Below are 72,089 nucleotides of genomic sequence, written 5' to 3'. Positions count from 1 at the left end.
CACAACTGGATGTTTTCCCAACTCATCATCGAAAATATCAGCATACTCTGAACAAATAGCTTCAGAAAAAAATGGAACTAGGGTATGTGCTTATATGATGAACTTCTTCGATAAAAGAAAGCAGATTAATTATTAAACTGTCTGTAAGACCCAATAATGACTGCACTGGTCTTCGGACTATATAGGGTAACAAGCTGTAACAGTTGCTAGCCAAATAACATGAAAACACTGCTAAGCCTTCGGCTTGCTTTTCTTCACTTCCATAAGCAACACATTTCACACTACTAGCCACATTGAGTTGTTCACCAGCACTTACTTTAGCAAATGTGTCTGCTGACATAACATTACACTTTGAGCCAGTGTCTACTTTGAGCTTGGTGGATTTACCATTGATCTGGACAGTACAAATACTTTGTTCTTTGCCAACAAATTCACTGCATCAACCTTTTCACCAATTACTGATACACTATTTACATAGAAAGTAGAATTGCAGCTCTCTGTATGATCAACTTGCTTTTCTGAGTGACCCTTCTTTATAACTGTGTGAGGGTTACTTAATTTGCACAACTTTTGAAAATGGTTCCATTTCTTACACTTGTGGCATTGCTGACCAAATACCAAACATTTCTCTCTTTTAGACTCATGATTGGCACCACAATTGCGACAGTTAACTATAAAGCTAGATTTTGGTTTTGCTGATTCACACTGATACTGTACCGAGCATGCTCCTTTAACTGTACTAGTCTTAGAACTTGCTGGAAAACAAAGTAATTTCTTGGGGGAACCCACAGGGGCTGTGGCTGCCACATGCTTAGGCTTGCTTCTGTTTGTCAAATGTTTGCTCTGGAGCTTGCTGAAACCATGCTCTTATCACTTGCAAGCATACTTGTGTGCCTTTCTGTAACTTCATGGATTTGACAAATCTCAGTAGCTTTGCTTAGCATTAAATCACTGTCAAGAAGCAAAATCTTTCTAACAGAAGCACTATTAATACCACACACAAGCCTGTCCTTTATCAACTCATCTTTTAAGTCACCAAACTGACACATTTTAGCATTGTTCCTCAGGTCAGTAATATAATCTGCAAAAGTCTCCCTTATTTTTTGATCTCTTCTGTAAAACAAATGCCTCTGGAATGTAATATTTGCCTGGGGGTTACACATTTCTCTGAATTTGTCCTTCAAACATGCAGGGTCTTCCCTTGATTTAGCCTGTACAACAATATGACTGTTTTCACCTTCTCCCTCATATACTGCTGGTGCATACACAAATGAAGGCTCTCTTTCAATGGCCTCTGACCCAGTTAAGTTTAGCAAAATGAATGCCATGGTGCATGCATCTTTGTCAGAATAAGCTGCTTGTATAAAAATATCGTACTCTTGCTTAAATATTCAACACTTCTCTGCAATATTCTTATCAAATACAAGTGGTGAGGGGTTTTGAAATCTGTCTGCCATAGTAACACATACCAGTGAAGGATTTTGCAAATATGCACAAATACACACACACACACACACACACACACACATATATATATATATATATATATATATATATATATATATATATATGTGCCAGAAATTTATACCAATATTCGTAACTATGCCCAATAGCACAACAAGTCTCTGAATAACTGAACTTTGCAAAATAAGTCTATCAGGCACTGTAATACTCTTGAAATTGCTGTACTGCAAAAGTAATTTAATATCATTTTAAGAAACATTTCAAATAACTGCAATGTGTGAATGGACTGGGCAGAAGAATCTCAGAATAAGAAACATTTCGAAGTAACTGCACTTTGCAAATAAACAGTACACGGCACACTGAAACTTCTCCATAATGGCGGTACTTTGCTGGGTAATTCTTTGCAGTGCAAGAAACACTCAGTAATGATGGCAATTTGTGAACAGACGCACCCAGCACAAGAAACTTTTCGAAATGGCTGTACTTTGACTGTACTTCACAACATAGTTGCTCTTTGCACACAAATTAACTCTCAAGAATGCATGCACAGTAATAAGCATACACTGCAAGCACTTTTACACACTTTGAGTTACATCAAATAACTCTAGTTATGCCCTGAATACAGTACGGAGTAGTAGTTATGCCAAAACACAGCACTTTGTCAAAGCATGCAGTCTCCTTGCTTTATTTATTCTTACTGTACCCATTTTTTGCCCTTATTATATTCATTTTGCTTGTCTAATCTCTTTCCATGCCCATTATACTTTTTTTGTGCTCATTTTACTCTAAACATGTCTGTTTTGCAATTTCGAGGTAATTCCAAACCCCTTACATACTTTTCTGATGCTCGTTTTATCATATCTCTTAATTTTAAACATGTTGTTTAATTACCACACCTTTTGTGCATCTTGATTGTTTAATAATGCAGTTTGTGCCCTTGTTATGTTCTGTTTTATCTTTTTTATAAATTCTATTTTATAAAATAAAATGTTTGTGCAAGTTTTTATTACCTTTGGTTGTTTTCTGGCTTTTTTTCATGCTCGTTTCTCTTAGTTTATCTTCGCTGTCACCCTGCACCTTGTAGCTCTGGAAAGCAGTCTTTGGAACCCCCATTCTGACACCATGTCACTCATCTAGTCAGGATACAATAGATGAGACTTCATGGGTTCTGTTCAAGCAGCTTTATTATGTACAAACACATCAGAATTGAGGCTTATTAACTTCAACTTAGGTAAACCTATATAAAAACTAGCTATTACACCCATACATACTCACTCTCTGTCTGCACTCTCAAAATAGCACTAAGACTGGCACATGCATGGTATTTATATGCATGTTCAGTCCTTGAAACACTTATTAAAGATACAGCACACACACTTTGCTCTACAATATCCATATATGTACACACACACACACACACACACACACACACACACACACACACACATATATATATATATATATATATATATATATATATATATATATATATATATCCTTCCAATGTGCAAGTCCCTCACTGGTGCTAGTGGTGAGGATTGAGGCTCCTTGATTACTGGGCCAGTTCAGGAGTGTCACATATTACTTGGTGGCAGTGGTGGGATAGCCACATCAAATATTAATTGGCTTGTAGTTGTGTGGATACTGAATTCCTGCAGCTTGTGTACAGTGATCATTGAAGGTGTTTGTACTCTCGATCAGCCATGCAGTGAATATTCAGAGTTCATATCATAATTGTTTTATTTCTTTTGTTAGCTTAGTCAGGGAGAGCAGGCAAGCATGTCAGCAGAGGAGTATGGCAAGCTGACAAGGAGCCAGTTGGCTGAGATGTGCCAGGCTAAAGGACTGGTACATACCAACCTGACTAAGGCAGACATGATTGCAGCTTTAGTCACAGCTGCATCAGAGAATAGCAACTAGGAAAACAATCAGACTGGCCATGGAGATGTGCAAGTCTAAGATAACGGACAGCTCAACCTTATCACAGAGGACTTGTTATCCATCTGAAGTTAAAGAGACTTGCGCTAGAGGCCAGGTATTTGGAAAAAAGGCAGCAGAGTGACTAAGGCCTCTAGAGACTGAGGAAAATGAGAAAGTGCTATGCCTGGAAGCTGAGGAGAAGGAGAGGCAGAGGCAACATGAAAAGGGGGTGCTGACTCTTTGCCAGAGTCATGGAGGTAATGGGGAAGGGAGTAACTGAACCCCAGCAGCAACAAAGGTCAGTAAATTTCTTCCACAATTTACAGAGGAGGATCATTTTGATAGTTTCATTCATATTTTTGAGAGGGTATGTAAACAGTATGATGTTGACCAAGGGCTCTGGGTATGGTTCCTGACCCCCTTACTCCATGGTAAAGTTGTAACTTCTTTCCAAGCTGTCTGATAATGACTGGTTAAATTATAATGTTGTAAATAAGTGTTTGTGTGGTTTGCATTGCTCTGAGTATCACTCATCTCTGCATTTAATTTTGATTTGAAGCTCATTATTTAAGGTTTGATCACTTCTATTTTGTATCTTATTCTAGTATTACATTTGTTTTGTTTTAAGTTTTCTGTTCTGTTGGAGTTTTAAGAGTTCTTGGCTGAGGTCAGTTAAAAAAAGTTACCAAGAATTCCCTTGCAAACTGTGAATAACTTCAGTTAATTAGTGGGAGAAGCTGAAAGACAGCATTGCTATTTTATTTAGAAACATCTGTAGTTATCTGAAGTGTTTGTGTGGTCTGCATTGCTCTGAGTATCACTCATCTCTGCATTTAATTTTAATTTGAAGCTTGTATTTAAGGTTTGATCACTTCTATTTTGTGTCTTATTCTAGTATTATATTTATTTTGGTTTATGTTTTCTGTTCTGTTGGAGTTTTAAGAGTTATTGGCTAGGGACAGTTAAAAAAGTTGCCAAGAATTCCTCTGCAAAGAATTTCTTTGCAAACTGTGAATAACATCAGTTAATTAGTGGGAGAAGCTGAGAGACAGCATTGCTGTTTTATTTAGAAATATATTTAGTTATCTGAAGTGTTTCTGTGGTCTGCATTGATCTGAGTGTCACTTATCTCTGCATTTAATTTTAATTTGAAGCTCTTTATTTAAGGTTTGATCACTTCTATTTTGTATCTTATTCTAGTATTACATTTGTTTTGTTTTAAGTTTTCTGTTCTGTTGGAGTTTTAAGAGTTCTTGGCCAGGGTCAATTAAAAAAAAAGTTACGAAGAAATCCTTTGCAAAGAATTCCTTTGCAAACTGTGAATAACTTCAGTTAATTAGTGGGAGAAGCTGAGAGACAGCATTGTTTTTTATTTAGAAATACTGTAGTTATCTGAAGTGTTTTTGTGGTCTGCATTGCTCTGAGTGTCACTCATCTCTGCATTTAATTTTGATTTGAAGCTCTTTATTTAAGGTTTGATCACTTCTATTTTGTATCTTATTCTAGTATTACATTTGTTTTAGTTTAAGTTTTCTGGTGTGTTGGAGTTTTAAGAGTTCTTGGCTAGGGTCAGTTAAAAAAAGTTACCAAGAATTCCTTTGCAAAGAATTCCTTTGCAAACTGTGAATAATATTGGTTAATTAGTGGGTGGAGCTGAGAGACAGCATTGCTATTTTATTTACAAATATCTGTATTTATCTGAAGTGTTTGTGTGGTCTGCATTGCTCTATCATTCATCTCTGCATTTAATTTTGATTTGAAGCTCTTTATTTAATTTTGATTTGAAGCTCTTTATTTAAGGTTTGATCACTTCTATTTTGTATCTCATTCTAGTATTAATTTGTTTTAAGTTTTTTGTTCTGTTGGAGTTTTAAGAGTTATGCACCTACCCACCCAGTCCTTGTTGTGTTCTTAAATTTGGTGGCTTTTGAGTTGCCCACCCCTACTATAAATCTCATTTTCGACACTCCTCTCAGTCCCATCTCATCAGCTTATTCTACTGAATTGGGGAGAGATCATTTGGGAAGGCCCATCCCCTTAGTTCATCAAACTTAAATTATTGTGTTTCATCCCTTCGCACTTAACCAAAAAATGCATTTTATTCATCTGCTTTTACTGTATTTGTATTACTTCCTACTTTATTACTTTATTATGCTTTTACTGCTGTTCTTAAAAGTACTCAGTTGCATTTATTCTACTGCATTTATTACTGCTTTTTAATAACCTGATTAAATTGTAACTGTTATTCTAAGCCTTTTTGTTTAAGCACTTGGGCTTCAGGTCAGTTATTTTACATTAAGAAGGTTTATGGTCTGCACTGTTGTGGGAGGAGAGGGTAGATTCTGTCCTTCTAAGCTGGGAATTTCTGGTTAAAGGCTTATTGTGCCTGATTATTTGAACTGTTTCTTTCTGAAATTGAAAGACCTGCTGAATCTAGCTTTGTTTGTATAACTTGAGCACTAATCCAGCCCATCTGTTTTGGAGAAGGTTCCCTTGTACCCTAGTGGCAGGAGTGTGCAATTAGAACTTGTCTGATTGAAGACTGCTGGAACAGGGCTCAGTTTTGAGATTTTTTATTGGTTAATTGGTTAATTTGTTTAAATCAGTTTTATTGTTTGCTACTGTTATATTTTAAAAAAATGTTCTAGCTTGTTTTACCACCTTTCCTGTTACTAGAGTAGTCCAGATACAGAATTGCTGTATTCAGGACTGTATTGCAGTTTATGAGCTCACCAGACCTTTCTGTGTTAGAGGGAAGCCTCTCAGCTGATCAGTGGGAGTGGTAAGCACTAGGTAGCCTGTCTACCACAAGAGGAGTGGTTACTAGCTGCCTTTCAACTTTCTGCTTTAAAAGCCTGTGTTTGCATGGGTTTGGGCACTGTGCAGCACCACTAAGCTAGGGTAAACTATTACCAGTCCCAGAAAGTCTGCTCTTCAATTTTTTCCCTTAGATCTTGCTAGTTCTCTTCTGTCTTGCATTTAACTAGCTTATTCACCGAACACTTCATCTTGTTTCTTGTAGCAATTATTGTAGCACACATAAGTGCTAACAGCACTAAATGTTTTATAAGGAAACAGCTCCAGTACATATTAATAATGACCATCCCTCCTAGTATGTCTAAAGGTCAGGCCCATGTGCTTTCTCCTATTAACCTGGTGAACTTGGACATTCTGAGGCAGTGTAGCAAGTGCCTCATGTACACAGACAACCCTCTCCTCTTACCTCCCAACACTTAGACCTGTGAGAGATGCACTTATATATCCAAACTGGAAGACATGTACTCTCCAGCCTAGACCAGAATAGCTGGTCAAGAGGATAAGGTCAACACCTGCACTACACCACATGGAACACATAGCCGTCCAGAACACCCACCATCACAGCTCTTACATAAAAACACAAACCACACACCCACCTTCATGGAGGGTCTCAATAGAAATCTACCCAAACAGCAAAGACCTCCAAATCAGAAATGCACTTGACCACCACAACACAGCAGAAATCACAAGACACATAGCTCACCTACACAGGGTGCCCCTCAACCTAAGCCCCTAAGGCAAAAGAGCTTGCCCAATACACTAATCATAGGTGACTCAATACTGAGGCACACTGATGTCCCACTCATTAGGTTGAATAAGGAGAAGGTAATAGTCAGCTGTCTGTTGGGTGTCAGGATACGACACATAACACACGCACTCAGGTCACTCCACAAGTACAAGTAGGACTCTGTCATTGTCCATGTGGGTGTAAATGACCTGAGACATACCTCCCTGGACTAGATAAAAAGAGACAAGGAGGAGCTCTCAAATTATGTGGCCCAGGCAGGTATGACCCTAGCCCTGAGCAGCATCCTACCATCACCCAGAATGATATTGCAGTACAAGCAGAAAATGATTGACTTCAAAAATTGACTAAGTTTTTGGTGTCATTCTAAGGGGATCCAGTATCTGCTTGGGATGACATGATTGATAGACCTCGATGCTTTGACAGAGATGGTCTGTATCTGTCACCCCTAAGTTTCTGGATACTGACTAAGGCTCTTGCCACCCCATAGTGCTTTTTTTAGGCAGTGTTTCAGCTGTGTGAGGGTTACTTAATTTGCACAACTTTTGAAAATAGTTCCATTTCTTACACTTGTAGCATTGCTGACCAAATACCAAGCATTTCTCTCTTTTAGACTCATGACTGGCACCACAATTGCGTCAGTTAACTATAAAGCTAGATTTTGGTTTTGCTGATTCACATTGATACTTCACTGAGCATGCTCCTTTAACTGATCTAGTCTTAGAACTTGCTGGAAAATGAAGTAATTTCTTGGGGGAACCTGCAGGGGCTGTGGCTGCCAAATGCTTAGGCTTGCTTCTGTTTGCCAAATGTTTGCTCTGGAGCCTGCTGAAACCATGCTCTTATCACTTGCAAGCATACTTGTGTGCCTTTCTGTAACTTCATGGATTTGACAAATCTCAGTAGCTTTGCTTAGCATTAAATCACTGTCATGAAGCAAAATCTTTCTAACAGAAGCACTATTAATACTACACACAAGCCTGTCCTTTATCAACTCATCTTTTAACTCACCAAACCGACACATTTTAGCATTGTTCCTCAGGTCAGTAATATAAGCTGCAAAAGTCTCCCTTAGTTTTTGATCCCTTGTGTAAAACAAATGCCTCTGGAATGTAATATTTGCTTGGGGGTTACACATTTCTCTGAATTTGTCCTTCAAACTTGCGGGGTCTTCCCTTGATTCAGCCTGCACAACAATATGACTGTTTTCACCTTCTCCCTCATATACTGCTGGTGCATACACAAATTAAGGCTCTCTTTCAATGGCCGCTGACCCAGCCAAGTTAACAAAATGAATGCCATGGTGCATGCATCTTTGTCAGAATAAGCTGCTTGTATAAAAATATCATACTCTTGCTTAAATATTCAACAATGCTCGGCAATATTCTTATCAAATACACGTGGTGAGGGGTTTTGAAATCTTTCTGCCATATTAACACATACCAGTGAAGGATTTTGCAAATATGCACAAACACACACACACACACACACACACACACACACACACACACACACACACACACACACACACACACATATATATATATATATATATATGCCAGAAATTTATGCCAATATTCGTAACTATGCCTAATAGCACAACAAGTCTCTGAATAACTGAACTTTGCAAAGTAAGTCTATCAAGCACTGTAATACTCTTGAAATTGCTGTACTGCAAAAGTCATTTATCATCATTTTAAGAAACATTTCAAATAACTGCACTGTGTGAATGGACTGGGTAGAAGAAGCTCAGAGTAAGAAACATTTCGAAGTAACTGTACTTTGCAAATAAACAGTACACGGCACACTGAAATGTCTTCAAAATGGCGGTACTTTGCTAGATAATTCTTTACAGTGCAAGAAACACTCAGTAATGATGGCACTTTGTGAATAGACGCATACAGAACAAGAAACTTTTCGAAATGGGTTACTTTGACTGTACTTCACAAAATAGTTGCACTTTGCACACAAATAAACTCTCCAGAATACATGCACAGTAATAAGCACACACTGCAAGCACTTTTACACACTTTGAGATACATCAAATAATTCTAGTTGTGCCCTGAATACAGTACGAAGTAGTAGTTATGCCAAAACACAACACTTTTCCAAAGCATGCAGTCTCCTTGCTTTATTTATGCTTACTGTACCCATTTTTGTGCTTATTATATTCATTTTGCTTGTCTAATGTCTTTCCATGCCCATTATACTTTTCTTGTGCTCATTTTACTCTAAATATGTCTATTTTGCAATTCCGAGGTAATTCCAAACCCCTTACATACTTTTCTGATGCTCGTTTTATCATATCTCTTAATTTTAAACATTTTGTTTAATCACCAAACCTTTTGTGCATCTTGCTTGTTTAATAATGCAGTTTGTGCCCTTGTTATGTTCTGTTTTATCTTTTTTATAATTTCTATTTTATAAAATAAAATGTTCGTGCAAGTTTTTATTACCTTTGGTTGTTTTCTGGCTCTTTTTCATGCTCGTTTCTCTTAGTGTATCTTCACAGTCAACTCTGCACCTCATAGCTCTGGAAAGCAGTCTTTGGAACCCCCATTCTGACACCATGTCACTCGTCTAGTCAGGATACAATAGATGAGACTTCATGGGTTCTGTTCAAGTAGCTTTATTATGTACAAATACATCAGGATTGAGGCTTATTAACTTCAACCTAGGTAAACTTATCTACAAACTAGTTATTACACCCATACATGCTCACTCTCTAGCTGCACTCTCAAAATGGCACTAAGATTGGCACATGCTTGGTATATGCATGTTCAGTCCTTGAAACATTTATTAAAGATACAGCACACACACTTTGCTCTACAATATCCATATATATATACACACACAATATGTATATATATATATATATATATATATATATATATATATATATATCATTCCAAAGTGCAAGTCCCTCACTGGTGCTAGTGGTAAGGATTGAGGCTCCTTGATTACTGGGCCAGTGCAGGGGTGTCACATATTACTTGGTGGCAGTGGTGGGATAGCCACATCAAATATGAATTGGCTTGTAATTGTGTGGATACTGAATTCATGCAGCTTGTGTACAGTGATCATTGAAGGTGTTTGTACTCTCGGTCAGCCATGCAGTGAATATTCAGAGTTCATATCATAATAGTTTTATTTCTTTTGTTAGCTTTGTTAGTCAAGGGAGAGCAGGCAAGCATGTCAGCAGAGGAGTATGGCAAGCTGACAAGGAGCCAGTTGGCTGAAATGTGCCAGGCTAAAGGACTGGTACATGCCAACCTGACTAAGGCAGACATGATTGCAGCTTTAGTCACAGCTGCATCAGAGAATAGCAACCAGGAAAACAATCAGACTGGCTGTGGAGATGTGCAAGTCTAAGATAATGGACAGCTCAACCTTATCACAGAGGACTTGTTATCCATCTGAAGTTGAAGAAACTTGAGCTAGAGGCCATGTGTTTGGAAAAAAGGCAGCAGAGAGACTGAGGCATCTAGAGACTGAGAAAAATGAGAAAGTGCTATGCCTGGAAGCTGAGGAGAAGGGGTGGCATAGACAATATGAAAAGGCGGTGCTGACTCTTTGCCAGAGTCAGGGAGGTAATGGGGAAGGGAGTAACTGAACCCCAGCAGCAACAAAGGTCAGTAAATTTCTTCCAAAATTTACAGAGGGGGATAATTTTGATAGCTTTATTTATATGTTTGAGAAGGTATGTAAACAGTATGATGTTGACCAAGGGCTGTTGTTATGGTTCCTGACCCCCTTACTCCATGGTAAAGCTGCAACGTCTTTCCAAACTGTCTGATAATGACTGTTTAAATTATAATGTTGTAAAGAAGTGTGTGTGTGGTTTGCATTGCTTTGAGTATCACTCATTTCTGCATTTAATTTTGATTTGAAGCTCTTTATTTAAGATTTGATCTGTTCTATTTTGTATCTTATTCTAGTATTACATTTGTTTTGTTTTAAGTTTTCTGGTCCGTTGGAGTTTTAAGAGTTATTGGCCAGGGTCAGTTAAAAAAAAAAGTTACCAAGAAATCCTTTGCAAAGAATTTGTTTGCAAACTGTGAATAACATCAGTTAGTTTGTGGGAGAAGCTGAGAGACAGCATTGCTGTTTAATTTAGAAATATCTGCAGTTATCTGAAGTATTTGTGTTGTCTGCATTGCTTTGAGTGTCACTCATCTCTGCATTTAATTTTGATTTGAAGCTCTTTATTGAAGGTTTGATCACTTCTATTTTGTATCTTATTTTAGTATTACATTTGTTTTACTTTACGTTTTCTGCTGTGTTGGAGTTTTAAGAGTTCTTGGCTAGGGCCAGTTAAAAAAAGTCACCAATAATTCATTTGCAGAGAATTCCTTTGCAAACTGTGAATAACATTGGTTAATTAGTGGGTGGAGCTGAGAGACAGCATTGCTATTTTATTTACAAATATCTGTAGTTATCTGAAGTGTTTGTGTGGTCTACCTTGCTCTGAGTATCACTCATCTCTGCATTTAATTTTGATTTGAAGCTCTTTAAGGTTTGATCACTTCTATTTTGTATCTCATTCTAGTATTACATTTGTTTTGTTTTAAGTTTTTTGTTCTGTTGGAATTTTAAGAGTTCTGCACCTACCCGCCCAGTCCTTGTTGCATTCTTAAATTTGGTGGCTTTTGAGTTGCCCACCCCTACCAAAAATCTCATTTTGGACACTCCTCCGAGTCCCATATCATCAGCTTATTCTACTGAATTAGAGAGAGATCATTTGGGAAGACCTACCCCCTTAGTTTATCAACCTTAAATTATCGTGTTTCATCCCTTCACACTTAACCAAAAAAATGCACTTTATTCATCTGCATTTACTATATTTGTGTTTCTTCCTACTTTATTTTGCTTTTGCTGCCTGTTCTTAAAAGTACCCAGTTGCATTTATTCTCCTGCATTTATTACTGCTTTTTAGTAGCCTGATTAAATTGTAACTGTTATTCTAAGCCTTTTTGTTTAAGCACTTGGGCTTCAGGCCAGTTATTTTACATTAAGAAGGTTTGTGGCCTGCACTCTTGTGGGAGGAGAGGGTAGATTCTGCCCTTCTGAGCTGGGAATTTCTGGTTAAAAGCTTATTGTGCCTGCTTATTTTAAGTGTTTCTTTCTGAAATTGGTGCCCCTTGTTTGCTGTAGCATAGACTAGATTCAGACCTGCTGAATCTAGCTTTGTTTGTATAACTTGAGCACTAATCCAGGCCATCCTTTTTTGGAGAAGGTTCCCCTGCACCCTAGTGGCAGGAGTGTGCAATTAGAACTTGTCTGATTGAAGACTGCTGAAACAGGGCTCAGTTTTGAGCTTTTTTATTTTTTAATTGGTTAATTTGTTTAAATCAGTTTGCTCGTTTCCTACTGTTATAATAAAAAAATGCAGTTTATTCATCTACTTTTATTGTATTTGTGTTTTTTTCTACTTTATTACTTTATTTTGCTTTTGCTGCCTATTCATAAAAGTAGTCAATTGCATTTATTCTCCTGCATTTATCACTGCTTGTTAGTAGCCTGATTAAATTGTTACTGTTATTCTAAGCCTTTTGTTTTAAGTACTTGGGCTTCAGGCCAGTTGATTTACATTAAGAAGTTTTGTGGTCTGCACTCTTGTGGCAGGTCAGGTAGCTTACTTCCTTCTAAGTTGGAAGTTGCTTATTGAAGGATTAATGTCTGTTAGTCAAAAAGTGTCTTAGTTCTGGTTTAAGCACTTGGGCTTCAGGCCAGTTCTTTTGCATTAGGAAGGTTTGTGGTCTACACTGTTGTGGGAGGAGAGGGTAGATTCTGCCCTTCTGAACTGGGAATTTCTGGTTAAAGGCTTATTGTGCCTGCTTATTTGAACTGTTTCTTTCTAAAATTGGTGCACCTTGTTTGCTGTTGCATAGATTAGATTCAGACCTGCTGAATCTAGCTTTGTTTGTATAACTTGAGCAGTAATCCAGGCCATCTTTTTTGGAGAATGTTCCCCTGCACATTCGTGGCAGGAGTGTGCAATTAGAACTTGTCTGATTGAAGACTGTTGGAACAGGGCTCAGTTTTGATCTTTTTTTATTTTTTAATTGGTTAATTTGTTTAAATGAGTTTGCTCATTTGCTACTGTTATATTAAAAATTGCACTTTATTCATCTACTTTTACTGTATTTGTGTTTCTTTATACTTTATTACTTTAGTTTGCTTTTGCTGCCTATTCTGAAAAGTACTCAATTGCATTTATTACTACTTGTTAGTAGCCTGATTAAATTGTAACTGTTATTCTAAGCCTTTTGTTTTACATACTTGGGCTTCAAGCCAGTTGTTTTACATTAAGAAGTTTTCTGGTCTGCACTCTTGTGGCAGGACAGGTAGCTTACTTCCTTCTAAGTTGGAAGTCGCTTATTGAAAGCTTAGTGTCTGTTATTCTAAAAGTGTCTAAGTTCTGGTTTAAGCACTTGGGCTTCAGGCCAGTTATTTTACATTAAGAAGGTTTGTGGTCTGCACTGCTGTGGGAGGAGAGGGTAGACTCTGCCCTTCTGTGCTGGGAATTTCTGGTTAAAAGCTTATTGTGCCTGCTTATTTGAAATTGGTGCACCTTGTTTGCTGTAGCATAGACTAGATTCAGACCTGCTGAATCTAGCTTTGTTTGTATAACTTGAACACTAATCCAGGCCATCTTTTTTGGAGTAGGTTCCCCTGCACCTTAGTGGCAGGAGTGTGGAATTAGAACTTGTCTTATTGAAGACTGCTGGAACAGGGCTCAGTTTTGAGATTTTTTATTGGTTAATTGGTTAATTTGTTTAAATCAGTTTGCTCGTTTGCTACTGTTATATTAAAAAAAAAGTTCTAGCTTGTTTTACCACCTTTCCTGTTACTAGAGTAGTCCAGATACAGAATTGCTGTATTCAGGACTGTATTGCAGTTTCTGACTTCCCCAGACCTTTCTGTGTTAGAGGGAAGCCTCTCAGCTTATCAGTGGGCTTGGTAAGCACTAGGTAGCCTATCTACCACAAGGGGAGTGGTTACTAGCTCCCTTTCAACTTTCTGATTTAAAAGCCTGTGTTTGCATGGGTTTGCATGCCGTGCAGTGCCACTAAACTAGGGTAAACTATTACCGGTCCCAGAAAGTCTGCTCTTCAATTTTTCCCTTAGATCTTGCTAGTTCTCTTCTCTCTTGCATTTAACTAGCTTATTCACCTAGCACTTCATCTTGTTTCTTGTAGCAATTATTGTAGCACACATAATTGCTAACAGCACTAAACGTCTTATAAGGAAACAGCTCCAGTACTTATTAATAATGACCATCCCTCCTAGCATGTCTAAAGGTCAGGTCCCTGTGTTTTCTCCTATTAACCTGGTGAACTTTGACATTCTAAGGCAGTGTAGCAACTGCCTCATGTACACAAACAACCCACTCCTCTTACATCCCAACACTCAGACCTGTGAGAGATGCACTTATATATCCAAACTGGAAGACATGCACTCTCCAGCCAAGACCAGAATAGCTGGTCAAGAGGAGAAGGTTAACACCTGCACCACACCACATGGAACACATAGCCATCCAGAACACCCACCATCACAGCTCTCACATAAAAACACAAACCACACACCCACCTTCATGGAGGGTCTCAATAGAAATCTACCCAAACAGCAGAGACCTCCAAATCAGAAATGCACTCAACCACGACAACACAGCAGGAATCACAAGACACATAGCTCACCTACACAGTGTACCCCTCAACCTAAGCCCCTAAGGCAAAACAGCTTGCCCAATACACTAATCATAGGTGACTCAATACTGAGGCACACTGATCTCCCACTCATTAGGTTGAATAAGAAGAAGGTAACAGTCAGCTGTCTGTTGGGTGCCAGGATCCGATACATAACACACGCACTCAGGTCACTCCACAACAAGTACAAGTAGGACTCTGTCATTATCCATGTGGGTGTGAATAACCTGAGACATACCTCCTTGGACTACATAAAAAGAGACAAGGAGGAGCTCTCAAATTATGTGGCCCAGGCAAGTATGACCCTATCCCTGAGCAGCATCTTACTATCACCCAGAATGATACCGCAGTACAAGCAGAAAATGATTGACTTCAACAATTGGCTAAGTTTCTGGTGTCATTCTAAGGGGATCCAGTATCTGCTTGGGATGACATGATTGACAGACCTTGATGCTTTGACAGAGATGGCCTGCATCTGTCACCTCTAAGTTTCTGGATATTGGCTAAAACTCTTGCCACCCCTATAGTGCCATTTTTAGTCAGTGTTCCAAAGACCAAATTACCACTATAACAATTATAAATAAATGGAATCTGAGGGTCATGCTGCTCAATGCTAGAAGTCTAAATCTCAAGATGCACTCACGTGAAGCACTCCTCAAAATGGAGAACATTGACATTTGTGATGTAACAGTGACCTGATTTAAAGCAGCAGAAAGTACCCCTGCACTACCAGGCTATAACTCATTCCACATCTTTTGGCCTCAGAAAATGGACCAAAGCTCCAAAGGCGGTGGTGTCTCCATATTCATAAAGGATATGCACACCTCCAGACCTGCTTTTTTTCTTCTTTCTTTTTGAATCTTTGTGAGCCGGTAGCCTTTGGTTGAGTATCTACAGTTCTTTTTGGTTTGACACCTCCAGACTAGTAGCCCAGTATAACGCATTGGAGATACTTCAGGTACAACTAACAGTGGGTAAGATGGCGATTCAGGTCATAGCCTGTTCTAGGTCCCCAACCATGTCCCAAGATTCTCATTCCGCTTTTCTAAGCACCCTGGAAACTATTAGGGTCCAACCCAACACTCTCATTCTAGGTGAGATCAACTACCCCTCCATCAGCTAGGAAAACTACTCATGCACCAATACACTTGCCAATGCTTCCTGGAATTCATTAATTCCAATGTGCTGGACCAGCTCATTCTTACCCCCACTAGAGGAGGCAACATCATTCACCTGGTTATTACTAACATGGGCAACTGTTGCTCAACACCAATAGTCAATTCCTCCCTGGTTAGATCTGACCAAAAACTAATTACCACGGAAATCCACATCTCACCCACACCACCAGCAAAGGTAACCACCATGAAAAACTTCTCCAAAGATGACTTTGGGCTCCTAAAAACAGAGGTGGCTAACTTCACAGCACCCATGAAAATGGATAATAGGTTCATGACCGCTGAATCATACACCAATGCACTGTACAAACACATACATAAATGCATGGAACTAGCCATACCCAACAAAACCAAGACACTCTCCTCCAAAAAAGAAAGCCAATCTGGCTTTACAAACTCCATTAACAAACTCTACAACAGAAAGAAGAAACATTTGCAGAAAAAGGTGAAGTCCAAAGACTGTAAAAACTCCCGTATTAGCCTCAACAAAAAATTGAGATCCCTCATCAAAACCTCTAGAGCTAGCTATGAAGGCAGAACAGCCACAAAACCTTCTGCAGTTATATCAAGAATCTCCACACAATACCCAGATTTGCTCTGAGTTACTGCACAGTGATACCTCCTCTACTGAGCCAGCAGATATTGCCAACATACTGGCCGACAGATTCAGTGCCAACTTTACCCCTCCCTCCAAAGGACCAATCACAATACCGGAAGAATGCCAGGCACCCAACATTACTGCAGCACAGGTTAAAGCTGCATTGTCCAAAACCAAGAATACAGCTTCCATGGGACCCGACAATATCCTTGGCTGTGTTCTACATGAACTACAAAGTGAACTGGTACCACAACTGTGAGCCCTGTTCAATCACAGCCTCACCTCAGGATTTGTCCCTACCAAATGGTGCACTGCTACAATCATCCCTCTCCATAAGGGAGGAGCAACTACAGACTCTGGGAATTATCACCCCATTAGCCTGATGATTCTGATATGTAAGGCTATGGAGCGCATCATCATGGACCTAATTAACAAGGATATAGGTAATCTCCAAACTCTGGATCCCACGCAATTTGGTTTTGTGAAGGGTCAATCATGCCTGCTCAATCTGGTTGACTTCTTTGAGTCAGTCACCAGAGCTGCGGATGAGGGCAAGGCAGTTCATACATCCTACCTTGATCTGGCCAAGGCATTTGATACCATTCCCCACTCAGGAATTATTGATAGACTCACAAAACTAGGCATCAACCTCGATATCACTAGGTGGGTTGCAAATTAGCTCACAGATAGAACCCACAGTGTGAAAGTAGCAGACTCCAAATCAGACTGCCAACCAGTCATGAGTGGAATCCCACAGGGATCAATCCTGGGTCCTCTCCTGTTCGGCATCTACTTCTCAGAAGTCCAGGACAACATGGAGGGTCTCTGGCTGACCAAGTTTGTTGACGATTGCAAGCTGGGAGCCATTATTAACTCCCCAAGTGATGTAGCCATCCTACAAAAAGGCCTCACTGAGACCAACGACTGGTGTCAAAACCATGGCCTTAAGCTTAATGCCAAACAAAATGTGTTGTTATTCCCTTTGGGAAAACTCAGTTCCTACAAATTTCTACACTGAAGACATTATAAGAAATCTGGGGACACAGCTTGACAGCAACCTCTTCTTTAACCACCACATTGCCACTGTGGTCAGAAAGTCCTTTTATGTGGCACATCTCATTACCAAGGGTTTTGCATTCAGGAAGAAAGAGGTCATCATCTCTCTCTACTTTTCTCTCATTAGACCAATCATTGAGTATAATGCCCCATTTGGCATGTACCTCACTATACACCTGCAACAGCTGGAAAGGCCACAAAAGTACCTCATGAAGAGGATCCTAGGCCTTAAACAAATACCCTGCATGGATAGACTCAAAAAACTCCAGCTTTGCTCTGTCTCATATCATCTATTAAGAGGTGATCTCTGCTTGACTTACAAAGCCATGTCTGACCCACCCTGTTAGAAATGTTACTCCTAAATAAATCCCAATCTCTCCGTACCACATGCTCCAGGGACCTCAACCTCATTACCACAATCAACAGAACATGCTGGAGAGACAGGTTCATAACACAGAGACTGCCATGCTCTGGAATAGACTTCCCATACATGTCAAGAAGAGCACCTCACTGGCCCTTTTCAAGAGAAATCTTGATGAGTGGATGGGAAATAGAAAGTTCACCCTGGGGATCACTCCGGTGGATCTACTTGATAGAGGCACCAGGGACTAACAGCGGCATGATGCCAGGGCACTTTTATGGGTTAGGCTTGTAAAGGCTCCAGGGCTGTTGGCCTAGTACACACCTACGGACCTATGAAAAAAGTTTTCTGAGCATAGACACAAGGCAGATGAAAGTGTGTATGAATATGTTAATGAACTACGCACTTATTTTCATAGGTGGGTGAGTGGATGTCAGGTCACCACTTTTGAAGGGCTGGCAGCCTTTTGGTGAGGGAACAAGCCCTTAACACTTTGCCTGAGGACATGAGGATTTGGTTAGCTGATAGACAATGCCTTACTGTAGATAAGTTGGGGAAGAAGCGAACCTATACCTAGTAAGCAGGGTATCACTGCACAGGAAAGGGACACTCAGTGCTGCTCATGGGTCTAAGGGAACCCATGGTGGGCAGCCCAGACTGCCCCAACAGAATCTGCCAGTAGCAGGGGAAGCCACTAGTCCAGGTACATGTCTAGGACCTAGGGTTAAATGTTTTAAATGCAACCAGTGGGACCATGTAGCATATAGATGTCCACAGAGGGAAGGTGGGGAACAAAAGGTGGTATATCTAGTAAGTGGGAGTGACAAAATACCAACAGTAGGTTGTCTTGAGACAACAAGGGCACCAAACAGTCACCCTGCAGATGTCCTGATAGGGAATGATTTTGATAATGGAGTACCATGTGTTCATGCAGTTACATGCAGTCAGGCTTGGATACATGACTGTGGGTCTGGTAGCCTGGGGGAGACCCTGAAAGACCGCACACTTGCAGCCAGGACTGGTGATGTGGTTACATCATGGAGGGAGCTACCCTGTAGCAGTGAGACTGAAGGTGAACCACAGCTGCTTGTTGGTACTGATGTTCTTTTGGACAGAGTGACTGCAAGGGCAGAGGTGAGTAGTAGTACCCCGGCTGACAGTAAGGCACCACTGTCAGAGGATACCAGACTTTCTGTGGAAGAGGTGTTGGGAAGGGTTACAAAGAGAGAGTTGAGACAGGCTCAGCTCTCAGAACCTGCATTACAAGCCTGAGAGAGGCAGCTAGAGAGACACCTGATTCTCAAGGGAACAGGGAATCTGTATACTGGGACAAAAGGTTGCTATACAGAGAGTGGCCCCTGAGGGAGGGCTAGAGGGTGAGAAAATACAGCGGTTGGTAGTGCCTAGAGTCTACTATCTGGCACTTCTAGCCATAGCCCATGATATTCCCTTTGAAGGTTATATAGGCATAAAACATACAAAGAGATGTATTATGCAGAATTTCTACTGGTCTGGGATGTCCAGAGATGTAACAGGGTACTGCAGGACCTGTGAGGAGTGCCAAAAGGTAGGCAAGGCAGGAGACAAGATGAAAGCTCCTTTGATCCTTTGCCTGTGATTGAGGAGCCATTTCAGCGGGTAACTATGGATATAGTGGGGCCTCTGAGTACCCTAAGTTTCTCAGGGAAAACATATATCCCAGTGGTAGTAGATTATGCTACCAGATAACCTGAGGTAGTGGCTCTGTCCTCCAGTGAGGCAGAAAAGGTAGCAAATGATTTGTTAGAGATTTTCAGAAGGGTAGGTTTCCCAAATGAAATTCTGACTGACAGAGGTGCCAATTTCATGTCAGACCTGCTGGCTTGTCTGTGGAATTACTGTGGGGTAAAGCACCTAAAGACCATCCCCTACCATTCCCAGACTAATGGTCTTGTTGAGAGGTTAAACTCTACACTCAAGACAAATGCTACAGGGATTTGCAAACCAGTTTAAGGGGGACTGGGACAAATATTTGCCCGACTGTTGTTTGCTTACAGAGAGGTTCCACAGGTACCCACAGATTTTTCATTCTTTGAATTGTTGTATTGGCATAGGGTGAGGAGACCTCTAGATTTAATTCAAGATACTTGGGAGGGTGAGTGTGAATCCCACAAGGAGTCTGTTGTGGCATATGTCCTAAACCTCAGGACAAGGCTCGGGGCACTCCTGAGCTTGGTCCAGGAGAACCTGTCAGAAGCCCAACAGCAGAAAAAGGTGTGGTATGACAGGAATGCTCGAGCTAGAGAGTATGCTGTAGGGCAGCAAGTAATGGTTCTCATTCCTGTTAGACACAACAAGCTGCAGGCAGCTTGGGTGAGACCCTACAAGGTGGTAAGGAATGTCAGTGATGTTAACTACATGGTAGGACTGCTAGGCAGGAGGCAGGGGAAGAAATTGTACCATGTTAACATGATGAAGCCTTAACCATGATGGGGAAGCCATTGTGCTATTTGCAGTGGATTGCAGGAAGTGTCTGAGGGGGATCTGATGACTGCTCTCCTCAGTGAGGCTCAGACTGACACCTCAGTAGAAGGGGTAGCAATGTTCCAGCAATTAACCCCTACCCAGGTTCTAGAAATCCAAACAGTGTTACAGGTGTTTGGGGACATGTTCACTGGGAAACCAGACTGCACCACCATGTGGATACAGTTGCCCAAAGGCCTATTAAGCAGGCCCCTTATAGGGTGCCTGAGAGAGTCAAACAGACTCTGAGGGATGAGATACAGGAAATGTTGGAACTAGGGATAATTCAGGAGTCCAGCAGTCCCTGGGCCTCCCCAGTGGTGCTGGTACCAAAGAAGGATGGCAGTACCAGGTTCTGTGTGGACTACAGGAAAATAAATAGTCACACAGAGTCAGATGCTTATCCCATGCCTAGGACAGATGAAGCCCTAGAGCAGCTGGGTGGTGCTAAGTATCTTACTGCCACTGATCTTACCAAGGGTTACTGGCAGGGGCCTTTGACTCCCAGTGCTAGAGAGAGGTCAGCTTTTGTGACTCCTTTTGGCTTGTATGAGTTCACAAAGATGCCTTTTGGGATGAAAAATATCACAGTGATTTTCCAGAGGTTGGTCGATCATATCCTAGTAGGAGCAGAAGATTTTGTCTTTGCTTACCTAGATGATATTGCCATCTACAGCCATTCCTGGAAAGAGCACCTTCAGCATGTCAGGGGGGTGCTGGGCAGACTACAGAGGGCAGGGTTGACCATTAAGCCCAGGAAATGTCAGGTGAGTATGACAGAGGTCTCCTACCTGGGACATAGCCTAGGGAGTGGTAAGATCAGGCCAGAACCAGCCAAAGTGAAGCAATTCAGTCATGGCCTGCACCTGTTACCAAAAAGCTGGTGAGGGCATTTTTAGGGACAGCAGGGTACTACAGAAAGTTTGTCCCTAGTTATAGTACCATAGCTGCTCCCCTCACAGACCTGACAAGAAAAAACAGGACAGATAAGGTAGTGTGGACCCCAGCATGTGAGCAGGCATTTCAGAAGCTTAAATGAGCTTTGGGAGGACCCCCTGCGTTAGCCAGTCTAGATTATAGCAAAGAATTTGTTGTGCAGGTGGATGCTTTGAGTCATGAAGTGGGAGCTGTACTTAGATTTCTTCAGTGGGAGAAGAGCACCCAGTGGTTTATCTCAGTCGTAGTCCAACCCAGGGAGGAATGATATACAGCTGTAGAAAAAGAATGTCTAGCCATAGTGTGGGCACTGCAGAAACTTCAGCCTTATCTGAATGGAATAAAATTCACTATAGTTACAGACCACAATCCCCTAACATGACTACATCGAGCCAGCCAGAAAAATGCCAAGTTACTAAGGTAGAGCCTAGGGTTGCAAGCTTATGATATGACAGTGCAACACCGCAGTGGGGTTAGCAAGAAAGGAATCATAGAGGACTCCCGGGGAAGGAATCTGACAGCTTTCTGCAAAGAGAAGAAGTTAGATCTCCGAATGGTCCGAAAATGGTGTGCAGCTTACTATAACCTCAGTCAACAGGCAGATGAGGGAAATGCTAAGAAGTGCAAGTGTGTATCAGGTCGGCAACCATTATTTCCTGAGCTGGAAGACATCATCTGTGAATGGATTGCTAACAGGAGAGCAAAGGCTTTGGTTGTGCACAGGGCTGATATTCAACCATTTGCCCTTGCAGTGGCACGACAGTTAGAAATATCCCCAAAAGAATTCTAAGCATCACAACACTGGCTGGATGGCTTCCTTCAGTGGTATGAACTGTCTCTAAGAAGATCAACAACACTGTTCAAGCTGGAAGATACTGAAGTTATTAAACGTGCACTTGCATTCAAGTCCTTTGTTGATGGCATCGACTTTTCTAAATACCAAATCTTCAACATGATTGCTATGGATGAAACTGCAGTGTTTATGGGCCAAGGATCTCAAACAACAATTGATCAGAGGCGTGCCTCGTCAATCTACATTCCCTCCACTGGTTACGAGAGTGCATGTGTTACCTGTATTTTGGTAATTTGTCTAGATGGAAAAATACCCCACCTCTAATCATTAGTAAGGACAAGAAAGATAAGACTGAACATGTTTCAGACATTTACATTCTTGAAACTGAAAAAGTCTGGTGTACACAAGCAGTTATAAGGAAGTGGGTCGATGTAATGCTGCCACTTGTTTTGCGAGGTGGTGAAAGAGGTCTGCTAGTCTGGGATTCAGCTAGCAGTCACCGTGCTAAAGAAATGAAGAAATTCCTTGCACAGAGAAGAATAGATCAAATAATGATTCCCACAGGAATGACTGCCTATTGCCAGACTCTTGAAATTGCAATAAACAAGCCATTCAAGGACCATTTGCGCATGGAACTCAATGACTACATTGAAAATAGAATGGAGAGAAATCAGCATGGAAATTTTGTGAAGCCTAGCCTGCAAGAGGTCGTGACCTGGGTGAAAAATTCATGGGATAAAATCACTGACAGCTGTGTGGCCAATGCACCACGAGCAGGCTACTTGGACAAGCAGTGCTCATTTAAGGAGAGCTCTATTGCTAAGCATGACAGATTGGGGCCAATGGTTCTACAGGAAATGGAGTCGCAAGAAATTCAGGCCAGAATTCGGGGGTTGGAGACTTATGACAATGTTCCAGAAGAAGACTGTATTTGAATAACTTTTCCATTATCGGGGCAACAGAATGGATTGCTTCTGCTTTCAATTTTATTCCTCTGCTCCAATGCACATGTATTGAGATTTTTCTGCGCTTTCTGTTAAGCATGAAATATTGTACTGTGAAAGCCAAGGTGTAGATATTCTGAAGTTGAAATGTTTGTTGCACTGTTTATGTAGATTTCTCACACAACTGTTAACACCTTATGTAGAACTATTGTCCAATAACAGAAAAGTACCAATTAAATGTCAATTTGTGTACATGAATAAATGTTGATTTCGGTACATGAATAAATGTCGATTTGTGTTCATGAATAAATGTCGATTTTTGTACATGAATAAATGAATAAATGTAGATTGTTGTACGGTGGGGTAAATAAGGCATCCCCTGATAATAAGCCCTAATGCGTATTTCGGCAGGGGAAAGAGTATAAGACCCGGTCTTATTTTCGGGGAAATACGGTAGTAACTTAAGAACTATCTCAGAGAGTGAGTCTGGGCATTTTGTATTTTTCTCTGGACCTAGAAACATCCATTCAGCACTTGTATTTGCATTGCTAATAGTAAGTACTAGATTACAGTGATTTCTCTTAGAGATAGATAGGAATATAGCAAGATTAGTTTAGATGTTTTCTGTATCTATGTGAGACTGTCCTGAAATGTTGTTTTAAGGTATTTCCTGTGATTCTGAACTCTGTTGTCACTGTGTTGAGTTATTGAGTATTGTCTTGTGCTTTTATTATTTATTATTAAATATATTTAAACCTTTTAATTGTGTCAGGTTTGTTTAGAGATATTTAAGTTGTAAGAGTACTTGCACATGTATTTGGTGACTCTGTATAGCCCACTCTTAAATAGCATTAAAAGTTTGGTCACACTTACCGTTTGGATAATAGTAACATTACACAGTAGAATTGGTCACTCTTTGGGTAGGGCCTTACAGTAGCAGCTGATAAAGGGTAGTTGGTGGCAGTGATTACTACCTTAAAGTCTGGACAGAAGGGGGCATCACTAGAGAACCTGTGCCAGCCTTCCCCAGGAGTGTCTATGTATTTCTATATAAATCAAATCTCAAAGTGTGTGTGTGTGTGTGTGTGTGTGTGAGTGTGTGTGTGTGTGTGTGTGTGTGTGAGCTACTTGGGCAGGGATATGAAGCACTGGTTGGACAAAGAGGCTGCTGGAGGTTTTGGCTTGACCACTTGTCCGAGATCTTAACCCTATATCTGTGCCAGTGGGAAGTCTTATTGTGGATCTGGAGATAGAGGGAAAAAACACTCCCAGACTGACTGTGATCTCTGTGTGCTCTTAAGGGAAATTGTACTTTACTGTGTGTGTACTTGTTATCCTCCCAATGTGCAAGTGCCTCTCTGGAGCTAGTGGTGAGGATTGAGACTCCTTGATTACTGGGACAGTGCAGGGGTGTCACATACTAATTGGTGGCAGTGGTGAGTAGCCACATCACATATTAATTGGCTTGTAGTGGTGTTGTGGATATTGAATTCCTGTAGCTTGTGTACAGTGATCACTGAAGGTGTTTGTACTCATGATCAGCCATGCAGTGAGCATTCAGAGTTCATATCACAATTGTTTTATTTCTTTTGTTAGCTTAGTTAGCCAGCGAGATCAGACAAGCACATCAGCAGAGGGGTATGGCAAGCTGACAAGGAGCCAGTTGGCGGAGATGTGCCAGGCTAAAGGACTGGTGCATGCCAGCTTGACTAATTGCAGCTTTAGTCACAGCTGCATCAGAGGATAGTAACCAGGAAGATGATTAGACTGGCTGTGGAGATGTACAACTCTTAGAGAATGGACAGCTCAACCTTTCCACAGTGGACTTAAAAATCCATCTGGAGTTAAAGAGACTTGAGCTAGAGGCCAATTGTTTGGAAATAGAGGCAGCAGAGAGCCTGAAGCATCTAGAGACTGAGGAAAATGAGAAACTGATATGCCTGGAAGCTGAGGAGAAGGAGCAGCAGAAGCAATATGAAAAGGAGATGCTGACTCTTTACCAGAGTCATGGAGGTAATGGGAAAGGGAGTAACCAAACCCCAGAAGCAGCAAAGGTCAGTAAAGTTCTTCCATAATTTACAGAGGAGGATAATTTTGATAGTTTCATTCATATGTTTGAGGGGGTATGTAAACAGTATGATGTTGACCAACGGCTCTGGGTACGGTTCCTGACCCCCTTACTCCATGGTAAAGCTGTAACTCTTCTTTCCAAATTGTCTGATAATGACTGTTTAAATGATAATGTTATAAAGAACTGTTTGCTAGAATTTTTTAAGTTAACACCAGAAGCTTATAGAAAAAAGTTTTGTGAGCATATACGCAAGGCAGATGAAAGTGTGTGTGAATATGTTGCTAAACTATGCACTTATTTTCATAGGTGGGTGAGTGGATGTCAAGTTACCACTTTTGAAGGAATGGCAGACTTTTTGGTGAGAGAGCAAGCCCTTAGCACTTTGCCCTGAGGACTTGAGGCTCTGGTTAGCTGATAGACAATGCCTTACTGTAGATGAGCTGGGGAAGAAGGGAGACCTATATCTAGCAGGCAGGGCATCACTGCACAGGAAAGGGACATCCAATGCTGTTTATGGGTCTAAGGGAACTCATGGTGGGCAGCCCAGACTGTCCCAATAGAATCTGCCAGTAGCAGAGGAAGCTACTAGTCCAGGTACTTGTCCAGGACCTGGGGTTACATGTTTTAAATGCAATCAGTGTGACCATGTAATAAATAGATGTCCATGGAGGCAAGGTGGGGAACAAAAGGTGGGATATCCAGTCAGTGGGAGTGACAAAATGCCAACCCTTGTCTTGAGACAAAAAGTGTACCATCCTCTCAAAGTGTGTGTGTGTGTGTGTGTGTGTGTGTGTGTGTGTGTGTGTGTGTGTGTGTGTGTGTGTGTGCGTGTGTGTGTGCGTGTGTGTGTGTGTGTCAGATACTTGGGCAGGGATACGAAGCACTGGTTGGACAGAGAGAATGCTGGAGGTTTTGGCTTGACCACTCGGCTGAGATCTTAACCCTATAGCTGTGCCAGGGGGGAGTCTTACTAAGGATCTGGAGAGAGAGGGAGAAACCAGCCCCAGACTGACTGTGAACTCTTTGTGCTCTTAAGGGGAATTATACTTTACTGTGTGTGTACTTGCTATCCTCCCAATATGCATGCTCCTCACTGGTGCTAGAGGTGAGGACTGAGGCTCCTTGATTACTGGGCCAGTGCAGGGACATCACAGCTGTTTTTAATTATTCTTTCTGGTTAGACACTATTAATATTATGAATGTATTTACCGTCATTCCCCACACTATAGGGTTAGAAGTTTTTATCGTGTATGGATATCATGAATGTTTATAATTTTATGGGTATAGTGTTACAAAATGCAATTTTTTTTTGTTTTTGAGGATGATTATTGCCTTTAACTAATTGGAGGGGCTATGGAGACTGCATGTGCCCTCATTTATGCTGATACAGTTTTGACAACACAGGAAACAAAATTTACATATGAACCCAGATTTAAAAAGAATTTATATACTTATAACAGATTTATTGATGATATCTTTATTTTATGAAAATGATACATTACTGTATTAAATGAGTTTATGGAATACATAATGAATTCTACATTTCTTTTTAAAAAGTTACTATGACATAGGATTTAAATAAGATCAACTTTTTGGATGTTTCTTTTATGAAGGATGAAGAGAATAATTGTTTTTTTTTTTGCAAAATAAATTCAGGAATGCTACATTTTCAAACTCCTAGCTCTATTTTAGAAGCACCAATCCTTATTGCCAAAAATGTAATATTGTTAAAGGACAATTGATAAGCTTGTCAAGACTTTTTAGAATGAGCCTAACTTTATGAATAAATGTTAAAAATGGAAAGGTATGTTTTTGAACAGAGGTTACCAGATCTGTTTATTCATCAAAGTTTTTAAAGAAGTTGTAGGGGTCCAACATACCAGATTTCCACCTATTTTAAGTAAGAAAGAATTTTGTTTACTTAACAATGTTAAACAACTAAAAGTTAATAGGTTTAAGGACCTGGTACCATACAGCCAGGACACTTGTAAAACTAAACCAGTAACAAAACGGAACTAGAATTTAACTTTTGGTAATGAAATAAAAGCCAACATAGGCACTGAACCTATTATTGGTTGTAAGAGAGGCACCAGTATTAAAGAAAGTTTGGAAAAACTAAAGGTAGAGAAGTAAATGGGATTAAGTCTATGACCATGTGTGGACATTTTAAATATTGTAAATATTTACATGGAGACCCTTTTAGATTAATAAGTAAGTGCTAGTCTAGCTGCTCTTGTGGGCCATTTTAAGCCTAGCCAGTTTCCTTTTTGTTATCAAATTAATCTACCCAGTTTGGTTAGAGACTGGCCTTACCCATTCCATGATCAATAATTATATATTACCCCTAATAAGACTAACTGAGATCATACTATGGAAAATTTTAGGGAACCCATGCAGGGGTAAAACATTTAGGAGCTGCCTGTGTCCTTCAGTAGTACAAGGGGTAGTCATGGGGTAAATTATCTGTTTCCCATTCATAAATCCAAGCTGTGCCAGAATATAGACAGGGATGAGCTTAGTTTTATGTGGGTGGGAAGTCTGTTTCAGAGCAGCAGTATCCTCTGTGAAATATACCCATCCCTTCAAACTGTTCTGTCGATTTTGCAAAAGAAATTTAGATCCCAAGACTGAGTATTTCTGATGCCATTTGACTCAGAGCTGGATGCAGCACTAGGCGACCAAAATAGTTGCCTAGGGCCCACTGGCTAGGTGGGGCCCATTGGTCAGGGGACAGTCATATTTTATTTTGTAATTAAAAAAATATGTATGTTTTTTTAAGGGTGTTCTTCTTTAAGAATGCACATTGTATCTGTGTGTGCATCATTGTTCCTTTCCAGCATGCACGGAAATTTAAATACAAAGATGTTCCTCGAACTGCTTCCACAGATAGACAAGTAAGGTAAGTAGGTGTGCAGAAGATGTTGCTTCTGCAGGTGTTTGTGCTGTAGGCAACAAGTAAGGTGTGTGTGTGTGTGTGTGTGTGTGTGTGTGTGTGTGTGTGCGTGTGTGTGTGTGTGTGTGTGTGTGTGTGTGTGTGTGTGTGTGTGTGTGTGTGTGTGTGTGTGTATGATTAGAGGAAATGATGTCTCTTGGACATATTGCTTAGGTGTCTTTTTTATTTTGACAACATTTATCTCTTTAAGTATCAGATTTTCAAAAGAGTAAAATGACCTTTTCAATCTTTTTTCTCTGTGTTAATGTTATCATTAGTATCTGTAAAATCTGAGGCTTCTTTATAATGCATCTGACATGCATAAAAAGCACTGTGGAGTTTTTCACTAGTTGAGGCTTTCCTTTGTTCGGTAAATTCTGTTGACATGAGAATGGTTTCTAAAGTATCTTTATCACACACAGATCTAAAAATAGTTGTACAAACTTGAACATTGCTGAAAATTACAAGAACAGACTTCAAGCAACTCTTCCCCCTGGACTTTACATACTGGATTCAGGCTTCTCTTCTTAATTAATGGCCACAGTGAAATGTCTGAACATAGAGTACACTTCATTTCACTATTCAGACAAGCTCACAATAACAACATGCCTTTTTTTCAGTAACATGGTCATATGCCTGTGAAAAATTGAACTTCAATGTATTATAACAATAGTGAATTAATCTTTCATATCTTTCATGCCTAAGCTCTGTACTTGTGTGCAGGAGGATCCTCTGGTAGTTTTATAAAGTTTCTGCACTTAAACTGGCTTTCTTTAGCAAAAAGGACTGCTTATACTTCCTTGCAATATAGTCTACCTACTTTGAAGTTTAGTTTTATATACCTGTCTATATCTTCTGCATGGTATATAATGATTTCTCCCCTCATCACCCAGTAAATTTACTTTGCCTTCTTTGAGCATCTCCTAATTGTTTGACTTAGCACCATTCAAACTATTTCCTATCTGTCTGCATACAACTGTAATTTCTAAGCAGTTCTGTCAGAAATACAGATTTCTACATACTAATGGTATAGATACTGATTCAGGAGCAAATGACATCTACAAAACAATTTTGCCTAAGTCAGTATGATTGACTCATTTTCATCAAACTAATTTTTTATAAACATTACATTGAATGAGACATCAACTTTTGTAGCTATTAATTTGTGTTAAGCACCAGATGTCTGAATGTGGTCATTAAAGTATGTTTGCATGTCAACAGATTAAATTTAGAGATGGTATTTGGGTTAGGGGTTAGACTGTGCTTTTGGATAGCATTAAAGTTATGGCAGTCTGATACATTTATATTTACTAAACATCTGGTGGTGTTTAATGCTCCGTTTCCCAGATGTGTACCCACCTCACAATTCCCGCTTCTCTGGAGTTTATTAACAATAGCCAGGAAAATGACTACAAAGATCTGGAAACATAAATTTATGCTTCATTTACAGAAAACTATCACTGTTGCATGTCAAAAAGCCAGGCCTGCAGTCTAGATGAAAACAAATAAAAGAATCACAGAATATAATTACTGGATAAATGTGAACTCCAAAAATGTCCACCAAACTAGAATATTGTTTTCCAGTACTCTCTTTACACTCTGCTGATAACAATCAAAACCTACAGGTTACTGAGGCTAAAATTGCCAGATGTGCCCTACTTGCTTATGCCCATATACACCCTTGCAACCTTCTAAGTGACCAAAAGTGCCTACCCATTAGTGAAAGGTGCACTTGTCTTCTCTGCGCTTTACTATATAAAATTATAAGTGATGGCTATTGCTTCCTCTCTGAAATGAAAGTTCCCAATCAGGGAACAGTCCTACTCCCTGAAAGAACTTAATGTCTCTCAACCATTCAACAATTATAATCATTGGTGAACGAAAAGGCCCAGTTACCTGGCACAGACCAGCTAAAACAAGGCATCAAGATACTCCTACCAAGTTTAAGAAATCCTTTTTTGAGCACCTCTTCCAGGAAGTTTCTTGTAAACGCTTTCAGGATAACTGGATAAACTCTTTAAAAGGCTTAATAGTCTAAAAATTCCTACAGCTTCTCACTGTTTTTGTTTGCCATTTAACTCTTCTTACTCCTATGTTCTGTTCTTTGCCTTTAGGCCTACCAGTATAAATCTCTATTTTTACTCACTTCAGTTTAAGTTTTATTTTCAAGGAAATTCAATTTTAAACCTTTAAGAAGCATTTTCATGTAACCAAATTGCATTGTATCCTATAAAACTGATAAAAATCTAACATATATCTTCTACTTTATTAGAAATATGTAAGAACTTTAAAACATTCTGCTTTAGAAAAACTAATAATTGTAATATGAACTTTCTAAAGTGTTGCAACTATGTAAACTTAACGTTCCAAAATACTTGAAGTGTATAATGTAAGTTTACTTGTTCTGTTTATTGTCCTCGAGCCAAGGCCACGGTTGAAAAGGGTCTCTGGACCAGTCCACCTACTCAGTTTCCAAATAGTACATCAATAAATAAATAAATAAATAAATAAATAAATACAACTAAATCTAATTTATACTATTTGGCTGTTTAATAAATGTTATAAATGTATGTAGTAAGAACTGATGTAGACACGTATGCATATAGTTACCTGTTTTTTATGTTAATGTGTTTGCTCTTGTATTTAAAATTCCATTAAAATATACAAAAAGAGGATATTGTTATTATAATGTCAAATGTTAAGACTATGCTTAGCCTATATGTTAAAACTCATTATAGCCGAGTGCGCCTCCAGGCATTTCTGCAGTTACCTCCTACTGTGCCTTTAGGTGTCAAATATTACTTGTTCATTTTTGCATTAATAATTCCAAAACCATGCTATGTACAAGGTTTCAGAATATTTTATCTTTAAGCATACATGATGGCAAACACAATTATATTGATATATGACCTCTGTCAATGAGTATTTGTAAGAACTGTAAGGTGATAACTTCATTTTTTAAAGTCTCAAGCCACACCCACTGGGAGTTAAAGGTACACACTCAAAACAGCTGTACTGGAGGGAATGAGTTGGTTAGAAATAAGGGAAAGGGACAGGGTTAGAGTTAGGAATAAGGTTAGCTTGGGATTAGGCTAGTGTTAGGGTTAGAGGGTGCTATGTCATAACTGGGGATATCGTGGCTTAGTCTTCTTTAAGAAAAACAGCGAATAATTATGAGTGATATTATATGTTGTATATTTTAACCATATTGTGCTCAGAAATGTTTTTCATACTATTTGATTTTTGAATGCCTGGAGTTGGCTATGTTGTTCATATGCTGTTTTCAAACAAACAATTCATACTGTCAACTGATTTAATTTTTAATCAAGTTTGATATGTTATAAAGAGGAAATCATTCCTCTAATACAAGATGATGTGGATGTATAACCATTTTCCCTGTAACGCATGAAAGGACTTACCGTACTGTTTTATCTCTTTCTGGTTGGTGCACAATGAAAGACCATAACAGTTGCAGACAACTGACTATAATATTACCATTTCAGTAATAATTTATATGTGCATTCAGATCATAGGGTCATAGTTTCATAGGTTTATACTAAGCTAATGACCATCTGGGCCTTTATAAGTCTAGTCGTGCAACCCAATTTATGTTTTAGATGTTTTTATGGGGTGATTGTTGGTTATGACATGATTTACTGATTACCTCTGTCCACATGGGAACCAGACCAGAGGTGAATTTTTAATTTTCCATCTAATGCTCAAAGCTACATTTAAAGAGTTAGGGATAGACTTTGTTTCACATGGATGGGGTGCACAGCTGGATCCGCACTAGACGACCAATGTAGCTGCCTAGGGCCCATTGGCTGGGAGGGGGCTTGCTGGTCAGGGGACTGTCATATTTACTTTTATAATAAAAAAGTGTTTTTTCAAAGGGCATTCTTCTTTAAGAACACCCTTTGTCTTTGTGCATGAGTCATCGCTGCACAGACCTGTTCCTTTCTGCGTTCCATGGAAATTTAAATACAAAGATGTCCCTTGAGCTGGTTCCACAGGCAGACTAGTAAGAGGTGTGTGTGTGTGTGTGTGTGTGTGTGTGTGTGTGTGTGTGTGTGTGTGTGTGTGTGTGAAATGCCCTAGTTAGGGATAGCAGGTGGTCAGTTAATTTGCTCAGGCTCAAACCCTGTGCCTTAGTTACAGGAAATAAGAGCCTGACTCTTCTACTCCCAACCATCAAGCTGTTAAAACAATGTGTTTCAGGTGAATTTTTTAAGGAATTGAGTTTCAGGTGGATTTTCAAGGAATTGTGAGCTTCAAGGGAAGAGGTGTTTACTGCTGCTCATACTAAGTCTGGTTACAATGTGTAACTGTTTTGTTTAGCAAATGCTATCACTATTATGCTATAAGAGTTGAGCAGCACTGTTAGTAGCACAGCAGGTAGCATGCTTGCTTTTGATGCAGAAGGCTGTGGGTTCTACTCCCATGGCATGAAGATGGATTGCTGATACTGTGTTAAATTTTAAGGGGGGGTGCTGCAATCCTGAGTATGTCCTCCTTTGGTGAGATGCCTAGTACCTATGCATCTATCAGCTTGCCATCCATTCTCTATTGCAATAATACCGGCTTACCATTTTTTAATATAACATAGACAATTTATTCTTCAGGCAGCAGGCACTGAATTTGTAGTTGAAACACTGACGCAACCACTTCAATAGATACAGATCCCTTTAATATGGAATTATTTAGATTACTTTTATTTCTGCAGATATTGGGCATATTGACTGATACTGGTGGATTGTAATGACAGAAGTTTGAGTGGCCTTTTATGGTTGAAATGTTCTGAACTGAGCAGTTTTGTCATAATTGCTTTATACATTTTGTTTCATGGCTTACTGGAATGAAATGTTCAAAACTACAAATTTAAAACATGCTCTAACAAGTGATGCTGTATTATACAAGGAATGTGTAATTTAATGCAATCAGGAAGGTGAATCAAAGAACACATGCATGTTTGAATGGTCCTAAAATGTGTGCAAGGGGACTGTGATTTGAAAACACCTCAAAGATAAACTTTATCTGCCATTAGCCAGATACATTTTCTTTGAATGTGGGTTTCAATGCCAGTTTGATGAATTTGAGTTTCAAGGGCAGAAATGTTTTAATGTTGTATTTTTTCATTGTGAGACTGTATTTCTTTGTTTAGTAAATGTATATCAGTATTTGTGCTATAAAATGTGAAATAAAAGTTTTAAATTAAATCCAAATATTTGTAAGTATTGTAGAACTAAATGAGAAAACAGCATGCACATTGAGATATTTGAACAGTGTGTATATGGTAACTGGGGAGAAATAGCCAAGTAATGGAACACTGGCTGCAGGGTGAGCTGTGTATAGGGGCCCCGATGTATTACCCAGCCTAGGTCCCCATTTGACCATCACCCATCTCTAATTTGACTTGGTGATGTGCAGTAAATCTATCAGTACTGGGACGGAAGATGTCTTCTATGCCAGACGTGTCACTTCTTAGCAGTCTGTAGAATACTGAGTAGAGTGACAGGGGTTTGAGTTGGTCCATGTAGGACATGTTGTTTAGGCTTTTTATCCTTTTAGTAAGGTCTCTCTGTGGGTGTTCCAGTTGCTGCATGTATCTGGACAGATATATGCCAAAAGGGGCATTGTATTCAATGATTGGTCAAATGATGGCATGAGTAAAGGGGGACAATGGCATCCCTAGATCTAGACACAATTCCTTGCTTTATAAGCTGTGCAATAAAGAAGGACCTTCGTACAGCAATGGACACCTATTGGTCAAAAGTAAGGTCACTGTCCACATAAGTTTCTAAATCCCAAACAAATGGGTCACCTCTTAGGGGTGTATTGTTAATGTGGTAGTTCCCTAGGTTAGTTGACTTCTTGAAGGATACAACAATGCAATTTTTGCATTTAGTTTCAGTCCATGATTTTGGCGCCAGTTATTTATGTAGAACAAAACTTTATTCAGGATAGCCAAGTAATTTGGATATTCAATAACTGCTCCTAACTTGTGGTCATCTGCAAACTTAGTCAGTCAGAGCCCTTTGGTATTGGCTTAACTTCAGAAAAGTAGATCCTAAACAGGAGAGCTTATTTGATGATATCAGGTTATGACAGGCCTATTGGATTTAAGGGTAGGTACAGTATTGAGACAAATAGCGTATTCTACCTTACAACATGTTTAATGTGTAGCTATTTTTTTATGTGGGGGGAAACTGAAAGGAAGTTATAAAGCAGAATATATGATCATTGTTATGATTGCAAGAAGAAAAATCATAACAATGCAGCATGAAAGAAAATGCCACTATTGTTGGTGGGTCTTGATGCAGATAAAGCATATGACAAAGTAAGCTGGGATTTTATGAGTAGGGCAATGGAAGTATTTGCATTCCTTTATAAAATATAAGGTAGATTAGGAGAATATTTGAGGGATTGGAGGTGAAAATTAAAGTGGGTCAGGTTCCTCTCTGATAAGTTCTGTTTGTGTAGAGGAACCAGGCAGGGTGTCCTCTTGCTCCTTTATTTGTGTTATATTTAGAACCATTGACAAAGAAAATAAGGGGCTCAGAAATTCAAGGATAGACTTGGTGTGATAGTCAAGAAAAGTTGGCTTTATTTGTAGTTGATATTATTTTATATATGATAAAACTAGAGTGTTGTGGAACATTGTGAGACAGTTTCAAGTCATTCCGGAATGCAAAACTAATGAAGATAAAATAAAGGCAACAGCTGTAAACTATGTACCCACACATGAATAGGTTCAGCAATACCCATATTTATGGGGACATGATAAAATTAAGTACTTAACAATATGGATTAAAAATGATTCTGCTATGGCAATTAAGGATATGTCAGAAGAGATTAAATAAAAGATAATACAAAAACTGAGAAAATAGAAGCAGTGTTTTATACCTTGGCTCGAGATTATTGTCACTGCTGAAGTGACACCCCAACCCCATGTGCATAATGGGAATAGGAGTTGAGGATGAATGGATGATAGCAAGATGTAAGCAGTGAAAATGTTTTTAGTCCCTTTAGTGTTGTACACAAGTCAGAGGCATATTGTTATCAACCAGAGGAGAAGTCATGGATAACAATTAATAAAGAGTTTAAGGATTTTCTCTATGAGGGGAAGAGGGCAAGACTCACTTGGGATATGCTGATCCTTCTAATAGAACAAGGTGGCTTGGGATTACCTTATTTGAAGTAGTATTTCAGAGTTACACAGTTAATGCTCCTACACATAGCACAAGCAGAAAACCATAATTCAAAGTGGAACGAGATGATGATGAAATGGGGGAATTTCAAGAAACAAGGAGAGACTGGGATTTTGGATGCAGATCCTTAAGGAGGATAACAATAACTGTACAAAATATTATATTCATAAAATAGCAAAAAGCATTCTAAGAACTAAGCCAACACTGGGATGGAGAAATGATATCCTGTCAGTGGGGATGACTGCAATTAGGGATACAGAGAATAGATAAGAGGGGGCTGGAATTTGCTGGAGGAAAATTGTCAAAGGGGCCAAGGCATTGGGAGCAAATAATTACAGAGACAAAGGTAACAGAATGAGGAAAGACCAAGAATTCATTTGGACTGCAGGTTAGAGATTGCCTTCTCTATCAAGGATATCAGAATATAGGAAAAGAGAAAGAAATGGGGGATCCTAAGTGAAAGACCAACACTGGTAGAGTTGTAGGAGCATATATAACAGAAGCTGCTGTTAAAACGGGATAATTAGAAGGGCATATAAAATATTGCATGATAACTACAGGAATCAATCAGAGGAGGTCAGAAAGGATTGGGAAGACAGATTGAATAAACAATTCAATAAGAAAAAAACAAGTGGATATATGTATGGCTCCGAAATATGCAACAAAATCTAGAAGATTTAGGATATTTACTTGTAAGTGTTTGCATAGGTTATACTCCAAGCAGACTCCAAAGATTTTTTCCTCAGGTAGATTTCAAATGCTGGAGGTGTGATGGGGAAAAAGAGATAATTAGGAACATATTTTTAGGAGTGTAATGAGTTGGCAGTCTTTTAACAATTCCCTGCAGACTAATCTATCACAAATTCTGTGTGAGAAAATTAGTGCAATTAAACACATGATATTTTTGAGCTGTAATACAGACTCAGAACTGTCTAGACAAGTAAGGTCTTGCTGAGTTTAATTCTGGTGTTTGCCAAAAAAAGCAATTACTAGAAAATGGAAATCAAAGTCTAAACCAACTGTACTAGAAGCAGTGACTATAGTAACAAAGATAAAACAACTGGAAGTGAGATCTTTAGAAAAGGGTAGGTGCAAATTACATAGAAAAATGTGAATTGTTGGAACAATACATGTAGAATAATATTTTGGAGGAAGATTGAGGTTTAAGTGAAGGCAGGAATTGAATGAGCTTGTGAGGATATCAGATATCGTTATCTGTGTTAGCATGACTGGCTGAAGTTTTGTAAATAATTGTAAATTACCCTGTGTTCCATATGCCATCATGATTAGCTATAATTTTATAAATAAGTTTATGTCTTTTGATTATCACTCTGATTTATGCGGGATGTTTATGTTCTGGTTGACCAAATGTGCATGTTTTTTTAAAGAGAATTCTGAATGTATGTTATGCCAGTCATCTGACCTAGATGTGATGTCACAGAGTGCCCAAGATGGGAGAATAGAATCTTCACTGCAGCTGTTTGTTTACTTTTCAAACTCTGATATGAGAGAGTAGAATTCTCATAGCAGCTTCTAGTTACTTTTAAAAAAAATCTGCTATAAAAAAGGGTTCTGAGTCAGTTCTTCAGTTATTATTTTGTTTTCCAGAGCACTTCAGCAGTAGTAGTCCAGTTGCTTCCAGAGTAGTTGTTCCAGTTGCTGAGGACAGTCAACAGCCTTGAGTGTGGACATAATTGCTCATCTTGCCTTGCAGAAGTAAGAGTATAATCTTGCTTTGCTGAGTTGTTTAGATTAGATAGGGACAGTTAATCTTCAGATAGGGAACTACAGCTAGTTAGAGGTTTTCTAAAATCAATGTGAGATCTATCCTACAGTATTATTTTCATAATTCCTGTGTGTGAAACTCTGTTGTTTATTGGAATCAGTTATTCAGTATCCACATGTTTTAAATTCTTTTATTTATTATTAAATGTTTATTACCTCTCATTGTGGCTAGTTATTTAGTGAATATTTTTAATAACTTGAGAGGGTTTATGTTTATTGTGATAACACCAGAGCACTCTGAAAAATCTTAATGCTTAGGATACATGCTACCATTTGTTTCAATATCCATTTTACCCAATATAATTGAACACCCCTTTTGAAGAGTATTGTGATATTTGACTGGTGGCAGTCATTACCTTGTAATTTGTACAAAGAAACACAGCAGGTAAATCTGTATCAGTCTTTCCCAAGTGTGTGTGTATGTGTGAATATCAGACATTTAAGAGTGAGTGTGTCAGATACCTTGAGCTGAGATACAGTGCTCTGCAGTGGTTAGTGTGGAGACTCATTTGGGGACCTGAAGTGAAGCATATAGTCCAGTCCCAGGCTTGGAACCTGTTCCCAGTGTACTGTTGAGGAAATTGTGTATTTCTAACCCTGCTTTTAGTGACACTCCCTTACCAGAGGCAGTGGTGAGGACAGAGACTCCTTAGTTACTGTCCTGGGGTAAAGAAGGCTTGTCACATATTGGTGGCAGTGATGTGGGATTTTAATTGAGCTTTAGTGGCCTGTTAGTAGTTGTCAACAAGGTGTGCACTCTCGACGGCCACAAGGTAAACATACAAAGTTTCATTGTCATAACAGTTTTAGTCATTTTTAGTCAGGGATAGCAGGCAAAGATGTCAGCAGAGGATTATAGCAAGCTGACAAGGAATCAGTTGTCCAAGGTGTGTGAAACCAAAGGACTGCTGCGTCCCAATCTGACTAAGGAAGCAATGATCTGAACCTTAGTTGCAGCCGCAGAACAGACCAGCAGCTTGGAGGATATCCAGTTTGACATTGGGGATATGCAGCCTTCCAAGAAAGGACAGTTCACCTTTTCCTCATAGGACTTAAAAATTCATTTGGAGTTAAGGAGACTTGAAATGGAGACTGAAGAGAGACTACAACATTTGGAGGCTGAGGAGAGGGAGAAGCAGCATCAGCTTGAACTGAAAACCAAATGTTTGGAAATGGAATCAGCAGAGAGACTGCAACATTTGAAGACCAAGTATTTGGAGATAAGAATGGAAGGTCTAGATCCACCACCACTGTCTATAAAATATTTATGAATATTTGTAAAATATTTTAATAAGCAAATTAAAATTCAAAGTAAAATGAAGTACAACTCAGCGTCCCCTTTCATACGATAAGCACTTTTGAATTATCTTCTTCAGATCATGAAAGAGCTAGGGGCTTATTTCCTATTTATAGTTATCCTATCAACTTGTTGTCTCATCAAAGGGAGTCTTGAGTATTTAAAGAAATAGTTCTCATCTCTTCTTTCCTTTCTGGTAATAGATCAATGATGTTCCAGAAGAACAAACACACCCACACCTCTTTTCTAACCAATCTTAAGTCTTCTACCCTTTATGATTGGTCTAAGTGGAACTATGAAATTTAGATCTGGTGGTTGATCCGCTCGCAAGTTAATTATCCACTTTCCTTCTTGTCTCTTCGTTTTATTTACAATGTCACCTTTCTTATGACAAACATGAATAACTTCCAATACTTTAAGTAGGAAAGAATGTGCCGCGTTCTGTTTTATGTGCACAGCTAGCACATTATGTTCATCCTGGTCACGTATATCCTGAAGATGCCTTTGCTTCCTTTGCTTAAACATCTGGTTGGTTTTGTCGACATAATAAGCAGGACAGAGTCTGCACATAGCTAAGAAAGGCAACATTGTTTTATTGTTGTAGTTGTTTAGTCAGCTTGACTCTCTGTGACCTCAAGAACTTTTGCAAGACTGGCCTGCCTGTCAACAACTGCTTCTTTAAGTTCATGCAAATTCATATTCATTACTTCAGTAATGCTGTCTATCCACTTCAGCCGCTGCCATGCACTTCTTCTGTGGCCTTCAATCTTTCCCAGCATCAGTATGCTGTGCACTGAATACTGTCCTCACATTACATGGTAAAAGTATTAGCATCTTTGTTTATCCCTGGTTTGGCACTTATGTCTCTAATGGACACAGGCAGCCTGCAAAAAGGTTCGACTCCAAGGCCCCTGCTTGTAAATGTTACATGTTTCAAGCCTCTGCTTACACTTGTCAAGGGTACCAGAACTTGTCAGAGACTTCGGATGCATGGCTATGCTTAAAAGGGGCCCTTAGCTTAGTATACACCTATGAACCTGTATGTTAGTACTGGGAAAAAGGGATTATGACTATACGGATTTTTACTGACAATGTGATGTCTTTGCTTTTGAAAATCTCAGCCAGATTTGCCAAAGCTTTCCTTCTGAAAAGCAACCTTCTTTTAATTTCATGGCTGCAGTCACCTGTTGCAGAGATCTTTGAGCTTAGGAAAATGAAATCTATCAGTGCATCCACTTCTTCCCATCTAGTTATAAGAAAAGATACATGGCAACCTGCTGAGAGTTACTGTCCTTTATTCATGAAGTGCTTTTCGTTCGATACAAATCTTTGAACTTCATCATCTGATGAAGTTCAAAGATTTGTATCGAATGAAAAGCGCTTCATGAATAAAGGACAGTAACTCTCAGCAGGTTGCCACATATCTTTTGGTTTATAGTAGTTTTGTTTTGTGCAATTACGAGTATTACCTATTTATAAGAAAAGATTATATAAATCTAGCTTTATTTTTATGTTCAGCAACAAACCAGCTTTTGCATTTCTACATTCACCTTCATCAACAGGCTCAACTCTTCCTCAGATGAATCTATTAGAATGGTATCATCTGCATATCTAAGATACTGATACGTGACATATTCAGGATATAAACTGAATAAGTGTAACAATGTACAGCCTTGTCTTACTTCTTTACCAGCCTTCAACCAGTCTGTTACTTAATATTTTATTCTAACTGTTGCTTCTTGTTGTGCATACAGATTACTCAGGTGGCAAATAAGGTATCCTGGTATCTTCATTTCTCCAAACTATTCTCAACATTCTTATGTTTCACACAGGCAAATACTTTAGAGTAGTTAATAAAACACAAGTAAATATTCTTCTGCACCTCCCTTGCTTTCTCCATTCCCCAGCATATGTTGGCAGTTTGTTCCCTGGTGCTTCTGTCCTTTCTAAAACCAGCTTGTTCATCTGGCAGTTATCATTACATATATTGCTGGAGCATAGCTTGCAGGATGTTGTGCATTACCTTGCTAACACGTGAAACAAGTGCAATTGTTCAATAATTTGAACAGTCTAACACAACCCTTTTGGATTGGAATACAATTCGACCTTTTTTGATCTACTGGCCACTGTTGAGCTTTCTAAATTTGCTGGTAAATTCCAAGCAGCACTGCAAGAGCATAATTTTGCAGATTTTTAGCAATTCACGTGTAATCCCATAATTTCCTGCAGGTTTGTTGGTAGGAAGGCTTTCAGAAGTCAATTTAACTTCATTCTTCAGGATGTCTGCCACTAGATCAGAGGATATACCATTGTATGTATCAGTGATGTTAGGGGCTTTCTTATGTAGTTTTTCTGTATGGTACTGTCACCTCTTCTAAATATCTTTTGTGTTAGGTCACTCCCATCCCTTTTATCATGCCCATTTTTTCCTGGAAGTTCTCCGTAGTATCATCCATCTTTTTTAACAGATTTCTTGTTCTTTCCTTTTTATTATCTTCTTCCTGTTCTTTGCAGTAATGATTTAAATATGCCTCTTTATCTCGCTTTGCTGTTCACTGGAAGTTTGCATTCTTGTTTTCTTTATTGTAATTCTAAACTTTGCAATAAGTAACAATAAGTAACTGATGGTACAAGCTACAGTCAGTTCCAAGTCTTGTTTTCACTCTTCCATATCTGCCTGCAAAACGTATGGGCAATCTGATTTTGGTATTGACCATCTGGTGATAGCCATGTAAAGCCATCTCTTAGGCTGTTGAAAGAGAGTACCTGCTATGAGCAATTCATTATCCAGGCTGCTAGGCTATGCCCTGCTTTATTTTTTGCTCCATGGCCAGCTCTGCCCATTATTCCAGTTGCACTTTGCCTGCTAACTTTAGCATTCCAACCATGCCTGGCAACTGTCCACAATTTCACAGAATGTCCAGATTTTTGCCTTATATTTTTGGTCTGTTCCTCTTATGGTTTTCTGGCAAATCATTGAGGATTAAAGTTATTAAATATTCACAAACATTTGAGTTTCATATCCTTTAGGAAATCCATGCTAATGCAAAACCTGTTAGTCTAAGTTTATAAGAGCGATATTTAAAATTTGTTCCTGATTCTGGGCTTTTGTTTCTCCATTATTTTGGGCATTTTTGTAGATTTCTTGCACTAAGAGGGTAAGAGGTATGATCTCAATAACTTATGTCTAATATAACACCTCTGGTGTTATTTTCAAAAGATCGTCATAAAACCGGTCATCTTCCTCCTCATCATCTGTAGTTGGATCATAAACCTCTAAAACTATAATGTTAGAAGGCATAACTTGTAGTCTGATTTCAATCAGTTCTATCATTTTTTCAGTTGTAACTAAGCACCGATTTTTGACTCTCTTTTATTAACTATGAGAGGCACTACATTTCTTCTGCAAGGTTGTTGACTGCAGTAGAAGATCTGATAATTATTTGATGTAAAACTACCCATTTATTTCCATTTTAATTAACTAAGTCCCAAAAATGTCACTATTTATTCTTACTGTCTCATCCTTAAGAACCTAAATCTACCATGATTCATCATTCTTTTATTCCACGTTTCAGTCCTTTGCAGTATCAGACTTTTCTTTCATCTCTGAGCACCTCAGCAGATGGACATCCTTCCAGCTTTAATCCATCTGCATCATACACTCTTGTTCTGCTTGTACTTTGCCCTCTGCTCTTCACTAGTAATATGCTGGACACCTTCAGACCTGAGGGTCTTCTTTTCCAGTGTCATTTCGACATGCCTTTGGTTGCTTTTATGCACAAGGTTTTCTTAGCAGAACTCCTGGAATTGGTTGCTATTACCTTTTCCATTAAACTGCCATTTGTCTGATTACTCTGCCATGATCTGCCGATCTCGGGTGGCCCTACACAGTATAGCTCATAGCTTTACTGAGATAGACACACTCTTCCAACATGACAAGGTAATGGTTCAGAAAGGCGTGCTTTGGGCCTTACTAAGATTACAGCAAGTCTTGCTATGTCACACAGAAAGTTGCAGGTCTTGTAGAAATGGTATGAATAGGGGCAGATGATATATTATTAAAAGAGTGTGTCATCCTCTTTCTAAGTTCATGTTAAAGGGGAATAGAAACTAATGATTCAAAACATGCATCTGGAGTGTTTCTTCCAGGCCTTTGCTAAAAATAGCCTCTGTCCTAGTCGGACTTTCCTGGTCAACAAATGTTAAATAAATAAACAAATAAAAATGAATTTGATGTTTTACTAATACCAAGAATCCTCTTTGCTTAAGCAATGAGTGGATATTTTTCTCTAACATAGTTTTTGAATTTGAGTTTGCAGTTTCAAAGTCTGACTGCATATCTTTCCAAGTAACAGAAAATGGCTTTTGAAGTAGCTGTATATTAAGAGATTAACTTTTCAGGATACAGATGGTTTCCATTACAGCTGTTCACCACTGAATCAAGAACTAGCTGTAGGAGTCCTTTTTATTTATAGTTGTGTTTGTACTATACTGACTGAGTTTTTATGTGCTTCTTAAAGTAAAAATAATATATGCAGCCAGGACAAATAAGATTCTGGAGATAAATGTATAAAATTCTTAGTTTAAGCATTTGTTATTATTTTCTCCACCAGATAAAGTATTTAATTTGGTAGGTGAAGTTACTATATTGACAATATCGAATAAATATAAGAAAGGAAGATTTTTACATTTTCCTGTGTGCAAAGGATTAGTTGCTATGAATTTATTTTCTGTTCCAGTTAATGTGATAGCTTTTTTTTTAGTATAGCTTGAAGTGAAAAGAGTGATGATATTAACTGCAAGCAAACTTGGGGGAAGGGGGATTAGGAATTTATGAAATTGTGGTAGGTTATTATCTTGCAATACAATTGTACTTAGAAACGCTGGCATATGTAATTAGTGACTACTTACAAACTTAGTTTATATTCCTTTTTATTGTTTGCGTTATTGATTATGGTTAATTAGCATCTTTTTTCCATATCCCTCACTAACATGCTTTACTTATGCTCACTCTATTCTTATGCCCCAACTGTTTTAACTTGCTTCATGATGGCCATTGTTAGCTACAAGTGTAAAATGCATAATGACTGAATTTGAACACTGTCTTGCAGAAAGACTATTTTTCCCTATACAGATTAATTATTTATTCCTATATGTGCTGCACTATTGACTGTGCACACTTAGGTTCAGTCCTGCCAAAAATTAGTGGGACAAAGTGCACATCACAGAGTTTAACTAGTCTACGTTTTATTCAACTGATGTAACTGCTAACTGTGAATTATATAAAACTGTCCTGGGTTGTACTCCAGATATACTCTAAACAAGACTGTCAAAATTTTCAATATAGAGTGTCTCACTAAATAGATGATATTCCTGCTAAATCTCACTGAAATACATTATTTTGTCTTGCATTCAGTATTTTTCACTATGAGGACCGTGCTCCCATATCCCTTATCGCAAGTGAAAATGCACAGATGTAAGATTGGGTTAAGTAGTTTGAGAAACATTAACAACACTAGCAAAACTGTGGTGAATTTTGAGGTGCGGCCCAAAATGATGTAAAATGAAAATTACTAAATAATTATTCAGATAATTTTAAAATATTGATTCTACTGCTCCTAGGTGTTGAGCTTTCAAGACAATTTTTGACTAATTTTCTGAAACATGAAACTGAATGCACAGATCTTCATAAGCTATGTATTTGTATTCTGTACAAAATTGTTGAAAAAATCTGACCAGTTATTCTGGTAGAGGGCAAGCTCAAATACCCCTACATTTTTGGGGCTTTATCTTCTGCCACATCTTCTTATATCATCTCAGAAGTTTTACATAATCTGAGAAGATAAATATTTAAGTATTCCACCTTTTTATCTTTGTGTAGATTTGGAATTCTACTAATTAAATAAGAATACATGGGTTCATCCACTGCTATAGCCAAGTATATAAAAATGAATAATACTGTTGATTTACAAACTTCCCAGTTTGAATGGATTTTATATAACGAGGTTGCTATACTACTGTTTTTCAGTACAATGATATATTAAGCTGTGTGTTCAAATCATCCTGGTTAAATAGTTTGTTATGCTTTTTTTTTTTAATTTTTCTGAACGTAACCTGTACTGAATTTAATTACTTGCCAAGAGTACTGTAATGCTAGCTTAATGTTTAATAGATCTTTAATCTGTATTATTTTCACAGTGGAGAGAGTTGCATCTGTTGGATGATTATTAAATGAACACATTTGTATAGTTTTCCTGCTACTAAGGATTGTTCTTAAAGTTGTTGAGAGTTTAACCCTATCCACAATCACCCTAGGATAGTTAAACTTGTAGGTAGGGTTCTAATCATATCCCCAAGTACCTCAGGATACATTTCTTTTACAGAGTTGTTCAGTGTTCTAACAACCTCCTTTAAAAATCATACATTTTTTCTTTAAAAAGACAGCTATCTATGCCATTAAGCCTCTTCCTGGGCTTTCCTTATGTTCAGATTGGTTTTAATTCAGTTTTTCCTCCTTACTTGGTGTCACAAGGATGCTGTCTTCCATACCTTAAATCAACATCAAGTGGTTATCCAAATTCAGTTAGACATCAAACTGCCTTTTCTCCTACACCTACAGAACTACACCAAGACATTAAATTCAACTAGTGTACCTTTAAAACAAAGAAGCAAACCTAAAACCCACCAAAACTCTTGTAACCTGTTCTGCCATCTTCATCAACTTGCAGATTTATAGCTCTAAAACGTTTCAAAAGTTTCATGTTCATTGGTTGGAAGCAGCTCTGCAGATGCCACAAAATTCAACCTGGGACTGGAACACCCCTTTCTCCATTGCTTTTTTAATTCATTATACCCAAAGACAACAACTTGTTCCATATCAAATAGTGCCAAAAGTGTGTGAAGAAACGAACAAGGATGAATTCCAAAGTAGATTTAATCCAAAAAAATGCAATATCTCCACACAAAACACTCAGTACTTGCACTTAAGCATAAAACACATGAACGCCTTTACACAACATGCATTTTCGTCTCAGTATTCCAGACTTCATCAGATAACCAGTACAATTATCAATTAAACCTTATATACTTCAATTAATAGAAATGAACCAATCCCAATCCAGCTCCAGATTAAAAAAAAACAGTGAACATTCCACAAAACCCTTTAGTATAAAATGCATAAATGTATATTGAATTTTTTCCATTAAGTAAAATTTAATCATGAAGCATAAAGCTCTTAAATATACGTTTAAAATAATATAATATATTATAAATAATCATTAAATTCAGATACAAATAAGTTAAGCAAATAGATATATACAAGTTAACGTCATAAATACATTAAAATCCTGTTTTTAATAAGTAAAAGAGAAGGAAAACATTGCCATCTACTGGCTAAAGTGCTAAGTGCAATCACATTTCTAACGTTTTGCAGATCTTAGTTTTAAAAGTGGAACAATAGACACATAATCATTAAGCCCTGGGGGGTTACCTGCATCCAGGGTAACTTGCCACCACAATTCCCTGAATTCTATTCTCTCTTCCCATGGGCCTCCCCTTATGTCATTCTTAATTTGTTCCAGGACAAGGAAAGGGAATTCTGCTTTGGGACAAGACTTGGTGTGCTTATATAAAGCACTAGTTTCCTTTTTTATTGTAATGTCGTATTTATGTTCATAAATTCTTCTCCTTAATAGTCTTTCAGACTACCCAACATAAAAAGATCTACATTCTGAACACACAGTTAAGTAAATTATCCCCTTAGTCTCACAATTATAATGGTCTCCACTATCTATCCATCTTTTCCTACTTTCTAAATAAAATTTGCCTGTATTCATAATATTTACACATTGGGAACAATGTCCACATTTGTATGTCCCTTTTCTTCTCTTGTGTTTAATTTTGTTACTTCTGTACTCCAGTATATTTTTAATACTCTGTGAATTATTATATACTATCTTAAAAGGAAGATTAGATATTTTGTCCAAGTCTGAAAATGCTACAAATCTATTCCACTCTTTTTCAACTATTTTTTTAGTAATATCATTAAGAGCGTTGTATTCCAAAACTACAGCTTGTTGGTAAGCAGAAGTGTCATTGGTGTTGCTCTCCAAGAACCTGCCTTTCTTAAACATGTGCTTTACATCCCTGAATAGGTTTAAACCTAGAAACCCTTCCTTCTGTAACCTCCCCTTTCATTTTATTAATAAAATCTTGGGGATAGCCTCTCTCTAGAAACATTTTCTCCAATAAAGTGCATTCAGTCTGGAAGTCAAAATCTAAGCTTGTCATATGATTTCCCCTTACAAATTGGCCCTTTACAGTATTTTTTCTTGCAATAATGAGGGTGAGCACTCTGATAATGCAGAAAGGAGTTACAAAAAGTGGGTTTCCTATAAATCTTAGTTTCAAACTTCCCATTCATTTTGTACACTTCTACATCTAGGTATTGTAAACTTTCATTAGAAATAGTAAATGTAAATTTCAGGAAATCAGTGGTATTTTTCATATAATTCTTAAATTCTTCAAGCTTTTCCACATCTCCTGTCCATAAAATAACTATATCATCTAGGAACCTCCGATAGAGGTTCCAACAGGAGGCATATTCAGAATTTAAAATGTATTTTTCTTCCCAATTTGCCAAAACAAGTTTGGCATAAGTGGGAGCACAAGCTGTCCCCATTGCCACACCCTGCATTTGCTGATAAAATTCCCCATTAAAGCAAAGGAAGTTAAACTTGAGTACCATGTCCATTAGGGCCACACACAAAATTTTGTCATTATGAGACAAATTGTGATCTTCGAAGACCATTTTCTCAAACATTTCCATGCCTGAGACATAAGGGATACAAGAAAATAAGTCTATAATATATATAGTAATAAATAAAAGATCATTACAATAAAGCTCATCAGAAATTTCCTTAAGAAAGTCCCATGAGTCTTTTAAAATAGCTTCCTTTTTTGTCCAAAAACATTTTAATTTAGTGTCTACATATTTAGCAAGTGGATGGGTTTTAGAGACTTCCGCTGAAACTATGGGTCTTAGAGGTGGTTCCCTCTCATTCTTATGAGTTTTAGGGATCCCAAAAATTGTGGGTACCCTGGGTTTATCTAATTTTAAATATGTAAAAGTTTTGTGGTCGTAAAGTCCTTCATATAACATGTCATTTAGGCATATGTCAGTTTTATTATAGGCAATATTTACCTCATTTTTGGATACATTAGAATATCTATCCTCATTTCTTAAGATTGTATTCATTTTGCCTTCATACTCAGTGTTGTCCATAATTACCCCCCCCCCTCCACTTTTATCTGGTTTCATAACTCTAATATTGAAGTTAGATTTCAACTCATTAAATAATTCATATTCTTTAACACTCAAATTGGGTTTGAATCTAACTTTCTTGTGCACATTCCTAAGTTCGCTTTCAATAATCTTCTCCAGATTTTTTAGTTGTGGGTGGAGGGGTGGATTATAAACCGTTCTTGGTCTCAAACCTTTGTCCACTTCCCAATTATTAGGGGGTAATATTAGACCCAAATTGATTTTCCTTAAAAATAATTTAATATCTAGCAAGGACTTAGTGAGCTCCCCCTTTCTGTGTGGAATGAGTTTAAAGCCCTTGGATAGCAGGCTAAAGTGTTCCTTCCCTAATATGATGTTGCTAAAACTGTAAATAAAAAATTAGTTAAAAATATGTTTAGCACCGTCAACTACGATCTCATTACATTCATTATTGGAGGGATGGGTATAAGTTAATATCTCCCCTCCCCCTTCTCCACCCCATCCAATGAAAATTTGATTGCTGGTACCCTGGTTTATTCATCAGTCTTTCAGATCTACACAGGGGGAAACTCTAATTCATTAGCATAATGTTCATCTTCATACTGGTTATCATCACTAGGACTCTCCTCATGGTTAATATAACTATTAACTTGCTTAAATCCATGAATATTCTTAGTATATCCTGCAGTACGTGGCTTGGGGTAGCTAATACCACTTTTGTACTCGTGTGTATCATGCTCTAACTTTTTAAATTTCCTCTGAACTATATCTGTACATTTGTTATCTATCTCACACCTTATGTTAAAATATTTCTCTTTTTTTCCTTAATAGTGAATATCAAATCTTCCTTAATGCATTGGTCAAGTTCAGTAATTTCTTTCTGTAGTTCACTCTGACATCTTACATTCTCTTTTATAATAAGTTTTAGAATGTCAAGTCCACAATTATTAAACAATTCTATCAAATCATTGTAAAAAACTGATCCCACCTGGACATTATTGGGAAATTTACAAACCCGTAGCCCCTTAGGGGCTATTCCTCTACCAATGCATTCATTCAAATACTCGTTTTCAATATCCAGAGTCCTATATTTTAACATTAGCTTGCTTAAACTGTCAAGCTTTGTGTTATATGTGTCAGAAATAATGGGCTGCTTTCCATTGTTATCATTCAATTTAAAAGAAAACTTTCTATAGAGCCAGTATTTAGTTTCTTTAAAGTTATTACTATTGCTAATAGCAATATTGTTGTTAACAGTACCTCCAGGGGACTTGAAAAAGGTTGGCGCTTTCTGCCCAGCTGTTACTTGTATGGTTGGTCCGCTCCTAGAAGTATTGGGACCTTGGGAGTCCTGGAGAACAAGTGGTGTCAAATCCGGATTAAAAAAAGGCTCAACAAGTTCCTTGTGATCATTCGATCCTTTATTGCCACTAGCATTGACATAGTTCATTCTTGCCCGATGATCCGTTTCAGTTGCTTCTACCATTTGGTAACTAATGTTAGCACAAAGCCCCACCAAGGACTGGTTCAAAGGCATTAACAAATTGATTAACTCTGTCAGCTGCCCAATCAACTTTCTATATTGGCCAACCTCGTCCTACCCTTTCACTTCCGTTGGCGCCAGTTTCTCCATCACAGTTCCACAAATGACCAAAAATGAAAAAATAGGAAAGGCACTCAAAGTAACCAAAAACACAGTAAATAGTGCCAAAAGTGTGTGAAGAAACGAACGAGGATGAATTCCAAAGTAGATTTAATCCAAAAAAATGCAATATCTCCACACAAAACACTCAGTACTTGCACTTAAGCATAAAACACATGAACGCCTTTACACAACATGCGTTTTCGTCTCAGTATTCCAGACTTCATCAGATAACCAGTAACATTATCAATTAAACATTATATACTTTAATTAATACAAATCAACCAATCCCAATCCAGCTCCAGATTTAAAAAAAAACAGTGAACATTCCACAAAACCCTTTAGTATAAAATGCATAAATGTATATTGAACTTTATCCATTAAGTAAAATTTAATCATGAAGCATAAAGATCTTAAATATAGGTTTAAAATAATACAATATATTATAAATAATCCTTAAGTTTAGATACAAATAAGTTAGATATATACAAGTTAAATTCATAAATACATTAAAATCCTATGTTTGTATTAAGCAAAAAAGCACCAACCTTTTTCAAGTCCCCTGGAGGTACTGTTAACAACAATATTGCTATTAGCAATAGTAATAACTTTAAAGAAACTAAATACTGGCTCTATAGAAAGTTTTCTTTTAAATTGAACGATAACAATGGAAAGCAGCCCATTATTTCTGACACATATAACACAAAGCTTGACAGTTTAAGCAAGCTAATGTTAAAATATAGGACTCTGGATATTGAAAACGAGTATTTGAATGAATGCATTGGTAGGGGAATAGTCCCTAAGGGGCTACGGGTTTGTAAATTTCGCAATAATGTCCAGGTGGGATCAGTTTTTTACAACAATTTGATAGAATTGTTTAATAATTGTGGACTTGACATTCTAAAACTTATAAAAGAGAATGTAAGATGTCAGAGTGAACTACAGAAAGAAATTATTGAACTTGACCAATGCATTAAGGAAGATTTGATATTCACTATTAAGGAAGAAAAAGAGAAATATTTTAACATAAGGTGTGAGATAGATAACAAATGTACAAATATAGTTCAGAGGAAATTTAAAAAGTTAAAGCGTGATACACACGAGTACAAAAGTGGTATTAGCTACCCCAAGCCACGTACTGCAGGATATACTAAGAATATTCATGGATTTAAGCAAGTTAATAGTTATATTAACCATGAGGAGAGTCCTAGTGATGCTAACCAGTATGAAGATGAACATTATGCTAATGAATTAGAGTTTCCCCCTGTGTAGATCTGAAAGACTGATGAATAAACCAGGGTACCAGCAATCAAATTTTCATTGGAGGGGGTGGAGAAGGGGGAGGGGAGATATGGACAACATTGAGTATGAAGGCAAAATTAATACAATCTTAAGAAATGAGGATAGATATTCTAATGCATCCAAAAATTAGGTAAATATTACCTATAATAAAACTGACATATGCCTAAATGACATGTTATACGAAGGACTTTACGACCACAAAACTTTTACATATTTAAAAGTAGATAAACCCAGGGTACCCACAATTTTTGGGATCCCTAAAACTCATAAGAACGAGAGGGAACCACCTCTAAGACCCATAGTTTCAGCAGAAGGCTCTAAAACCCATCCACTTGCTAAATATGTAGACACTAAATTAAAATGTTTGTGGACAAAAAAGGAAGCTATTTTAAAAGGCTCATGGGACTTTCTTAAGGAAATTTCTGATGAGCTTTATTGTAATGATCTTTTATTTATTACTGTAGATATTATAGACTTATTTTCTTGTATCCCTTATGTCTCAGGCATGGGAATGTTTGAGGAAATGGTCTTCGAAGATCACAATTTGTCTCATAATGACAAAATTTTGTGTGTGGCCCTAATGGACATGGTACTCAAGTTTAACTTCCTTTGCTTTAATGGGGAATTTTATCAGCAAATTCAGGGTATGGCAATGGGGGTGGCTTGTGCTCCCACTTATGCCAACCTTGTTTTGACAAATTGGGAAGAAAAATACATTTTAAATTCTGAATATGCCTCCTGTTGGAACCTCTATTGGAGGTTCCTAGATGATATAGTTATTTTATGGACAGGAGATGTGGAAAAGCTTGAAGAATTTAAGAATTATATGAAAAATACCACCGATTTCCTGAAATTTACATTTACTATTTCTAATGAAAGTTTACAATACCTAGATGTAGAAGTGTACAAAATGAATGGGAAGTTTTAAACTAAGATTTATAGGAAACCCACTTTTTGTAACTCCTTTCTGCATTATCAGAGTGCTCACCCTCATTAGTGCAAGAAAAAATATTGTAAAGGGCCAATTTGTAAGGGGAAGTCGTATGACAAGTTTAGATTTTGACTTCCAGACTGAATGTACTTTATTGGAGAAAATGTTTCTAGAGAGAGGCTATCCCCAAGATTTTATTAATAAAATGAAAGGGGAGGTTATAGAAGGAAGGTTTCTAGGTTTAAACCTATTCGGGGATGTAAAACACATGTTTACGAAGGCAGGTTCTTGGGGAGCAACACCAATGACACTTCTGCTTACCAACAAGCTGTAGTTTTGGAATACAACGCTCTTAATGATATTACTAAAAAAATAGTTGAAAAAGAGTGGAATCGTTTTGTAGCATTTTCAGACTTGGACAAAATATCTAATCTTCCTTTTAAGATAGTATATAATAATTCACAGAGTATTAAAAATATACTGGAGTACAGAAGTGACAAAATTAAACACAACAAGAGAAGAAAAGGGACATACAAATGTGGCCATTGTTCCCAATGTGTAAATATTATGAATACAGGCAAATTTTATTTAGAAAGTAGGAAAAGATGGATAGATAGTGGAGACCATTATAACTGTGAGACTAAGGGGATAGTTTACTTAACTGTGTGTTCAGAATGTAGATCTTTTTATGTTGGGTAGTCTGAAAGACTATTAAGGAGAAGAATTTATGAACATAAATACGACATTACAATAAAAAAGGAAACTAGTGCTTTATATAAGCACACTAAGTCTTGTCCCAAAGCAGAATTCCCTTTCCTTGTCCTGGAACAAATTAAGAATGACATAAGGGGAGGCCCATGGGAAGAGAGAATAGAATTCAGGGAACTGTGGTGGCAAGTTACCCTGGATGCAGGTAACCCCCCAGGGCTTAATGATTATGTGTCTATTGTTCCACTTTTAAAACTAAGATCTGCAAAACGTTAGAAATGTGATTGCACTTAGCACTTTAGCCAGTAGATGGCACTGTTTTCCTTCTCTTTTACTTATTAAAAAACAGGATTTTAATGTATTTATGAAGTTAACATATATATCTATTTGCTTAACTTATTTGTATCTAAAGTTAATGATTATTTATAATATATTATATTATTTTAAACGTATATTTAAGAGCTTTATGCTTCATGATTAAATTTTACTTAATGGAAAAAATTCAATATACATTTATGCATTTTATACTAAAGGGTTTTGTGGAATGTTCACTGTTTTTTTTAAATCTGAAGCTGGTTTGGGATTGGTTGATTTGTATTAATTAAAGTATATAAGGTTTAATTGATAATGTTACTGGTTATCTGATGAAGTCTGGAATACTGAGACGAAAACGCATGTTGTGTAAATGCGTTCATGTGTTTTATGCTTAAGTGCAAGTACTGAGTGTTTTGTGTGGTGATATTGCATTTTTTTTTGATTAAATCTACTTTGGAATTCATCCTCGTTCGTTTCTTCACACACTTTTGGTGCTATTTACTGTGTTTTTGGTTACTTTGAGTGCTTTTCCTATTTTTGCGTGTTTTTTTTCCGTATCAAGCTAACCTGTTTTGATTATTTTCTCTATCACACCATTCTCACAGCCAGGCCCTCCCTTAATAGGTTCAGAATAGGTAATGTTAAGTGAAGCAGCACACTTTACTTCTGTTTGCACTAATGCCCCTAAAGGGTTAGTAACTTACTTTCCCTTGTTGCTATTACAAATGATTTCTTTGTTTTACCTTTCCATTGTCCTTTTAAAAACTACATAGCCTCATTTATACACTTTTATTTACTTGATTAATAAAAAAAATCCCTACTCAAATTGTAACTTAAACTTGCTGGGCCTCCTATTATCTCACTGCATTTTGCAGTATTGTACAAGTAGTTAGTTCAACAACCAGATGCAGACCATTCATGGATGCGGTCACCTCACCCACCAGACCAAGACCAGCCACTTGCAGCCATTTCTTCATTGATACAATTAATAACATACCAGGCAGATATTCTGTTTTTAAAAATCTAAGAGATGTTGTCTCATAGCTTTATTCTTGCTGCTTAAAACACATTGATCAAATTCACTGGCAATTAATGGTCACTCTATTCCTTAGTCAAAAATAATTTGTCTTATTGTTTCCTTCAGCTGATTCAAGTAACCATTGTATTTTCACAAATGACCACAGCCTTGTGTTTGTCTATTCACTGCAAAGTTACTTATCCAGTATAGCATTGTCCTTGTACTAGATGTATGGAATTCATAGAAACTGATGTCTTTGTTTGTCTAGTAAGACAAAGGCTACAAAAAAAGTCCAGTTACTTTGGAAGAACAGTTGTCAACTACAATATGAATATTTTTATTTTGATTTCAGGCACTGTGCTGAAATAGCAGTAAAATACTTTTGTCTCAGATAAGGTTAAGAGTTAGCTCCTTCACAAAATCTACTGGGAAGACATTACACAAGCCATGTGCTGTATCAAGCATTCCTCCATGTCCACTCAAACCCCTCCAGACCCTGACCACCCCACTCTGTGTGTTTAACTCCTAAGAGTTCTGTATTACTTCAACCAACCACCATAGCCAGCTCCAGAATATCCCTCTCCAGAGGCATATCTCTGCCTAAGTCCCCAGTCTCAGCATAAGCTGTTTCAAAACAAGGGGTATTTATGACAAACACTAACTTTCAAATCAGGCCAAGGACATTTTAACAGATGTTCTCTTTGTAGATATTAAGAGGGCAATCGACCCTGCTGATCATTTGTCATCTCTAGGTTTTCTCAACCAGGATTTGCAGATGGTTTACATTAATGGTTTGGAAGCTACCCCTTCAAAAGTTCTCAGATTCCAGTACCAAAGGATACTACCTGAATCTGCCATTCTTATGGCTGTAGTTTCTAAAAGTTCAGGTTTGGGCCCAGAACTTTTCTCCTTTTTTATTAACCTTACTATTGACTTACCAGACCCCTCCAACTTATTTTATATTTGTTTATTTATTTTATTATTATTTTTTTTCTGCGGCTGGCTTACTTCTTACTTTTGCTCAGACATGAATATACCAATTTCTTTCAGTATTTGTTTAAAACAGAGTTTTAATATGCTCTGGAACTTGTTAGCATCTAATACAGAAGTAAATATTATGAAAACCAAGACTACAGTCTTCCTGTCTTTCAGGAAATGCATGGTAACACAAAGCATTTTATTCCAGCAACTAGTATTTATTGGTAATGTTGGAACACCAGTTACCTTTGTTGCTATTTATTTCTTATTTTGTTAATTTGGGCAGAGCACTGATCCACATGGACCTTTTTCAGACTCAGTCATACCTCTCAACCGTAACAAATTCCTTAGTAAATACCAGTTTTAAGGGCAAAATATTGGGGTGCCACAAATTCCCGAGTGGCCACTTTAATTTTTGAATTTCCTGGGGGTTTTTTTAAAGTTTTTTTTTTTGGATGAATGACGTCATCACATGCAGGGCATGTGCGATGACATCAGCTTCATGAGTATGTCAGAATGCCCAAGCTATTACTTAATTTAATTTAACTTGCTGCAGACTGGTCCACATGTTATTCAGGCAGTGCATTTTCTTCCTCACCTCCCCAGCTCCTGCAGGTTATGCAAAAAAGAAAGACTGGGACTTTACTTAAAATTCTGTTTACTGGTCTTTTTTGTTGCACATACTTTATGCGTAAGAGAAACAAGCTGTTTTTCTTTTTCCTATGTGCTGCATGGGCTCAATTACTTTCCAAAGGCAGTGCTCCAGTGTATTAATCACTTACATTCTCTCAGCTGTGTGTGTAGGCATCACTTAGTTTATTCTCTTAGCTGAAATGGCAGTTACTTACATTCTCTTAGCTGTGTGTGCAGGCATCACTTACATTTATTTTCTTAGCTGTGTTTGCAGGTATGAGTTACATGTGATTGAAATGGCAGTCATATCTCTGTCACATTTAGGTGTTTGTATATGTGTGTGTGTGTGTGTGTGTGTGTGTGTGTGTGTGTGTGTGTGCGCGTGTGTGTGTGGTGAGTAAAATGCCCCAGTTAGGTATAACTGGTGGTTAGGGTTAGTCAGACTTAAACCCTGTACCTTAGGTACAAGGAGCAAGAACCTAAATTCTCTACCCATACAACCACCACTTGTGATTCAAGGAGTTAAATCCATAGTTCTCAATTGTCCAAAGTTTTACAGAATGTCTGGAATGTTTGTCTGATACATTTGGTCTGTTCCTCTTAAAATGTGTGGTTTTCTGACAAATCAGTGAGAACTGAATTCACTAAATAATGATAGCCATTTAAGTTTCAGTCTTCCTATCTTTCAGGAAATGCATGGAAACACAACACATTTTATTCTAGCAGCTTTTCTAAGATTATACAAGCAATGTTTAAAATCTGTCCCTGATTTTGGGCTTTTGATCCCCCCACAATAAATTTTGGCTTTTTCCAGATTTCTTGTGCTGCATAGTTCTTCAGGGGGAGAGAAGTTTAGTGCTGCTTATGGCTTGTCTGGTTGTGTTTTTATTTGCACAGCAGGTAGAATACTTGCTTCTGGTGCAGAAGGTTTTAGGTTTTACTCCCACAGTATGTAGATGGATTGCTGATACTGTACTGTGTTGTACTTTTAAAGGGGGTGGATGCTGCAGTCCTGAGAATGTCCTCTTTGGCAGAGATACCTAGTAACTATGAACCTGTTATCAGTTTGCCATCCATTCCCTATTGCAATATTACTAGCTTATTATATTTTTAATGTAACATAGGCAATTTATTTCTCAAGGGCAGCATGCACTTTATTTGTAGATGAAACAATGAAATATAAAGTTGTGTGCTAGCAGCAACCTCTTCATTAGTTACAGATCTCTTTAATGTGGAATTATTTAGATGGCTTCTACAGAGATTGTGCATATTTACAGATACTGATGGATTGTAGAAGTTTGAGTAGACTTTTATGATGGAAATGTTCTGAATTGGGCAGTTTTATCATTATTGGTTAATGCATTTTGTTTCATTGCTTACTGGAAAAATGTTCAAAAAGAATAAATTTAAAATGCATTCAAACAAGTGTGTTGTATTATACAAGGAATATAATTTAATACAGTCAGGAAGGTGTATCAAAGAACACATGTATGTTTCGTGTGCAAGGATCTTATGATTTGAAAACAGCCCAAAGGTAATCTTTATCCATCACTGGCCAGATGAATTTTTTGTGAATGTGGGTTTCAATGCTGTTTCAATGAATGTGAGTTTAAAGTGCAGAGAAGTTTAATGCTAAGTCTATTTTAATTGTGAGACTGTATTGCTTTGTTTAGCAGATGCCTATTAGTGTTTGTGCTATAAAATGTAAAATAAAAGTTTTAAATGTAATCCAAATAATCATTGTAGAAGTAAAGTAGTATGCACATTGCAGTGTTTATGGTAAATGGGGCAAAATAGTCAAGTAATGGGACATTGGAATGGCTACAGGTAGGAGGGCTGTGTATGGGGGAATCCCATTCGACCATGATTTTGTGAGGGGGGGAAGGGTGGCAAACTCAAAGATAGCCTCAGGTGGCACACACTCTAGCCATGCCACTGATTAGTAGGCCATGGAGAATGACCTTTGGAGGCCCTAACAAACTATAATATTCTTTTGCTAAGCTTAGAATATTGCCTATTATTAAATGCCCTACTTTTACTACAAAACCCACATACTGCAAGTCACCAAAAACAAAATCCTAAGGTTCATCATCTTCTCCCTTCCCAGTAAACATCATTGCTACACATTTCAAAACAAAATGGTTACCATATACTACAGGGTCTGGGGCCATATTTTGGTTCTCTGTTCTATAGTTTGCGTTTGAAAGTTGGTACCCCATAATTCCATATGAGGTGGTGGGGTTACATAATTATATATGCAGATTTTATGTTAATTCGCCCACTGATTTGTACCTATTTTTCATGCACCTTTGTCCAGATTTTTGATGTTTCCAGGTTCCAGGTTGAGAGGTATGGACTCAGTCCAGGAATGGTTAGTTGTTATTTGACATGCTTAGTCACATTATAGGCAAATGGAAGCTAACAGAGCAAATTTCTGTGTTACAAGAAGCATATGATTAACACCTCATAGTTTTAAACCTCTGTGCTAACAACCAGATGAGCATGTTAAGTATTTATATGATCCCTAGCTGATACCACGCAATATTACTACTTCTCTCAGTGCAAAAATCCTTACTGACTACTGACAAATCCACCTTCCTGATTTCTTTGATTTATTAACTCCTGTATAACTACTTTCAGCTCCATCCAACACATTTTCCACATGCTCTTTTCGATATGTGTACAGCTCTCAGATTTCCTGTTTATATTCAATGCAAGTGAAGGGACTACTCCAAAGGTCAGCTCAGGGCATATAATTGGTACTAATCTGTATCGGGAACAGCTCTTCCCTTCCTGCTCTCAGGAAACGGGTATTAAATTGCATAGAAAATCATCATGTATGTGCTTTAACTCCAGCTGGACATACTTGGTCCTACACTGACCACTCCCTTACTGCTTCAACACTTTTGTTTTGCCTCACCACACACTTTTAAGGACTGGAAGACTTGGCTTGAAACATTTAGTAAACACTTCTTTGCCCAGTTTTTCTCCATTCATCTGGATCTTTCTACCTTCACTGGTTTTGGGCATGTGTTTCATTTTACTTCATTTTGTGGTTCTCAAATATCATTAATGAGAATGTATTTATTCATAGAGAAGGATCTTGGCGTAAACTCAAACAGGGTATGTGATAATAGTTACAAAAGATATTGTATATAACAATCTGTGGTGGGTTACTAGCAGGCTAATAATTATTTGCCATGTAGCATTCAGTGTTGATTCATTTCTTTTTGACTGTAAGAGAGAGTATAAAAGGATGCAACAAACAGTACTTCAGCATCACCAAGATGCATTAGCGACTGCATGCTTTTAGTGTTATTAAAAAAGAAGATAGAGTGCGGGTGAATTCCAACTGGCTGTGATTTTAACAGCTGTTGGAGAACAAGATAATGTACCTTAAAGGCTAAGTTGAACGAACATAGTAACAATGGTAGGCATGTGATCATGAGGACCATAAGATGCCTAACCATATACACCTTTAAGAAGACATATTTAAAAGTTTGTACCCCTTTTCCAAGCACTTAGTAGTGCTCACCTCCCGAATTGAATAGAACTGTATGTGATAACCCTGGTGTACATTTGCATCTATCTAGACACTCATGGAGACTAACCTTAAAGTCAGCCAAAGGTTGTACTTCATTGAAGGACCTAGACACGTGAACTCAAAGAGGGTAGCTGATAATAATTACAAGTTTACAGATGATGTAGTATTTTTAAAGAATGAATGAAACAGGCACACAAGGATGTAGAATCTGTAATTCTTCTTTTCATTAGTGATTATTTTCCAGGCTTGGCTTTTGTTATTTCCATTTAATATCATCTGTTTTTTGGAAATAAAATTTCTTGTTTTGATTTCCTTTCTAAACTGGTCTTGGCACTTCGAATCACTGGTCACTAGACTGACTTCAGTTTTAATAATTTGTCATACTTACAGCTGTTTGGGTTTGATCCACATGTATCACATTGTATCATGACATTGACTGACTTTTACATTGGTTATTGTTGTTTTGTTTCACTAGGTCTGTTATTTGATATTGTGCATTAGGACCTGCAAGGTTTTATCATTTTCATAAGAGGAAAAGAGGAAGGCCTAAGATAAGGTTTATGGATGTGGTGAGAGAGGACATGCAGGCGGTTGGTGTGAAAGAGCATGATGCAGAGGACAGGAAGAAATGGAAACAGATGATCCGCTGTGGCGACCCCTAATGGGAACAACTGAAAGAAGATGATGTATTGTTTTATAATTTAAGTTTTTAGCTTTGTATTTTTTTTTTTACTTTTCATCTACTTCAGTTTCCTATCTGCTCACATAAAAGCTGTTAATGTTTCACAATCCTTCTATATCATCTCTTGTTTTTTTTTCCCTTAATTATAGTCTGTATCAGGTACTTGCCCTGCAGTTCTCTTCATGATGGTACTTTTTCTACTTGGTGGGTGTTGTCAGGAGACATAGACCTGGTATTCATTACCACTGTCATCAGGGATACATGCTGTGAGACTCTGGGCCCATCCCAATGACTCAGGGTTTTTACCATTAGTGAAACCTACCCAGTCCTCTGTAATATAGTTCTACATCATGAATATATGGACCCCTGTTTCTATTACAGACTGATACGTGTGTCCTATTCACATGTAACTCCAGAGAGAGTGTTATACTCCAGTGCCAAGGCTGTCTTGAACAAGACTAGCATTATGTAAGACTTGTTCTGTGATTCTAATATGGCACTGCTTACTGAAACCTGAGTTGATTCCAACTGTTGAACTATCCTTATTCAGATAGTGCTACCTAGGTTTCCATTTTTACAATGTGTTCTAAGCTGGAGTAGTCTGATGGTGGGATTGACATTTTCCATTTTCGATTACAGAGCTGATGGAGGTGTCAGCTCTTCAGAATATGTCATGGGCGCAGGAGCAAACTGTTAGCACACCCTAATCTATTGTCTACCTGATTGTGCAAGGATTTTCTTTCAGGAGGTTGTGGACTTTGTTGCCTCCTTGGTCTTGGTATGGTCCAGACAGTTAATTCCTGGGGATGTCAGTATCAGAGCGGACAAAGAATCTCTAAAAATTGCTTTGTAGTATGAAGAAATTTGGGTTCAGTCAGGCTGTTGCCTTTGCCACCCACATACCTGGATATATTCTGGACTTAGGGTCCCATCCTGTACTGTATGCAGACCTTCAGATTAATGCCTCCCTCTGAAGAACCATAACTGGAGTGCCTCCATTAGCAGACATCTGTATAGAGGGGATGTGTTAGTGAATCTCTGTGTAGAAGGGCAATATCAGCAAACTCCATCATACAGGGGCACTATTAGCAGACTCCTTCAAAGAAAAACTCTACTGCTAGACCCCTACATAGAGGATCCTTGTTTGGCAGCTGCATAGAGGGTCCTTGTTTGGTAGATCCCTCTATAGGGAGACAGCACCAGATGGATCTCTACCCTTATTTAATTTTTTCATAGGAATAGTCTGATTGGGTTGAATTCATTTTTAGCTGAGTCCTGGGGAGAAAAGTTCTATGGCAATGATATGAAAAGATTATACAGTAGTGTGTGTATCAAATTATTTATTATAGATATTTTTATCTATAATACATTTGTAAATAACTAATAGAATCTTTATTATTTTCCTGTATTACTATAAGCAAACTGTCTAAATCCTGTATCTCTATGTAGATGTACAATGTGTCTGTTCGTCTTGTAAAAGTTGTAAAGTGACTTGTGTATGAAAAGGAGATTTTCTTCCTGGGCCTCCACTGAAAATGGGTCAGTTCCTGTGCCTAGTCTGGCAACCTTGGTAAACAAATGTTGATAAATAAGTAAATAAGTAAATAAATGAATTATATGTATTTCATTGTATATACTACAAGGGATTTAACACAAGAGTCTAAACCCTGGGCATGTGCCACATCAAATGTCCCCCCCAGTGTGAGTTGAACCACCATTGCCTCATTCATCTCCCTTCCCTCAGCCTGCTTGTCCAGTGACTAGGCTGTTAGTAAACTCCACACTAGCTGGGTCTTAGATCTTTATCCCTCTACAACCCCATGAAGTTGGCCTCTTAACCATATTTCAGTTACCAGAAGGAGTAAATGCAGAAAGTCACTTTGTCTAAAAGGCAAATCACTAACATGTTTTTGCTTCTTTGAGTATTGTGGGGTGATACTCTTTTGACATGGAAACATGATACCAGAACTAAGTCTGAAATCACATGCCCACTAAGTAATTGTCCACTAGATGTGATTACTATTGTCTCTGAGTTAGAATAGTTAAGGAGTGTATGTGTGCGTGTGAGGGTTTGTGTGTGTGTGTGTGTGTGTGTGTGTGTATTTTTACTGAAGGAGGTTTTGGTATGACTGTGTTAAAGTGTACCCCTTTACATGTGAAAGTATACTTGTTGAAAGTGAGGGTCTGCCAGTGGACTGTGTAGTGTACATTTATATAGTGGTTACTGGATTACATAGTGTAACAGTTTTTTTTTTTACCAATGTTTCACCTTTCTGGTACTAAGTGGTTGCCAGTTTACCTGCTGCACAGCAAAGGGTGGCACTTCATGGAATGCATCACAAGGAACTGTACTACATAATGTCATCTGAATAAACTATAATATGGTCCTGTTAGTGTAACAGAGACTACTGCCACATAATGACAACTGAATAAATTATAATATAGTCCTGTTGCAATAACAGAGGCTACCATTACATGCTCCAGGTTTAGGTGGAAGATATCTTGTATAACCATTTTTGGTGAGTTAATGGAAGTGTTTGATACAAAGAAGGGCCATCACAGATGGCCCTCTCCATGCTGTGAACATTTTTAGATTAATATCTTGTCACATAAAACTCCATTACACAGATTCCCAACCTCCTCTAGCAGCACTGTAGTGATAATATCTAACTACACCCCCCAAAAAGTCCTACATGCTCAAGTAGTGCTCTTGCTACTATCATATAACCCACCCCTCACAACTCCTTGTTCACTATACTGAAATTCCCAGTTGTGCAAGCTGTATCACTGGTATGACCAGATGATTCACAAAAAGAGCTTGTGTGGCTTCCTAGCATATTGTTAATGTTACATAGGGGTGCACTGCTTCATAAAATATATAGAAAAGGTGTGACATACAAACAAATGTGAGTTTTGCAATACAGGAATAGAAACAGCTGCACATCTCGCTGCTGGCAATGATGTACTTGATCTGCATAGTGAAAGGCAAAAAATATGGGAGGGTTGTTATCCTGAAGACAGTGCAAGCAATACCCTATACAAGTAGCTTGGAAGCAATAGAAATGTGAATCACAAACAATAACTGAAAATGAAGAAATTATGTCCATGTGGAATCATTCAATACTAGAAGCAAGTGCACCACATATTGTAGTAAAAGAAAAAAAGCTGAAAGCAACATCAGTTATCAAACCTGTCAATTATAGCATTCTGTGCACTGAGAGACATGAACCTCTAAAACATCAGACAGTACACGAAGAAACTAAACTGGCATGGAGCAAGGGCACCCAGATAGCTCCATAGTAGTATGAAATACTGAAACAATATAAAAACATTCCAAACATACTTAAATATGCCACCAATACAGTAAACCCATATGAACTCCAGAAGGAAGCAATTTCAGTAACATTGCAGATGCTGAGAAGAGCACTCTTGGCCAACACCAAAGATTGAAGCACTATTAATTCTGTGAACTTTAACTATTCTCTGAGTAAGGAATGGTGTCATTTCTATCATAGTATTAAACCCCTGGGATATGAATACATTAACAACAGGAGCTATGCAGTGTAAAACAGTCATATGCCCCATATTGCATTTAATTAGACATTACAGGGGCAAGCTGTACCTGCAGTTCTCAGTTTTTTACTGGAACCCCTGTGGACCTTGCAGATTTAAAAATTTCGTCTCCACTTACATGGGTGGTGGTATCATGAGATGGCTTTGCTTAAAACAAGACACAAAGGGTTATGTAGGGCATTTTCATGAATACGTTTGTTGCAAAAGTGATACGACATTATCATTTTAGTAATCTGAGTTGAAAATATTAAAATACAAATAAACTCTGAAGACACTAAATTTTGTCCTTACCTTTATTGTTGTGCATGGAGCATGGTGATTATACTCCATATGGGAAAAAAATCTTATCTGGAAAAAGATGAATCAGTTTTATGCTTCTAGAGAGTCAGACCCAATCTTCACAAATATTAAGCACCCCATTCTTCACTTGTAAAGATCAGATACTGTGGTAGGTAGTTCAGGAGCGGCCTTAGGTCAGCTGGTGCCCTAGGTAAAAGGGCTCCATGGCACTCCCCACCACATCACCCAGTGCCCCCAAACAAAATACTGGAAAAGCACTCCTGCTAGAGTGACGCCCTAGGCGGCTGCCTAGTTGGCCTATGCCTAAGGCCGGCTATGAGGTAGTTAAATCTGCCAGAACTGACCAGCAAATGGCAGTGGCAGAATAAAAATATTTCTGCCTGCTGTCGGTGCCAGTAACGTGTCCCTGACTATTTCTAACATAACAAAATCTATTTTGCTGTCTTTCTGATAATGCTTGCTAAGTGCTTTATATCTGAAAGCCAGCAAAATATGCACTCCAAAGAATTATTTTTGGGCATCCAATCATAACTCTTTTATTATGTGTTCTTGACATGGATTCCAAGGTTCACCTCTCAAGCTTTGCTTTCGAGGTGAAATTCTTGGCATCCATGTCACAAACACATAATGAGCAGGTTATTATCTGAGACCCACTCATAATCATCTATATTATTACTGTTACTATTATTATTAATTATGATTCCTAATGATAAAACGTTCTGTATGTTTTTCACAATAAATTTGTAGATAGTTACCGAACATGCAGTCCCAGACACCATTGCGGAACCTTGACCAGAGTATTGACTGATTAAGTGACAGTGTCATCTAATTGTCATATGAAAGCTCAGGGTGCCAGACTTTCTACTACAAAAATTAGCTGATTAACACCTCATAGCGTTAATAGTCAGTGTTAACTGCTAGATATTTTAAACTTAAGCAGTGTAATTATTTAAATACTTTACTAGCATACTTCAGAACTGAGTTTTATAAAAATCAACTGCTTTGTCATAATATTATACCACTGAAAAAATTATATTTACATTTTGCATCCAGAATTGTAGATCATTATGTGTAATGTTCGTACTGAGCCACTGTAGCTAGATAGCATGTGCGTATAAGTACTGAGCACGTGTGAGAACAGAGCCATTTTGTACAGTCAGCCAGAGTGAATGCAGGCATGAATGGAGATGCACATGCAAGTGTGTTTGAAGCAATGTTGAGTCAGTTAGCTTAAACATATGTTCCAGTTACAGTTCCTGACAATGTTTATGTACAATAAATATCTTGAACTCATACACCACTTTATTGTCTCTTTTGAATGCATGAGATAAGTGACATGCTGTCAAAAGTGGAATATCTAAAGTGACATGGTGTCAGAAGTGGCATGTCTAAAATGACATGGTGCCAGTATGGGATCCGAAGTTGAAGCAACACATAAGCAGTGAGGCACATAGTTAGAAGTGGAGGAATATACTGGAGTGAACTCACAAACAGGTCAGTGGTTATTCAAAGGTACTTACATTAATTTCAGTGATTTTTCAGTCACCTTGCATTAGGCGAAGCATTCAAAAAGTTCAGAATAATTGCCAAGATAAATGAAATGTCTGAGATTTTGACATAGGTTCATAGGTTCATAGGTTCATACTAGGCTATCTGCCCTAGGACATCTACAAGCCTAGCCAGAATGTGTTTGGCTTTCACCACCCATTTTAAATTTATTTTGCTATGCCCTTTTTCGAGGTTAGTATACTGTGCCTCTGTCTAACAGTGACACAGAAGTGATACCCGGGGTGAACCTACGATTTCCCATCCACTCATCAAGATTCCTCCCGAAGAGAGTCAATGAGGGACTCTGCCTAACCTGGACTGGGATTTTATTCCAGAGTGAAGGGAGCCTCTGGGTCATGAATCCATCCCTCCAGCATGTCCCATCCATTTCAGTGCTAAGGTTCAAGTCTACCGAGCGCGCAGCTCGATGGGATCTGGATCTTCTGAGGTGCAGCATGTCCATCAATTCCGGGTTGGACACGGCCCCATACGTCAGGCACAGATCACCTCCGAACAGGCGGCATGCCACCGAGTAGAGCTGGAGCTTCTCTAACCGGGCAGCATATGGCATCTGCTTGAGCCCTTTGATCCTCTCAGTGAGGCACTCCTGGGGTCCCTCCAGCTGCTGCAGGTGTCCGGTAAGGCACATCCCAAAAGGGGCACCGCACTCAACCATGGGCCCGATGAGGGATGAGTAAAGAGGCACAATGACCTCCCCTGATCTAGATGTGAATCCCTTCATGATTAGGTGGGCTATATAAAATGTTTTTCTAACCACTTTGGCCACGTGGTTGTCAAATGAGAGATTGCTATCAACTTGGGTCTCCAGGTCCCTAATTACTTCTTCTGTACTTAATGGATTACCACCTATGTGGTAATTTGTGGGCACTTTATTTTCGCCAAAGGGGATGACTATACACTTTTTGGCATTAAGCTTGAGGCCATGGCTCTGGCACCAGTTGTCTGTTTCTATGAGGCCCTTTTGGAGGATGCTTGTGTCGGCTGGAGAGTCGATTATGGTGCCCGGTTTGCAGTCAACTGTGAACTTGGTCAGACACAGTCCATCTATGTTGGCCTGTACCTCCGAGAAATATATACCGAACAAGAGAGGTCCCAGGACTGAGCCTTGTGGGACACCACTTGTAACTGGTTTGGTGTCTGACATGGCTCCAGCAATTCTAACCATGTGGGTTCTGTCCTTGAGCCAGTTTGCAATCCATCTAGTGACATAGGGGTTTATATTTAAGCTGGTGAGCTTATCTATAATGCCCGAGTGGGGTATTGTATCGAAGGCTTTTGCGAGGTCCAGGTAGGCTGTGTGGACCACCTTCCCCTCGTCAATGGCCTTGGTGACTGTTTCAAAGAAATCAACCAGGTTTAAGAGGCAGGATCTGCCCTTAACAAAACCGAACTGGTTAGGATCCAGTGTCTTTATTTATGAGGTCCATGATGATCCTTTCCATAGCTTTGCAGACCAAGCTAGTCAGGCTTATGGGGCGATAGTTTCCAGGATCCATTGAGGCACCGCCTTTATGGAGAGGGACCACTGTTGCTGTTCACTACTCTTTGGGCAAATATCCTGTAGTAAGGCTGAGACTGAACAGTAGTTTTATGTTTGGGTTTAGCTCTTCTTGGAGTTCATGTAGGATGCAGCCCGGGACACCGTCTGGTCCCATTGATGCTGTGTTTTTTTGCTTTGGAGAGGGTGGCTCTTACCTGAGTATCTGAGATGTCATGGGGGCAGCACTCTGCTGGGATAGATATTTGCCCTTTTGGTGGGGAGGGGGGGAGAAGTTTGTGCTGAACCTGTCAGCTAGGATGTTGGCAATGTCTGTGGGTTCAGTGTATTTTTTGTCATTTTGGACTAATTCTGAGCATATCTGGGAATTACCACCCAGGTTCCTAACATAACTAAAGAAAGCCTTGTGATTATCCTTAGTGTCCTGTGCAATTTTTCTCTCGAAGCTGGCCTTAGACAATTTTATGAGTGCCCGTAGTTTTTTGCTAATACTGATCAGTGATGCCTTCCCTTTTTGGGATTTTGCTCTATCATTTAGTAGCTTCCTCCTTCTATTGTATAGTTTGTTTATGGCTGGGGTCCACCAGACAGGACGTCTGCCTTTGGAGGATTGGGTCTTGGTTTTATTGGGGATTGCATGATCCATGCATTCCTGAAGGTGTTCATAGAATGCGTTTATAAAGGATTCTGCAGTCTGGGCCGTATTTTCCACAGGCCCGGGGGCTTTGAAGGATTCCACCTCGGTTTTGAGGAGTGTGAAATTTGCTTTAGAGAAGTTTTCACTGTGGTTTTCTGGGCAGGGGTGGGGTCGGGATGTGAATATCCAGTGAGATTAGTTTATGGTCTGATCTTACCAGTGAGGGATACACTTCTGGTCTGGAGCATAGAGTCCCCATGTTGGTGATGATCAGGTCCAGTATGATTTCCCCTCTTGTGGGAGTGGTAACAAGTTGTTCCATAGCATTTGAGTTTATAAATTCTAGGAACCTTTGGGCTAGGGTGTTGGAGCTAGAGTAATTCTCCCAGTCTATGTTTGGGTAGTTGAAGTCGCCCAATATAATGGTGTTTGGAGAGACCTTCATATTTTCCAGTATTCTCAGGAAGGCCGAGTGGGATTCCTGGGTTTGGGAGGGTGGTCTGTAGCAGGCTATAAACTGGAAGGCAGTTTTACCCACTGTTAGTTGCACATGGATAGTCTCTGATGCTTCGTGCTTTGCCACCAACCTGGAGGTGTGGTTACCTTTGATGAATATCGATACTCCCCCTCCTTTTGTGGTTTGGTCCAAGTTTTGGGGCCGAAAAGCATGGTATGAGGTATAACCTGGTAGTGCTGGGGTGCTCTCGCGAGCCCTGAACCAGGTTTCTGTTACTGCACAGATATCGATGTTCTCCATGCTAAGGATAGTTTTGAGTGCATGCATCTTGAGGTTTAGACTTCTGGCGTTGGGTAGCATTGCTCTTAGTTTCTTATCCCTTGTGATACCTATGGAGGTGGGTTTGTCTTTTGAGCCTTGCCTAAAAAAAGGCACTATGAGGGTAGCAAGAGCCTTTGCCAATATCCGAAAGCCCAGGGGTGACAGGTGCAAGCCGTCCCTAGCGAAGCATCGTGGCTTGTCGAGCATATCATCCCAAGCTGACAGGCATTGGATCCCCTTTGAATGACACCAGTACTTAAGCCAATTGTTGAAATTGATCATCTTGTCTTCATATTGTGGCATCATTCTTGGTGAGGGTAAGATGCTATTCAAGGTTAGGGTCATACCGCCTGGGCTACATGCTCAGAGAGCTCCTTTATGTCTCTTTTCATGTAGTCCAGGGAGGTACGTCTCAGGTCATTCACACCAGCATGGACAATGACTGAGTCATATTTGTACTTGCCTTGGAGTGACTTGAGTGCTTGTGTTATGTGGTGGATCCTAGCGCCCGACAAGCTTCTCACTGTGACCCACTCCTTGTTCAGCCTGGTGAGCGGGACATCAGTGTGCCTGATGATAGAGTCACCTGTTACAAGTGTATCAGGTGTGTTGTTTAGTCTTAAGGGCTGTGACTGTTAGGCACACTGGCTTTGTGAGATATGTGTTGCACGTGTTTTGTTTTGGGGTAGCGGTTGCTTGGTTGTCTGCTTTGGAGGTCTATGCTGCTTAGGCAGATCTTTATTTAGAGCCTCCGATTATGTTTTTGTGTGATTATGTGTTTGGTTTGCTGTCGTGGTGAGAACAGTGTCATTTTGTACAGTCAGCCAGAGTGAATGCAGGCATGAATGGAGATGCACATGCAAGTGTGTTTGAAGCAATGTTGAGTCAGTTAGCTTAAACATATGTTCCAGTTCCAGTTCCTGGCAATGTTTTGAATAAAGTATTCAAAATAAATACAAAAGTGTTCGAAATAACTTCTGAAATGTTTCTGATGTAGAAAAGGATAAAACAACTGATAAAGTATTCAAAATAAATACAAAAGTGTTCGAAATAACTTCTGAAATGTTTCTGATGTAGAAAAGGGATAAAACAACCACATTTTTTCACAATGTACTACTTTTTCACATTAACTAAAGCTATTCAAAGTGTCCAAAGTTTATGGAATATTCACAGTGTTTGCAGTGTCAAAGTGAAGCCTTTTCAAAGAGATTGTTGTGCATTTGTGCATACTTACAAGTACCTGGTCTATGCTTATGTTTAAATGTATTTTGTCATGATGGCAAAGGAATTTCACAGATCTGAATCGGTGTGTTGGTGTTTGATACAGCAAATCATCAATCATTAAATCTATCTTAGCAAAGGCTACATAAATTTAATGCGATTATTCCAATCATATGTTTCAAATGTTAACTGGGGATGCCTATGAGGAGGTTACTTTGAATGAAATTTATGTAGCCTTTGCTAAGATAGATTTAATGATTGATGATTTGCTGTATCAAGGTCAGATTAATGAAATGGATTTTAATTATTTGAAAAATGATTTTCCGGCAATAAGTAATATATTTGGTATTCCCAAACTACATAAAGGACTAAGTAATGTCATTTTTAGACCGATTGTAGATACAAAAGAAGTAAAACTTTCTTTATTAGTAAATATTTAGATTATTATTTGCAGAGTGACTTGGCAAAATTTGAGTATATTACCAAAGATTTGTGGCATTTTTTGCACAAGTTAAATGGTATTAAGTTTGATTATTCCACTTTATTTCTCACCATAGATGTATGTAATCTATATTCTGTCATTCCAAATAACATTGGATTGGAATGGCTGGAAAGCCAGCTGTTTAAAACAGGATTATATGAACAGGACCAGATTAGTGTTCTGATTACCCTTATGGAGATAGTATTAACTAACAATTTTCTGTGTTTTGAAGGCTGTTATTATAAGCAAACAACTGGGGTAGCTATGGGGCAGCTTGTGCCCCCAGCTACGCCAATTATGTCATGTCTGTTTGAGAACAGAATTATATATTTCAAAGTGAATTTAATCAGTACATTCAGCAATACACATGTTTCTTAGACGATATTTATATAGTTTGGGATGGTGGTCCAGAAAAATTAAAGGCATTTATTGAATATATTAATTGCACAGAGAAGTTTTTGAGGTTTACGTATAACTATAGTGAGAAGGAAATAAATTATTTGGATGTAGGATTGCGTATAGATCATGATAAAGGGATACTTTCTTGTAGTATTCATAGAAAAATTACGTTTTCCAATGCTTATTTGAATTATAATAGTTGGCACCCTGACCATCAGAAAAAAGCCATTGTTAAGGGGCACATGGTCAGGGCAGCTAGAATGGTAAACAATTTTGAAGAGTTTAAAAATGAGTTGGATTATATTATGGAAATGTTTATTAAAAGAGATTATCCTGTTAATTTAGTTAATGCTATTAAAAATGAAATGATATTAAAAAGGAACAAAGGATTTTATCGACCTATTTTAAAATTGGGCACAAGATTAATCAGTAATAATATTTTACAGTTAAATGTTATATCAAAAAATCCAGGAGAGAAAAAGGAAAGTTTATATTTCATCACAACATTTACTTATGACACTGAATTTGTAGTTAAAGTAATACAGAGAAATTGGGAGATGTTGAAGTTAGATGAGAGTGTAAATAAGAAAATGAAGTGTCTTCCTACTAATGTATATAGAAAAGGCAAATCATTTAAGAATTTACTGGAGAGAGGTACACATTCAAATATTTTTTTGTTCACACAGACCAAAGGGAAATTTTAAATGTGGAAGGTGCAGCCTATGTCGGTACATTTTACCCACTGGTAATAAAATTGTGTTGGGTGAAGAAATAATATATGTTAAAGGACATTTTAATTGTTATACTAGAAATGTTATTTATTTGGCTAAGTGTAATGAGTGTCCTGCATTTTATATCGGGAAAACCTGTAGAGCTCTAAGAGAAAGAACAGGGGAGCACGTGCTAGATATAAAACATATGAAGAACACTAATGCTTTATTTAGGCACATAAAACAGCATCCAGGACATGGGTTTCAATTTTGTGTTATTCAACAAATTGTAAAAGACAATCAGGGACATATTCTTGATGTTCATTTAGATCTATGCAAAATGAAATGGCAATTAAGGTTAGATGCCACAAGATTTCCCGGTATTAATGATAATATAAGTATTGCACCCTTGTTAAAGCTAAGGCATTTAAAGGGTTGAACATTTATTAAAGGACAGCATTGGAATTTGTATATAAATTTTGATATTTATTACTTAGAATATATATTTTTTTAAAAAAAATGTTAACATATATAATTTTTAATACACACAATTTTTTAATATATATATTTATTTGTTTTTTCATCTAACCCAACAAAATTTCCCATTATCGCAATATTAATACATGTAAGAAATGGATATATATTATATATAAAATATATAATATAGACAATGTATAATAAACAACATCATATTAACTAGTTAGCACATTTTAACCACATGGTAATAGTGTATGTTTTTTGTTATATGTTTATTGTATATTGAAGTAGATATTATATCCATATTTATTAAATTATAACAGTAACTAATTAATTAGTATATTAAAAGCAAATATTAAATTATGTATATAAAAAATTTTAATGGATGTTGTTAGTTATTTGTAGGTATATATTACATTGTATATGTTTCATATATATTTTTTTAAGCGATATATTAATGTGTTAATGTTTAGCATTAAAAGTGAGCATGGCTTTTTAAATGTTAAATTATGGGTGATTGGCTCAGAAAGGTTTTAATTATTCATATCAAGCATATATAAAGAGGAGTGTGGTGTATAGGAATTGTTCTGAAGAAGTCTTCGGTTGTAAGTTGAAACCTAGGTTAACCTGTTTTTATTGTTATTAATAAACGTGACAAGAAGAAAGTCTTGCATTTTCACGTGATTCTATTGGTTGTTTATGGTCCAAGTGTACGAGTGGGTCCAGCCGTTGTGTTTGAATTCCATAAATTCTATCAGTGAAGTCTTTTAACGTGTGATGGATCCAATTTTTTCAGGTTAGCCAAGTGCTATCATAGTAGATGTTATTAGTTTAGGGGGCAATGGTGAATGCAAGCATGATAGAAGCCTCAAGAAAGTTCTAGACCATGCATATGAAGTCAGTCTTAAACTGAATCCTCAGAAATCTAAATTCAAGCTGTGAGAAGTTACTTATGTAGGTAACTTATTTACTAGTTCTGGCTTACAACTAGATCTGTCTTAGCAAGCTGCAATTATTGAGATGCCAGTTCCAGACAATGTCACAGCTTTACGTTTTCTTGGTATGGTCAACTATTTAGAAAATTTCATCCCAAACCT

This window comes from Protopterus annectens, chromosome 6.part1 (genome assembly GCF_019279795.1).
Source record: "Protopterus annectens isolate FY-2018-M chromosome 6.part1, PAN1.0, whole genome shotgun sequence".
NCBI lineage: Eukaryota > Metazoa > Chordata > Ceratodontiformes > Protopteridae > Protopterus > Protopterus annectens.
This window is presented reverse-complemented; position numbering follows the sequence as displayed.